Source organism: Hydra viridissima, unplaced genomic scaffold (assembly GCF_058129835.1).
Source record: "Hydra viridissima isolate aposymbiotic clone 2 unplaced genomic scaffold, HvirCarnegie_v1 scaffold_69, whole genome shotgun sequence".
NCBI lineage: Eukaryota > Metazoa > Cnidaria > Hydrozoa > Anthoathecata > Hydridae > Hydra > Hydra viridissima.
Window position 1 is genome coordinate 1 of NW_028324348.1, and position 64,053 is coordinate 64,053.

At 34.7% G+C, this 64,053-nt stretch overlaps 5 protein-coding genes across 7 annotated transcripts; all 5 read left to right on the plus strand.

Annotated features, from left to right (window-relative positions):
- The first annotated feature begins 11,000 nt into the window (after positions 1 to 11,000).
- LOC149875998 (uncharacterized) lies at positions 11,001 to 18,155 on the plus strand. 3 transcript variants are annotated; one of them, XM_090075903.1, is made up of 6 exons: positions 11,572 to 12,106; positions 12,671 to 12,924; positions 13,258 to 17,132; positions 17,362 to 17,427; positions 17,687 to 17,743; positions 17,901 to 18,155. In XM_090075903.1, exon 3 carries the CDS (start codon positions 14,342 to 14,344, stop codon positions 17,129 to 17,131), a length of 2,790 nt encoding a protein of 929 aa, XP_089932029.1. In that variant the 5' UTR covers positions 11,572 to 12,106; positions 12,671 to 12,924; positions 13,258 to 14,341; the 3' UTR covers position 17,132; positions 17,362 to 17,427; positions 17,687 to 17,743; positions 17,901 to 18,155. The 3 variants fall into 3 exon arrangements, with proteins under 3 accessions (XP_089932027.1, XP_089932028.1, XP_089932029.1); XM_090075901.1 differs by lacking the exons at positions 11,572 to 12,106; positions 12,671 to 12,924 and adding an exon at positions 11,001 to 11,054 and having other exon boundaries at positions 14,313 to 17,132; XM_090075902.1 differs by having other exon boundaries at positions 11,007 to 17,132.
- A 10,374-nt stretch (positions 18,156 to 28,529) lies between these two features.
- Positions 28,530 to 34,665, plus strand: LOC149875999 (uncharacterized). The gene is made up of 2 exons (XM_090075904.1): positions 28,530 to 28,583; positions 31,841 to 34,665. Exon 2 carries the CDS (start codon positions 31,870 to 31,872, stop codon positions 34,657 to 34,659), a length of 2,790 nt encoding a protein of 929 aa, XP_089932030.1. The 5' UTR covers positions 28,530 to 28,583; positions 31,841 to 31,869; the 3' UTR covers positions 34,660 to 34,665.
- A 234-nt stretch (positions 34,666 to 34,899) lies between these two features.
- LOC149876000 (uncharacterized) lies at positions 34,900 to 35,800 on the plus strand. Its single transcript, XM_090075905.1, has 3 exons — positions 34,900 to 34,959; positions 35,219 to 35,275; positions 35,433 to 35,800. Exons 1-3 carry the CDS (start codon positions 34,932 to 34,934, stop codon positions 35,750 to 35,752), a joined length of 405 nt encoding a protein of 134 aa, XP_089932031.1. The 5' UTR covers positions 34,900 to 34,931; the 3' UTR covers positions 35,753 to 35,800.
- Positions 35,801 to 46,063: 10,263 nt separating this feature from the next.
- Positions 46,064 to 52,198, plus strand: LOC149876001 (uncharacterized). The gene is made up of 2 exons (XM_090075906.1): positions 46,064 to 46,117; positions 49,374 to 52,198. Exon 2 carries the CDS (start codon positions 49,403 to 49,405, stop codon positions 52,190 to 52,192), a length of 2,790 nt encoding a protein of 929 aa, XP_089932032.1. The 5' UTR covers positions 46,064 to 46,117; positions 49,374 to 49,402; the 3' UTR covers positions 52,193 to 52,198.
- Positions 52,199 to 52,432: 234 nt separating this feature from the next.
- On the plus strand, positions 52,433 to 53,333 carry LOC149876002 (uncharacterized). The gene is made up of 3 exons (XM_090075907.1): positions 52,433 to 52,492; positions 52,752 to 52,808; positions 52,966 to 53,333. The coding sequence occupies exons 1-3, from the start codon at positions 52,465 to 52,467 to the stop codon at positions 53,283 to 53,285; spliced, it is 405 nt and encodes a 134-aa protein (XP_089932033.1). The 5' UTR covers positions 52,433 to 52,464; the 3' UTR covers positions 53,286 to 53,333.
- The last annotated feature ends 10,720 nt before the right edge of the window (positions 53,334 to 64,053 follow it).

A 64,053-nucleotide genomic window follows, 5' to 3' on the forward strand; every position in this document is an offset into this window, starting at 1 on the left:
GCACTTTTAGAAAGTTGTGTCTACCCGATTTCTAATGATGAAGTTAGAAACATCACCGTTAGAAATCATGCACAGCTTGTTATCATCTCTAACACTTAGAAACTGTTGATGGTTTTATGAATTAGAAAAATGAACATGGTTTTATTTTATTTCAGGATCAACTCAGCCAAGAACAAAGGAAAACAAAGCAGAAGTTAGCCAATGCCATTTAGGTAATCTTTCAAAAACCAGTTATTGCTATCAGTGCAAACAATAAGGTCAACAAAAAAAAATAAATAAAAAAACAGAATAAATCTTGTCTTACTTCAGAACCAAATGAATATTTGATTTAATCACTTTGTGTTATGACTTGAGTTTGTAAAATTTTAGATGAAATAGTTGAAGAGCTGAATGCTTGCCCTGGCCACAACGAATGGTTCAACACCAGAAGTTTTCCACGATGTGCAGCTTTGGTGTTGGCATACATCTTGCAAGACGTGTTTACAGATGTAAGCTCAAGTTGCTCGTACAAAGATTACCTTGGCATCTTGGCAAATCATAGCAGTGACAAGCTCATTCATGTCTTGCAAAAGTACTCCTACCAAAGCCATATTAAAGACAAAATTAAAAACATGAAGCTAAAAATTCAAAAAGAGGGTAGTTTAGAAAAGTTTGTTCAATATGGCAATATCGTGAAACCATTTATGTAGTTTAGATAAGTTTGTTCAGTTTGGCAATAAAGATGGGCCTTTTGTGTAGTTTGTTTTATCTATGCTTTTGCAAATATTTTTATCTGTTTCGCTAAAGACATAATAAACAAGAAGTTCTGTTAAACTGTTCTCACATTTCTTATTTAAAGATAGTTCAAACTTTTTTTTATCTTTAAAAAAAAAAAAAAGAAGTCGTTTTGTTATTCTGTGAAAACTTTTAATAGAGTTGCATTTAGAATTACTTCTGATGTTTTTAAGAGTTTGTTAAAAAGCAAAATAATATTTCCTGTGATGTTAAACTGCATAAGTGAAATTTAAAAAAGGAAAACTGCTCCAACCATTTTTCGGAAAAAGAAATCAAAAAGTTCCTTATTTTAAAAGATCTAGACATCCATTTCTTCTTCAGCAAAATAGCGAGGCTTTTTTATGAACTCTTACTCTCTATTTTTTCATATATTTACACAAAGGATTTTATTTAGTTCAATGTAAACATACATAGAAGTATATTATGTTTTTTTTTTTTTTTTTTTGTTTTTATGCAGTCTAACTTTTGTTTCACTTCTATTTTATTTTACGTTTATCTTGTATTTTATCATGCCTTATTGGTTTTTGCGTTTTGTGATGTCAAGCTGCGTAAGCTAAACTTAAAAGGGGAAAACTACGCTAACTTTTCTTTGAAAAAATATTCAAGAAGTACCTTAAACGAAAGAGAAAGCACACGAATCTTGCCATCCAATTCTTCTTCTGCAAAGTAGCGAGGCTTTTTATGTACTTTTGCTCTCTAATTTATCTCTATTTACGCAAAGGGTTTTATTTCAATGTAAACACGTATAAAAGAATACTTTGTTAAAAATAATGTTAAAGGAGTTGCGTAAAAAAAAACGTCTGAATAAAGTTTCTTTACAAAAAAAACAACTAAGAAACAAGCGCGCCTAAGAAAAACCAGATCGCGATTCACTAAGTCAAAAAACGAAAGAAACAAAGTTTAAAAGGTCTTTCTAGACAACAAATTCTATTTTTGGCAATGCAGTTTTTGTATTTATGCAACCTAACTTTTGTTTGACTTCTATTTTATTTTACGTTTACCTTGTATTTTATCTTGCCTTTTTGTGTTTTGTGATGTCAAGCTACATAATCTAAACTTAAAAGAATGAAACTAGGCTAACTTTTCTAGTAGAATATTATGTTGTTGGTTTTGTATGCAGCCTAACTTTAGTTTCATCTATATTTTATTTTGCGTTTATCTTATATTTTATCTTGTCTTTTTGAGTTTTGTATTTTGTGATGTCAAGCTACATAATTTAAACTTAAAAGAAGAAAACTAGGCTAACTTTTCTTTGAAAAATTGTTCAAAAACTACCTTACACCGATAGAGATAGCTCACGAATTTAAAAAGTTGCATCTATTCATCTTCTTCTTCAGCAAAGTAAAGCTTTTTATGCACTTTTACTCTCTAACTTACCTATATTTGCGTAAAGGATTTTATTTAATTCAATTTAAACATAACTAGTAGAATATTATGTTGTTGGTTTTGTATGCAGCCTAACTTTAGTTTCATCTATATTTTATTTTGCGTTTATCTTATATTTTATCTTGTCTTTTTGAGTTTTATATTTTGTGATGTCAAGCTACATAAGCTAAACTTTAAAGAGGAAATTTACGCTAACCTGTCTTTGAAAAACTATTCAAAAACTACCTTTAACAAAGTAGCGAGGCTTTTTATGCGCTTTTACTCTCTAACATACCTATTTTTGCGCAAAGGATTTTATTTAATTCAATTTAAACATGCCTAGTAGATTATTATGTTGTTGGTTTTTTATGCAGCCTAACTTTAGCTACATCTATTTTTCATTTTACGTTTGTCTTATATTTTATTTTATCTTTTTGTGTTCTGTGATGTCAAGCTACATAAGCTAATGTTAAAAGAGGAAAGCTGCGCTAACCTTTCTTTGAAAAACTATTCGAAATCTATTTTTGAGATAATCTAGATTTAAAAGAGGAACACTACGCTAATTTTGCTTTGAAAAAACTCTCGAAAACTAACTTATTCGATAGAGACAGCACACAAATTTAAAAAATTGTATCTACTCATCCACTTCTTCTACAGCAAAGTACTGAGGCTTTTTATGCACTTTTATTCTCTAACATACCTATATTTGCGCAAAGGATTTTATTTAACTCAATGTAAACATACATAGAAGAGTATTGTTACCCGTTTGTTTTATGCAGCCTAACTTTAGTTTCATCTATACATTATATTGCGTTTACCTTATATTTTATCTTGCCTTTGTTAGTTTTGTGTTTTGTTATGTCAAGCTTCATAATCTAATCTTAAAAGGGGAAAACTGCGCTAACTTTTCTTTGAAAAAGTACTCAAAAAGGACCTAAATCGATATAGATAGCTCACAATTTTAAAAAGTTGCATATAGTCATCTTCTTCTTCAGCAAAGTATCGAGGCTTTTTATGGATTTTTACTCTAACTTTCCTATATTTGCGCAAAGGACATTATTTAATTCAACTTAAACATGCCTAGTAGATTATTATGTTGTTGGTTTTTTATGCAGTCTAAACTTTGTTACATCTATATTTTACGATTAACTTATATTTTATCTTGCCTTTTTGAGCTTTGTGTTCTGTGATGTCAAGCTACATAGTCTAAACATAAAAGAGGAAAACTACGCTAAACTTGCTTTGAAAAACTATTCAAAAACTACCTTTAACAAAGTAGCGAGGCTTTTCATGCACTTTTACTCTCTAACATACCTACATTTGCGCAAAGGATTTTATTTAATTCAATTTAAACATGCCTAGTAGATTATTATGTTGTTGGTTTTTTATGCAGCCTAACTTTAGTTTCATCTATATTATGTTTTAGGTTTATCATATATTTTATCTTTTCTTTTTGAGTTTTGAGTTTTGTGATGCCAAGCAACTTAAGCTAAACTTAAAAGTGGAATGCTACGCTAACCTTTCTTTGAAAATCTATTCATAAACTACCCTAGACAAAAGCTAGATTTAAAAGAGGAAAACTACACTATTTTTACTTTGAAAAAACTTTCGAAAACTACCTTAATCGATAGAGATAGCACACGATTTTAAAAAATTGCATATAGTCATCCACTACTTCTGCAGCAAAGTAGCGAGGCTCTTTATGCACTTTTTCTCACTAGTTTGCTTATATTTACGCAAAGGAATTCATTTAATTCAATCCAAACATATATAGAAGATTATTATGTTACGATTTTTTTTTTCTTTTATGCAGCCTAACATTTATTTCACCTACATTTTATTTTACGATTAACTTTTATATTACCTTTCCTTTTAGTGTTTTGTGTTTTGTGATGTCAAGCTACATAAGCCAAACTTTAAAGAGGAAAACTACGCTAAGCTTTCTTTGAAAAACTATTCAAAAACTACCTTAAACAAAGTAGCGAGGCTTTTTATGCACTTTTACTCTCTAACATACCTACATTTGTGCATAGGGTTTTATTAGATTCTAGTAGGTTATTACGTTGTTGTTTTTTTATGCAGTCTAACTTTAGCTTCATCTATATTTTATTTTACGTTTATCTTATATTTTATTTTGTCTTTTTGAATTTTGTGTTTTGTGATGTCAAGCTACATAAGCTAAACTTAAAAGAGGAAAGCTACGCTAACCTTTCTTTGAAAAGCTGTTCAAAAAATACCTTAGACATAATCTAGATTTAAAAGAGAAAGACTACGCTATTTTTGCTTTGAAAAATCTTTCGAAAACTACCTTAATCGATAGAGATAGCACAGGATTTTAAAAAGTTGTATCTAGTCATCCACTTCTTTCACAGCAAAGTAGCGAGGCTTTCTATGCGCTTTTACTCTCTAACATACCTATTTTTGCGCAAAGGATTTTATTTAATTCAATTTAAACATGCCTAGTAGATTATTATGTTGTTGGTTTTTTATGCTGCCTAACTTTAGCTACATCTATTTTTCATTTTACGTTTGTCTTATATTTTATTTTATCTTTTTGTGTTCTGTGATGTCAAGCTACATAAGCTAATGTTAAAAGAGGAAAGCTGCGCTAACCTTTCTTTGAAAAACTATTCGAAATCTATTTTTGAGATAATCTAGATTTAAAAGAGGAACACTACGCTAATTTTGCTTTGAAAAAACTCTCGAAAACTACCTTATTCAATAGAGATAGCACACAAATTTAAAAAATTGTATCTACTCATCCACTTCTTCTTTTTATGGATTTTTACTCTCTTATTTACCCAAATTTGCGCAAAGGACTTTACTTAATTCAACTTAAACATGTCTAGTAGATTATTAAGTTGTTTGTTTTTTATGCAGCCTAACTTTAGTTTCATTTATATTTTATTTTACGTTTATCTGATACTTTATCTTGTCTTTTTGTGTGTTGTTTTGTCAAGCTACATAAGCTAAACTTAAAAGTGGAAAAGTACGCTAACCTTTCTTTGAAAATCTATTCAAAAACTGCCTTAGACATAAGCTAGATTTAAAAGAGGAAGACTACGCTATTTATGCTTTTAAAAAACTTTCGAAAAATACCTTAATCCATTGAGGTAGTGCACGAATTTACAAAGTTGTATCTAGTCATCCACTTCTTCTATAGCAAAGTAGCGAGGCTTTTTATGCACTTTTGCGTTCTAATTTATCTCTGTTTACGCATATGGTTTTTGTTTATTTCTATGTAATGATATACAAAAGAGTATTTTGTTAAAGATTATGCTGCAGGAGCTGCGTAAAAAAACTCTGGCGACCTTTCCTTAAGAAAAAAGCAACTGAAAGACATGTGCGCCTTAGAAAATTCAAATCGCGATTCACCAAATTAAAAGACGAAAAGAACGAACTTTAAAAGCTCTCACTAGACATTTGTGTTTATGATAGGCAATGCAGTTTTTGATTTTATGCAGCCTAACATTTGTTTCATCTATATCTTATTTTACGTTTATCTTATACTTTATCTTGCCTTTTTGAGTTTAGTATTTTGTGATGTCATGCTAAATAAACTATACTTTGCTAATTTTTATTTGAAAAAATATTCAAAAACTACCTGAATTATAAGCTAGATCTAAAGGAGGAAAACTACGCTAACTTTTCTTTAAAAAAAATATTTAAAAACTACCTTAAACATAAGCTATATCCAAAAGAGGAAAACTATGCTAACTTTTCTTTAAAAAAATATTTAAAAACTACCTTAAACATAAGCTAGATCTAAAAGAGGAAAACTACGCTAACTTTTCTTTGAAAAAATACTCAAAAACTACCTTAAACATAAGCTAGATCTAAAAGAGGAAAACTATGCTAACTTTTCTTTAAAAAAATATTTAAAAACTACCTTAAACATAAGCTAGATCTAAAAGAGGAAAACTACGCTAACTTTTCTTTGAAAAAATACTCAAAAACTACCTTAAACATAAGCTAGATCTAAAAGAGGAAAACTACGCTAACATTTCTTTGAAAAAATATTCGAAAACTACCTTTAAACATGATTTAGATTTAATAGATGAAAACTACGCTAACATTTCTTTGAAAAAACATTCAAAAACTACCTTTAAACATGATTTAAATTTAAAAAAGGAAAACTACGCTAACATTTCTTTGAAAAAATATTCAAAAAGTACCTTAATCGAAAGAGATAGCACACGAAATTAAAAAGTTGCATTTAGTCATCCGTTTCTTCTTCATCAAAGTAGCGAGGCGTTTATGCACTTTTTATTCTCTAAGTTATCTCTACTTACGCAAATGGCTTTTGTTTATTTCAATGTAAAACTTTTCAAAAGAGTATTTTGTTAAAGATTATGCTGCAGGGGCTGTGTAAGAAAACTCTGGTGACCTTTCTTTAAGAAAAAGCAACTAAAGTAGATGTGCGCCTAAGAAAATCCAAATTGCGATTCACTAAATTAAAAGACATATACAACAAACTTTAAAAGTGAAACTATTTTTACAAGCGTATTTGGTAAAGATGAAATGTTCTTATGACATTTTAACGTTACGAAAGGGATTTTCTTCTGTTCAAATATTTATTACAATTTAAAGTGTTAAATAATGTTACAGAAACGACCTAAAACGCCTGTTGTATTAATTTAAACGAACAAAATAGATAAAAAAAAAGAAAAACTATCATTAAAAAAAAAAAAGTAAAAAAAGAAAAGAAATAGAAGTTGAGGAAAAATAAAAATAAGAACTTCTAACAAAGAGCTGTTCTTTTTATTTTTCAGATTTTAGATGCTTAATTCCTTGAATGAAAAGTTGAACTGATGACCCACTACTAAGGTTGTTCCTAGCCTTCCGTTCTCAAACTAGGCCATTCTGAGAGGCTGTTTGATTAAGTACCGTTGATAGTAGTATCGCACGTAAGAGACTTCTAAAACTCTGATTATCAATTCCTTGAATGAAGAGATGACTTCATACTCACTAACGAGGTTGTTCTTAGCCATCCGTTCTTAAACTAAGCAAAACAGTGAAGTTGTTTGATTAAGTATCACAGTTTGCTGATTTGCACATGCACCATTGCCGAAACTGTGATGCTTGGTTCCTTGATTGGATTGAAGAAGCTCATCACCATGCATTTTACAAGCTGTCCGTTGTTATGTTTTGCAATTCAGTGGTTCTGTTTTGCAATTCATTTTCTGTTTGTTTAAGTATCATCGATGGTGGTGTCGTGCATGCAAACTTTCCGAAACTCTGATGCTTGTTTTTCTTGAATGGAGAGATGAGCTTATACTTTAGGTGACTTTTAAAACTGCAGTAATTAGTGCCTCGAATGGAGAAACGAACTCATTCTTTACAGACCAAGGTTGTTCCTGGCCATCCGTTAACATATTAGGCAACAGTACAGCGAAGCTGTTTGTTTTACAAGCTTTTGTCGTTTCGAGAAATCACTACATTAAGCATTCGATGGTGATACACGACTGATGGCCAGGTTCTGATTTTCGAATGAAAAGAAGAGTCGCATCCGACCACCGGTCGGCTTTCGACGCAAAACAGCTGTACACACTCGTCCAACGATCCAGTGACTAACTGTTGCAACGAGAAAGTTAGCTTTATTTGTCGTGCAGATTGTCCGCTTGGACGTAAAATGCTAGAAATTTGCTGAACGCTCGGTTTGCGCCGCCCAAGAGTCATTCTGTTTCTGCGTTGCCAGCGTCTGTCGGCTAAATACAACTGTAGACTCCGCGCAAGCTTTTTCACCGCAAAAGTTGTACAGAGCCACACCGAAGGCTAAAATCGACTTTAAGGTCGAAGGTTAAAATCGACCCTAGAGGTTTGAAAACGACGTCACGAAATTTTCAAGACATCATCGAAGAAAATTACGGCGGCCAGATGCAACTCTTAGTACTAACTCTACTAATCTTAGTACGTTAAGCATTCCAGTCGAGAGATCAGACGTTTTTTCGTCACCTAAGAGACCGGCCGATGCGTTTGCGACGCTGCGGAAAGAAAGAAGATGGCAAACCACAGGGTTGTTACCGTAACAAACCTCCGTGAGTACCTCCATCTCGAGTGGCTTTTGAAGAAACGTTCGTTTTAAACTCAAAGGGATGGTTGTTAAAGCTCACAAACGCCTGGTTAACGATTTTCTAACGGCAGACACCGTGTTTACAATGGATACAGACCGATTAACTGAGCCCAAAGCGCAAGATCTATCAGAAAACTCCTCTAGGTCGATGCAACGAGACGACTAGACACGTGCGTCTAAAGGCATTTTACAATTGAAGGACGCCCCTCGTGGGCCCTTTAACCTTAACACTAAACTCCTGCTTGATATCCTCGTCCCCAGGTTTCCAAACCGTAACCCCAACCCCCTCTAATCCTAACCCCCTTACCCTCTAACTCTCCCCCCTCAAAAAAACAAAAAACATAAAAAAGCAAACAAAACGAAAAAAAAACTTGCTTCCCTCCTCACTTTTAGCTCTAGGATGCAACACCTTTTTGCCGCCCTCCGCTAGAAGGGAGTAGGGAGTAACGAAAGCTTGACATCAAAGTAGCGTTTTGTATGAGATTTGTTTGCCAAAATTTGAGCGTTTTTAAAAAAGCCAAGACTTCGTCAGAGGGGTTTCTTCTTTTCTCCTAAAGCTATCGATCGATTAAAAAGCTCAAAGCAAAGAAATTCAAAACAAAATACAAAAACGGGAAGTTTTAGTTTCTGCACCACAAGCCAAGCACTAGTTCAAACTGGAGATAATAAAAGGAAATCGAATGATCTCACTTCTCAGACCACTGAGCTGCCATTGGTCGGCAGTCTCTTGTTTGGAGACCATTGAGCTGCCATTGGTTGGCTGTTTAATCGTTGCGATTGGTCGGCAGTTTTATCGTTGGAGACCATTGAGAGATATAAAAGGAATTTTTTTTTTTGAGCACAACATTAAACGTTAAATCGTTAGATGTTGTTATAAAGGCACCATTAGAATGCGATGTCCTCAAATATTTTCCTCGATATTTTAATAAGTAAACAAAAACAAAACTAAGTCTTGCAACTGGCGAAAACTTTCAATAAGCAAACAAAGCAACAACTTTCCTTTCGAGTTTTTTACATTTTAAACAAAAGACAAACAAAGAAAAAAAAAAAACAAACAAAAACAAAAACAAAAACAAAAAAACAAAACAAAAACAAAACAGAAAAGGGAGAATGAGTGAGTCGACTGATTTCGCTCAACTGTCTTAAACGAGAAGTCATAAACGTTTGCTTGTGCCAGCAAGTTGCAAATTAAGTTGTAAATGAACTGCACCGCAAAAGCTTAACACAGTTTATTAAGCATATTAAGCCTTTGCTGACATGTTAAGACATTTTAAGCCTTTGCTATTATCATGAGGCTTTTGCTCCACGAGCCAAAAAAGTACGCTAGAGTTGACAAACTGCATCGCGGTCAAAAAGTGTAATTACGCCAACACTTTTATCCGTTTTAAGCATTTCGTTTTCGCACGAACAACAATTAAAGCAGCTCGTTGAGCTTAACGACGTTCGTATTTTTTTTCGAAGCCAAAACTTCGGCTATAAGTAGAATGAAGAGGCACTTCGAAAAACAACAAAGCTGTTCGCAGTCGATAGCAACGAGCGACAACATCTCTGCGAGTCTGGCATCAAGGTAAACAGTTTTTTTACATTTTCATTTGTTAGTGCCACTTTTGCGTACATATGTATTCAAAAATTTGTTGCTGACGCTAGATTTTTCGTTTTCAATGAACAACAGTTGCAACCTCTAGCCGTTTGCTAAAACAGCTTGCTAGGACAACCAAATCAATCATATGTTGTGAAAATTTCTTTTTGTTCAACTGACTAAGGAAGATCGAGCGAACGCTTTTTTTTTTATAACTTGTTTGTATCATATTGCTATTAAGAAAACAGCGTTGTGTATACTAAACGTGACATAATTGGCAATTATCCGTAACTAAAAATAAGATAGAAATTACAAACTTGATACCATATTTTAATTACTCTAACAAAACTAGACGTCATCGCGTGAGAAAATAAATGTTCATAACACATAATCTATTTTTTTGTTTTTTTATTTCTTCTCTTTTTTCCTTTTAATCTCTTTTCTTTCGTCCAAAAAGCGTTTTGATTTTTGCCTCGCCACAAGCGATGAAATCGATAAAAAAACCTGCTCGGACATTCTCAATTCTCAACAACAGAAGCAATCAAAGTTCTAGCTCTCGAGCACGTGCGCCGACAGGTTGATGAAACCGTTCAAATATGCTCGATCGCTAGAATTTAAAGAAAGAAACAAGCCAGGAACAAACCAAAATAAAAAAAACAAAAACAAAAATGGACATCTTTAGAACGCTTAAATTTTATAAAATATTTTCCTCTGCGTTTTTAACCAGCTAAACTGTCGTAAAGTTTTTTCGGTGCAGTTCATTTAAAAAACTTAGTTTTCAACTTTTAAACGTTTTAGACTTCTCGTTTAAGGCAGTCGAAAGAAATGAGTCGACTCACTCTCTCTCTCCCTATTCGGTTTTGTTTTTGTTTATTTGTTTTTGTTTTTTCTTCGTTTGCCTTCGTTTGCCTTTGTTTGCTTTTGGAAAAGTTGTCGCCATGCGAGACTTAGTTTTTTTTTTTTTTTGCTCAAATTGAGCACAAGTGAGTTTCTAGTCTTGAAAGTGTGCAAAGTGTGGGCCAATCTGGTGGCTGGAGTGATGACACGTGAATGCTGGAAATTCCAGACTTTGAGCGGATTCAGCGTACATAGAAAGAAAATGTAGCATTCACGTGGGTCTCTCCTAAGCGTGCCATTGGTCGGTCTGCTGTCCTTAAGTACCCCCTCCCTCCCCCCCCCCCCTCAACGTCACGTTTGCTCAACTTTCTCGGTCTTTGGCGCCCAGAGAAAGCTTGAGGAAGGATAAAAAATGGCGAGGTTTCGGTACTGCGTTTTCTGTTATTCTTATTTGTTTTTGTTTGTTTGCTTGTTTGTTTGTTTGTTTGTTTGTTAATTTTTTTAATTTTTTTTTTTTTTTTGTTTGTTTCGTTCGTTTGTTTGTTTGTTTGTTTCGTTTGCTTCGTTTGTTTTGTGATGTTTTGTTTTCCCTTCTTGATGGCACAAAACAGAAGCAAACAAGACTTTCGGTTATATTCGGTTATATTCGGTTCAATAAAAGTTTGTTGGTTTCTGCACAACAACAACAACAACAACAACAACAAAAGTCCCTCTGTCCCTCAAAAGCAGTTTCTCCTCTGTCCTAAAGAAGAGCCTCTTTGTAATCGATCTTGTCTGAATGCAGCTCTCCTTTTGCCTACAGGTTTTTATTCCAACCCTTTTGTTGTTGTTAGTGCCATGTTGTTGTTATTGTTATACTCTGTAAAAGCAGTTGTTGCTGTTGTACTTGTTTGTTGTTTCTAAAGACACTGTTGTTGCTGCTGTTAGCGCTGTTAGTAATCACCCACTTGGCTTGTATTTTTGTTTCTTGTTTTTGTTTTTTGTTTTATTTATAAACACTCTCTGAGTAAGTGATGCTGTTGCTGTTGTTGTTGTTACAGTTGCAATGAGTGTTTGTTAATGTTCCCCCACTTGGCTTGTACTTTTGTTTTCTGTTTTGTTTTGTTTTTTTTTTGTTTTTGTTTTTTTTTTCTCAACACTCTCTGAGTAAGTGATGCTGTTGCTGTAGTCGTTGTTATAGTTGCAATGAGTGTTTGTTAATGTTCACCAACTTGGCTTGTTTATAATCTATTTTATTTTATCAACACTCTCTGAGTCAGTGATGGTGTTGCTGTTGCTGTTGTCGTTATTATGCTTGCAATGGGAGTTGTTACTGTTCACCCACTTTGCTTGTTTTGTTTTTATTTCTTTATTTTATCAACACCCTTTGAGCCAGTGATGCTGTTGCTGTTGTTGTTGTTATAGTTGCAATGAGTGTTGTTAATGTTCACCCACTTTGCTTGTGTTTTTGTTTTTGTTTATCAACACCCTTTGTGTCAGTGATGCTGTTGCTGTTGTTCTTATTACAGTTGCAATGAGTGTTTGTTAATGTTCACCAACTTGGCTTGTTTATAATCTATTTTGTTTTATCAACACTCTCTGAGTCAGTGATGCTGATGCTGTTGTTGTTATTGTGCTTGCAATAAGTGTTGTTAATGTTCACCCACTTTGCTTGTTTTGTTTGTGCTTTTGTTTTTGTTTATCAACACCCTTTGAGTCACTGATGCTGTTGCTGTTGGTGTTATTATAGTTGCAATGAGTGTTAATGTTCACCCACTTTGCTTGCTTTATTTGTTTGTTGCTTTTTTTTTTATCAACACCCTGCGAGTTAGTGATGCTGTTGCTGCTTTTGTCATTTTACTTGTATTTATAGTTGTTACTGTTCAGCCACTTTGCTTGTTTTTTAATCTGTTTTATTTTATCACCACTCTCTGAGTCAGTGATGATGTTGCTGATGCTGTTGTTGTTATTTTACTTGCAATGATAGCTGTTACTGTTCAGCCACTTTGCTTGTTTTGTTTGTTTGTTTGTTTGTTTTTTTTTATCAATATCCTCTGAGTAAGTGATGCTGTTGCTGTTGTTGTTGTTATAGTTGCAATGAGTGTTTGTTAATGTTCCCCCCCCCCCCCCCTTGGCTTGTACTTCTGTTTTCTGTTTTGTTTTGTTTTTGTTTTTTTTGTTGTTTTTTTTCTCAACACTCTCTGAGTAAGTGATGCTGTTGCTGTAGTCGTTGTTATAGTTGCAATGAGTGTTTGTTAATGTTCACAAACTTGGCATGTTTATAATCTATTTTATTTTATCAACACTCTCTGAGTCAGTGATGCTGATGCTGTTGTTGTTATTATGCTTGCAATAAGTGTTGTTAATGTTCACCCACTCTGCTTGTTTTGTTTGTGCCTTTGTTTTTGTTTATCAACACCCTTTGAGTCACTGATGCTGTTGCTGTTGGTGTTATTATAGTTGCAATGAGTGTTAATGTTCACCCACTTTGCTTGCTTTATTTGTTTGTTGCTTTTTTTTTTATCAACACCCTGCGAGTTAGTGATGCTGTTGCTGCTTTTGTCATTTTACTTGTATTTATAGTTGTTACTGTTTAGCCACTTTGCTTGTTTTTTAATCTGTTTTATTTTATCACCACTCTCTGAGTCAGTGATGATGTTGCTGATGCTGTTGTTGTTATTTTACTTGCAATGATAGCTGTTACTGTTCAGCCACTTTGCTTGTTTTTTTTTGTTTTTGTTTTGTTTGTTTGTTTGTTTGTTTTTTTATATATCCTCTGAGTTAGTGATGCTGTTGTTGTTATTATGCTTTCAATGAGAGCTGTTACTGTTCACCCACTTTGTTTGTTTATAATCTGTTTTATTTTATCAACACTCTCTGAGTCAGTGATGCTGATGCTGATGCTGTTGTTGTTATTATGCTTGCAGTGAGAGTTGTTACTGTTCACCCACTTTGCTTGCTTATTGTCTATTTTATTTTGTCAACACTCTCTGAGTCAGTGATGCTGATGCTGATGCTGTTGTTGTTATTATGCTTGCAATGAGAGTTGTTACTGTTCACCCAATTTGCTTGTTTTGTTTTTTTATTTGTTTTTTTGTTTGTTTTTGTTTTGCTTGTTTTTTTTTATCAATACCCTCTGAGTCAGTGATGCTGTTGCTGTTGTTGTTGTTGTTGTTATAGTTGCAATGAGTGTTTGTTAATGTTCCCCCACTTGGCTTGTACTTTTGTTTTCTTTTTTGTTATGTCAACACTCTCTGAGTCAGTGATGCTGATGCTGTTGTTATTATGCTTGCAATGAGAGTTGTTACTGTTGTAGTTATGTCTGTCATTTGTCCTTGTTAGCAAGTTCTATTTGCCCTCTCTTGCCTTTTTTCAACACAGTTTCTTTCTTTGAGTCATATGGTTGCGAGATCCTCTCAAACTCCATCTCTTTATTTATTTGTTTCTTTTTTTTTTTTTTTTTTCTCATTCTCCTTCTCATAATAGCAATCACTGCTGCCACCATGCATGTAATGCTAGTTGCTCTCATTCTTTTTCATTTGCTAGTGGAAACTTTGTTTCTTCTTGTTGCTCTCTTTTCTTTCTTTTTTCTCTTTTGCAGAGGATTCGAAAAAACACAGCTCTTCCCTGCAGTTGTAAACATTCCAGGATTCCAGGATGCAGGCAGAAGAAAAACACTCTCACTAACTGTCTTCTTTTTTTTAGCATAAACCGTTGCAAACAAACACCTGAACATGTCTTCTTCACAAGAAAACAACACTGTTGTTGCCCCTTCTCCGAACTCTAAAGCGAAAAAAAAGAAAAGAAGGCAGTCACAAGAACAGAGAGACTTAAAGCTCAAAAACAAAGTCAGGGCCGCATTAGTTGCAGCGTGTGGCTCCGTAAACAGGGTTGTACCTTTCTATGGTACCAAGAAGAGGTACGCTGTTAGCTGTCCGATGCCTTTGTGCAAACATTCCTCCACAAGCATTAAAAGACACTTGACTAAAAAAGATCATTCTTGGACTTTGGATGAAGCTTCCATCTTTTACTCTGCAATGGTCAGGAAGTTTCAGCATGCTCGTCTCGAACGCAAGTCCGGCTGTCCAAAACCTTACCCCTGTTTGCAATGTTGGAAGTATTACGACCGACTGGACATACACTTGAAAGAGACTCATTTCTACGATTCCAAGACGATCAAACAAAAGATTGCAGAGGCAAAGCGATACGACAACGACAAGCTCTATGTCCCTCAATTTATTCGACCTGCCTTCTTTGGTATTAAGCCAGTAGCTGAACAAGCGTCTGCATCAGGCTCTGCATCCTCTGCTCCTGGGCCTTCCTCCTCTTTTTCTTCTCCGGTTCTTTCCTCTGATCCTCTTTTAAGCTTGCCCTCATCAGTTGCTGGTTCGTCCGAGGCTCCTTCTGCAAACCAATGCACCTCTGTAGAAAACAAAGAGCTGAACACCGAATCCGTCCTAGACTCTGATTTTAATTCCTTAAAGCACTTGGTTTCCAACTCCTCCGTCTTGACAGAAGATAAGAGACTCTTGTTTCAGCTGGACAAAGATGCTTTTCACTTTTATTACCAGTCAGCAGATGAGCTCTTCAGAGATTTTGAAAAGTGGCTTGTGGTAGCCAACAACAACACTTTGTCACAAGCAAAGATCTACAAAAATGCAGTTGTTGAAATATTGACATGTTGTGACAGCACGCTGACGCTGCACCCGAACGCTCTCACCAATTCCAACGTTTTGGAGGATAGATACTTTTCCATGCACTTTAAAAACATTCAGCTCAATTCCAAGCTGAGTGAACTTGACCAAACAAAAGCCATGTCTTGTCACACGTTGTACAACCGCCTTGTCTACCTTTGTCTCCTGTTTCGTTTCAGTGAAGCCAGGAATGTCTATTTCGGACTTTCTCATGAGGCCATCCGACGTTTGCGCTGCAAGGTGGAGGAGTTACAAAAAGTGCTGAGGCCCTTTCGTTCTTTGAGGAGGAGCCTTGTGAAAAGCAAAAAATGCATCAACATCATCAATGTCAGTTTGCTGAACGAATATGGCAAGTCTGCATACGTAAGACAGTTAGTGGAATCGATTAGAAAGCCGTCTCTTACACCGACTAGAGACAATGCTGTGTCTCTACGAAACCATCTTCTGCTCTCTGTCACTGTAATTAACAGTTTAAGAAAATCTAACATTGCTCTTTTAAACATTAGAGACTACATGGCTGCTGAGAAGAGTGAGTGTGGATATTGCATTGTGCAAGAGCGCTACAAAACAGCATACAAGTACGGAGCCAAAAACATTCTAGTGCCGAACGACTTGAAAGTGTTGATCGATATTTATTTGCTGAGATACAGAGACCTTCTTGTCAACGACTCTCACTACATGGCTGCAGACACCAAGACTGTTTTGGAGTTGAGCGACTGCTACAGGCCCCTTTTTCCATCGATGAGACCCAACAAAGACGAATGTGTGACACTCGGTGCAACTAGAGTGCCTGTTTACCAGATGGGTTCCTCTGCTATCTCCTCTTGCCTGACGTCCTGCTTCAGAAAAAGCCAAGTAAACATTCCCATGAAGCGTCTTACTCCCACTTGCATTCGCGGTTCGATAGCCACTTACTTTGCCAACAACAGCAAAGAAGATCGCGAGCGGTTTGCTACACTCTACATGAAGCACAGCAGGAACACAATGGATAGCTTTTATGTGTCCCAGTGGAACGCTGCAGAGGAGTTGCGCTTTGCCCTGGGCATCGGACAGTCCTTCGGAGTCATAGAGTCTTTGACTGTTGAAAAGTCTGAGAGACCACCAAAGAAGGAGAAGGATGTGATGGACTGGCTCCAAACTAATGCAGAGGAGTACGGTTTTCATGAGGTTGAGGACATCTTTGAGGAAGATTTAGACTCCGGTTCTGACTCTGAAGAATGTGCTGCTACTTTCAGCTGTACCACAGTGGTTCCGTTTTCTCCAGCTGTAGAAAACAATGTTCCTTTAGAGGATAGCAACGACCATGCCGTAGATTTCTTGTGTGAACCTACCTCAACTCCTGTTTCGTCTGTTCCATCTGAACAAACAATCGCTGGTCCAGTTCTTGAACTATCCCCTGCTCTTGCACAACTAGTTCCTAACGAACAAGCTGTTTGTATGGATGTAGATCAGACTCTAGCTGTTCCTGTTGGCACAGCTTGTTCTCCTCTTGCATTAACATTATTTCCTGATGAACCGGATTTTATTGAACACCATGCAAAACTTTCTCCAGTTTACTTTAATGAGCAAGTGGTTGCCAAACCTGTTTCTGCTTCTCCTTCTCAGCAAGTCGCTTTCTGTCCTTCAAAAGAGGTCTTTTCTGTTCCTCTGACTCCTAGCCTTGTTGCTTTTCAGCAAACATTGGCCAAACCCAGTTTGTTTCTTTCATCTGATCCAGTTTCAGCTGTTCCTGTCCAACAGGCTGGTACTGTTCTTGCAAAGCAGCTCTCACCTTATGCTGTTCAATCTGTTGGTAGCCTATTTAGCCAAAGTCTTGCCTCTACATCCTGAGGTAAATTCTGATTTTTGATTTTTGATTTTTATGCAAATCTCAACACGCTTTCAAAAAATGAAAATGCCCAAATCAACTCCTTGCCCTATTGTTATTGTTAGAGCTGTAAAAAAAACAAAACAAAACAAAAAAACAACACAGAAGTGTGTATGTATTTGTTGCAGGACTAATTCTGTGATTGCTTAAATGTTTATACAAGTGAATGATACTAAAACTGATTATGTTTTAGAAGTAAAAGATCCAAGAAGAAAAAAAATCAAGTTGGAAATGCCATCTTTCACTCAAGAACTCATCGGTAATGTAAAACCTAATTTATACAAAGATATATAAACACAAACCTCTTCTTGCACAATTTCAGATGGTTAACTGTTAACAAAAACTAGCCATCATTGCTAAGTGCACTTTTAGAAAGTTGTGTCTACCCGATTTCTAATGATGAAGTTAGAAACATCACCGTTAGAAATCATGCACAGCTTGTTATCATCTCTAACACTTAGAAACTGTTGATGGTTTTTATGAATTAGAAAAATGAACATGGTTTTATTTTATTTCAGGATCAACTCAGCCAAGAACAAAGGAAAACAAAGCAGAAGTTAGCCAATGCCATTTAGGTAATCTTTCAAAAACCAGTTATTGCTATCAGTGCAAACAATAAGGTCAACAAAAAAAAATAAATAAAAAAACAGAATAAATCTTGTCTTACTTCAGAACCAAATGAATATTTGATTTAATCACTTTGTGTTATGACTTGAGTTTGTAAAATTTTAGATGAAATAGTTGAAGAGCTGAATGCTTGCCCTGGCCACAACGAATGGTTCAACACCAGAAGTTTTCCACGATGTGCAGCTTTGGTGTTGGCATACATCTTGCAAGACGTGTTTACAGATGTAAGCTCAAGTTGCTCGTACAAAGATTACCTTGGCATCTTGGCAAATCATAGCAGTGACAAGCTCATTCATGTCTTGCAAAAGTACTCCTACCAAAGCCATATTAAAGACAAAATTAAAAACATGAAGCTAAAAATTCAAAAAGAGGGTAGTTTAGAAAAGTTTGTTCAATATGGCAATATCGTGAAACCATTTATGTAGTTTAGATAAGTTTGTTCAGTTTGGCAATAAAGATGGGCCTTTTGTGTAGTTTGTTTTATCTATGCTTTTGCAAATATTTTTATCTGTTTCGCTAAAGACATAATAAACAAGAAGTTCTGTTAAACTGTTCTCACATTTCTTATTTAAAGATAGTTCAAACTTTTTTTTATCTTTAAAAAAAAAAAAAAGAAGTCGTTTTGTTATTCTGTGAAAACTTTTAATAGAGTTGCATTTAGAATTACTTCTGATGTTTTTAAGAGTTTGTTAAAAAGCAAAATAATATTTCCTGTGATGTTAAACTGCATAAGTGAAATTTAAAAAAGGAAAACTGCTCCAACCATTTTTCGGAAAAAGAAATCAAAAAGTTCCTTATTTTAAAAGATCTAGACATCCATTTCTTCTTCAGCAAAATAGCGAGGCTTTTTTATGAACTCTTACTCTCTATTTTTTCATATATTTACACAAAGGATTTTATTTAGTTCAATGTAAACATACATAGAAGTATATTATGTTTTTTTTTTTTTTTTTTTTGTTTTTATGCAGTCTAACTTTTGTTTCACTTCTATTTTATTTTACGTTTATCTTGTATTTTATCATGCCTTATTGGTTTTTGCGTTTTGTGATGTCAAGCTGCGTAAGCTAAACTTAAAAGGGGAAAACTACGCTAACTTTTCTTTGAAAAAATATTCAAGAAGTACCTTAAACGAAAGAGAAAGCACACGAATCTTGCCATCCAATTCTTCTTCTGCAAAGTAGCGAGGCTTTTTATGTACTTTTGCTCTCTAATTTATCTCTATTTACGCAAAGGGTTTTATTTCAATGTAAACACGTATAAAAGAATACTTTGTTAAAAATAATGTTAAAGGAGTTGCGTAAAAAAAAACGTCTGAATAAAGTTTCTTTACAAAAAAAACAACTAAGAAACAAGCGCGCCTAAGAAAAACCAGATCGCGATTCACTAAGTCAAAAAACGAAAGAAACAAAGTTTAAAAGGTCTTTCTAGACAACAAATTCTATTTTTGGCAATGCAGTTTTTGTATTTATGCAACCTAACTTTTGTTTGACTTCTATTTTATTTTACGTTTACCTTGTATTTTATCTTGCCTTTTTGTGTTTTGTGATGTCAAGCTACATAATCTAAACTTAAAAGAATGAAACTAGGCTAACTTTTCTAGTAGAATATTATGTTGTTGGTTTTGTATGCAGCCTAACTTTAGTTTCATCTATATTTTATTTTGCGTTTATCTTATATTTTATCTTGTCTTTTTGAGTTTTGTATTTTGTGATGTCAAGCTACATAATTTAAACTTAAAAGAAGAAAACTAGGCTAACTTTTCTTTGAAAAATTGTTCAAAAACTACCTTACACCGATAGAGATAGCTCACGAATTTAAAAAGTTGCATCTATTCATCTTCTTCTTCAGCAAAGTAAAGCTTTTTATGCACTTTTACTCTCTAACTTACCTATATTTGCGTAAAGGATTTTATTTAATTCAATTTAAACATAACTAGTAGAATATTATGTTGTTGGTTTTGTATGCAGCCTAACTTTAGTTTCATCTATATTTTATTTTGCGTTTATCTTATATTTTATCTTGTCTTTTTGAGTTTTATATTTTGTGATGTCAAGCTACATAAGCTAAACTTTAAAGAGGAAATTTACGCTAACCTGTCTTTGAAAAACTATTCAAAAACTACCTTTAACAAAGTAGCGAGGCTTTTTATGCGCTTTTACTCTCTAACATACCTATTTTTGCGCAAAGGATTTTATTTAATTCAATTTAAACATGCCTAGTAGATTATTATGTTGTTGGTTTTTTATGCAGCCTAACTTTAGCTACATCTATTTTTCATTTTACGTTTGTCTTATATTTTATTTTATCTTTTTGTGTTCTGTGATGTCAAGCTACATAAGCTAATGTTAAAAGAGGAAAGCTGCGCTAACCTTTCTTTGAAAAACTATTCGAAATCTATTTTTGAGATAATCTAGATTTAAAAGAGGAACACTACGCTAATTTTGCTTTGAAAAAACTCTCGAAAACTAACTTATTCGATAGAGACAGCACACAAATTTAAAAAATTGTATCTACTCATCCACTTCTTCTACAGCAAAGTACTGAGGCTTTTTATGCACTTTTATTCTCTAACATACCTATATTTGCGCAAAGGATTTTATTTAACTCAATGTAAACATACATAGAAGAGTATTGTTACCCGTTTGTTTTATGCAGCCTAACTTTAGTTTCATCTATACATTATATTGCGTTTACCTTATATTTTATCTTGCCTTTGTTAGTTTTGTGTTTTGTTATGTCAAGCTTCATAATCTAATCTTAAAAGGGGAAAACTGCGCTAACTTTTCTTTGAAAAAGTACTCAAAAAGGACCTAAATCGATATAGATAGCTCACAATTTTAAAAAGTTGCATATAGTCATCTTCTTCTTCAGCAAAGTATCGAGGCTTTTTATGGATTTTTACTCTAACTTTCCTATATTTGCGCAAAGGACATTATTTAATTCAACTTAAACATGCCTAGTAGATTATTATGTTGTTGGTTTTTTATGCAGTCTAAACTTTGTTACATCTATATTTTACGATTAACTTATATTTTATCTTGCCTTTTTGAGCTTTGTGTTCTGTGATGTCAAGCTACATAGTCTAAACATAAAAGAGGAAAACTACGCTAAACTTGCTTTGAAAAACTATTCAAAAACTACCTTTAACAAAGTAGCGAGGCTTTTCATGCACTTTTACTCTCTAACATACCTACATTTGCGCAAAGGATTTTATTTAATTCAATTTAAACATGCCTAGTAGATTATTATGTTGTTGGTTTTTTATGCAGCCTAACTTTAGTTTCATCTATATTATGTTTTAGGTTTATCATATATTTTATCTTTTCTTTTTGAGTTTTGAGTTTTGTGATGCCAAGCAACTTAAGCTAAACTTAAAAGTGGAATGCTACGCTAACCTTTCTTTGAAAATCTATTCATAAACTACCCTAGACAAAAGCTAGATTTAAAAGAGGAAAACTACACTATTTTTACTTTGAAAAAACTTTCGAAAACTACCTTAATCGATAGAGATAGCACACGATTTTAAAAAATTGCATATAGTCATCCACTACTTCTGCAGCAAAGTAGCGAGGCTCTTTATGCACTTTTTCTCACTAGTTTGCTTATATTTACGCAAAGGAATTCATTTAATTCAATCCAAACATATATAGAAGATTATTATGTTACGATTTTTTTTTTCTTTTATGCAGCCTAACATTTATTTCACCTACATTTTATTTTACGATTAACTTTTATATTACCTTTCCTTTTAGTGTTTTGTGTTTTGTGATGTCAAGCTACATAAGCCAAACTTTAAAGAGGAAAACTACGCTAAGCTTTCTTTGAAAAACTATTCAAAAACTACCTTAAACAAAGTAGCGAGGCTTTTTATGCACTTTTACTCTCTAACATACCTACATTTGTGCATAGGGTTTTATTAGATTCTAGTAGGTTATTACGTTGTTGTTTTTTTATGCAGTCTAACTTTAGCTTCATCTATATTTTATTTTACGTTTATCTTATATTTTATTTTGTCTTTTTGAATTTTGTGTTTTGTGATGTCAAGCTACATAAGCTAAACTTAAAAGAGGAAAGCTACGCTAACCTTTCTTTGAAAAGCTGTTCAAAAAATACCTTAGACATAATCTAGATTTAAAAGAGAAAGACTACGCTATTTTTGCTTTGAAAAATCTTTCGAAAACTACCTTAATCGATAGAGATAGCACAGGATTTTAAAAAGTTGTATCTAGTCATCCACTTCTTTCACAGCAAAGTAGCGAGGCTTTCTATGCGCTTTTACTCTCTAACATACCTATTTTTGCGCAAAGGATTTTATTTAATTCAATTTAAACATGCCTAGTAGATTATTATGTTGTTGGTTTTTTATGCTGCCTAACTTTAGCTACATCTATTTTTCATTTTACGTTTGTCTTATATTTTATTTTATCTTTTTGTGTTCTGTGATGTCAAGCTACATAAGCTAATGTTAAAAGAGGAAAGCTGCGCTAACCTTTCTTTGAAAAACTATTCGAAATCTATTTTTGAGATAATCTAGATTTAAAAGAGGAACACTACGCTAATTTTGCTTTGAAAAAACTCTCGAAAACTACCTTATTCAATAGAGATAGCACACAAATTTAAAAAATTGTATCTACTCATCCACTTCTTCTTTTTATGGATTTTTACTCTCTTATTTACCCAAATTTGCGCAAAGGACTTTACTTAATTCAACTTAAACATGTCTAGTAGATTATTAAGTTGTTTGTTTTTTATGCAGCCTAACTTTAGTTTCATTTATATTTTATTTTACGTTTATCTGATACTTTATCTTGTCTTTTTGTGTGTTGTTTTGTCAAGCTACATAAGCTAAACTTAAAAGTGGAAAAGTACGCTAACCTTTCTTTGAAAATCTATTCAAAAACTGCCTTAGACATAAGCTAGATTTAAAAGAGGAAGACTACGCTATTTATGCTTTTAAAAAACTTTCGAAAAATACCTTAATCCATTGAGGTAGTGCACGAATTTACAAAGTTGTATCTAGTCATCCACTTCTTCTATAGCAAAGTAGCGAGGCTTTTTATGCACTTTTGCGTTCTAATTTATCTCTGTTTACGCATATGGTTTTTGTTTATTTCTATGTAATGATATACAAAAGAGTATTTTGTTAAAGATTATGCTGCAGGAGCTGCGTAAAAAAACTCTGGCGACCTTTCCTTAAGAAAAAAGCAACTGAAAGACATGTGCGCCTTAGAAAATTCAAATCGCGATTCACCAAATTAAAAGACGAAAAGAACGAACTTTAAAAGCTCTCACTAGACATTTGTGTTTATGATAGGCAATGCAGTTTTTGATTTTATGCAGCCTAACATTTGTTTCATCTATATCTTATTTTACGTTTATCTTATACTTTATCTTGCCTTTTTGAGTTTAGTATTTTGTGATGTCATGCTAAATAAACTATACTTTGCTAATTTTTATTTGAAAAAATATTCAAAAACTACCTGAATTATAAGCTAGATCTAAAGGAGGAAAACTACGCTAACTTTTCTTTAAAAAAAATATTTAAAAACTACCTTAAACATAAGCTATATCCAAAAGAGGAAAACTATGCTAACTTTTCTTTAAAAAAATATTTAAAAACTACCTTAAACATAAGCTAGATCTAAAAGAGGAAAACTACGCTAACTTTTCTTTGAAAAAATACTCAAAAACTACCTTAAACATAAGCTAGATCTAAAAGAGGAAAACTATGCTAACTTTTCTTTAAAAAAATATTTAAAAACTACCTTAAACATAAGCTAGATCTAAAAGAGGAAAACTACGCTAACTTTTCTTTGAAAAAATACTCAAAAACTACCTTAAACATAAGCTAGATCTAAAAGAGGAAAACTACGCTAACATTTCTTTGAAAAAATATTCGAAAACTACCTTTAAACATGATTTAGATTTAATAGATGAAAACTACGCTAACATTTCTTTGAAAAAACATTCAAAAACTACCTTTAAACATGATTTAAATTTAAAAAAGGAAAACTACGCTAACATTTCTTTGAAAAAATATTCAAAAAGTACCTTAATCGAAAGAGATAGCACACGAAATTAAAAAGTTGCATTTAGTCATCCGTTTCTTCTTCATCAAAGTAGCGAGGCGTTTATGCACTTTTTATTCTCTAAGTTATCTCTACTTACGCAAATGGCTTTTGTTTATTTCAATGTAAAACTTTTCAAAAGAGTATTTTGTTAAAGATTATGCTGCAGGGGCTGTGTAAGAAAACTCTGGTGACCTTTCTTTAAGAAAAAGCAACTAAAGTAGATGTGCGCCTAAGAAAATCCAAATTGCGATTCACTAAATTAAAAGACATATACAACAAACTTTAAAAGTGAAACTATTTTTACAAGCGTATTTGGTAAAGATGAAATGTTCTTATGACATTTTAACGTTACGAAAGGGATTTTCTTCTGTTCAAATATTTATTACAATTTAAAGTGTTAAATAATGTTACAGAAACGACCTAAAACGCCTGTTGTATTAATTTAAACGAACAAAATAGATAAAAAAAAAGAAAAACTATCATTAAAAAAAAAAAAGTAAAAAAAGAAAAGAAATAGAAGTTGAGGAAAAATAAAAATAAGAACTTCTAACAAAGAGCTGTTCTTTTTATTTTTCAGATTTTAGATGCTTAATTCCTTGAATGAAAAGTTGAACTGATGACCCACTACTAAGGTTGTTCCTAGCCTTCCGTTCTCAAACTAGGCCATTCTGAGAGGCTGTTTGATTAAGTACCGTTGATAGTAGTATCGCACGTAAGAGACTTCTAAAACTCTGATTATCAATTCCTTGAATGAAGAGATGACTTCATACTCACTAACGAGGTTGTTCTTAGCCATCCGTTCTTAAACTAAGCAAAACAGTGAAGTTGTTTGATTAAGTATCACAGTTTGCTGATTTGCACATGCACCATTGCCGAAACTGTGATGCTTGGTTCCTTGATTGGATTGAAGAAGCTCATCACCATGCATTTTACAAGCTGTCCGTTGTTATGTTTTGCAATTCAGTGGTTCTGTTTTGCAATTCATTTTCTGTTTGTTTAAGTATCATCGATGGTGGTGTCGTGCATGCAAACTTTCCGAAACTCTGATGCTTGTTTTTCTTGAATGGAGAGATGAGCTTATACTTTAGGTGACTTTTAAAACTGCAGTAATTAGTGCCTCGAATGGAGAAACGAACTCATTCTTTACAGACCAAGGTTGTTCCTGGCCATCCGTTAACATATTAGGCAACAGTACAGCGAAGCTGTTTGTTTTACAAGCTTTTGTCGTTTCGAGAAATCACTACATTAAGCATTCGATGGTGATACACGACTGATGGCCAGGTTCTGATTTTCGAATGAAAAGAAGAGTCGCATCCGACCACCGGTCGGCTTTCGACGCAAAACAGCTGTACACACTCGTCCAACGATCCAGTGACTAACTGTTGCAACGAGAAAGTTAGCTTTATTTGTCGTGCAGATTGTCCGCTTGGACGTAAAATGCTAGAAATTTGCTGAACGCTCGGTTTGCGCCGCCCAAGAGTCATTCTGTTTCTGCGTTGCCAGCGTCTGTCGGCTAAATACAACTGTAGACTCCGCGCAAGCTTTTTCACCGCAAAAGTTGTACAGAGCCACACCGAAGGCTAAAATCGACTTTAAGGTCGAAGGTTAAAATCGACCCTAGAGGTTTGAAAACGACGTCACGAAATTTTCAAGACATCATCGAAGAAAATTACGGCGGCCAGATGCAACTCTTAGTACTAACTCTACTAATCTTAGTACGTTAAGCATTCCAGTCGAGAGATCAGACGTTTTTTCGTCACCTAAGAGACCGGCCGATGCGTTTGCGACGCTGCGGAAAGAAAGAAGATGGCAAACCACAGGGTTGTTACCGTAACAAACCTCCGTGAGTACCTCCATCTCGAGTGGCTTTTGAAGAAACGTTCGTTTTAAACTCAAAGGGATGGTTGTTAAAGCTCACAAACGCCTGGTTAACGATTTTCTAACGGCAGACACCGTGTTTACAATGGATACAGACCGATTAACTGAGCCCAAAGCGCAAGATCTATCAGAAAACTCCTCTAGGTCGATGCAACGAGACGACTAGACACGTGCGTCTAAAGGCATTTTACAATTGAAGGACGCCCCTCGTGGGCCCTTTAACCTTAACACTAAACTCCTGCTTGATATCCTCGTCCCCAGGTTTCCAAACCGTAACCCCAACCCCCTCTAATCCTAACCCCCTTACCCTCTAACTCTCCCCCCTCAAAAAAACAAAAAACATAAAAAAGCAAACAAAACGAAAAAAAAACTTGCTTCCCTCCTCACTTTTAGCTCTAGGATGCAACACCTTTTTGCCGCCCTCCGCTAGAAGGGAGTAGGGAGTAACGAAAGCTTGACATCAAAGTAGCGTTTTGTATGAGATTTGTTTGCCAAAATTTGAGCGTTTTTAAAAAAGCCAAGACTTCGTCAGAGGGGTTTCTTCTTTTCTCCTAAAGCTATCGATCGATTAAAAAGCTCAAAGCAAAGAAATTCAAAACAAAATACAAAAACGGGAAGTTTTAGTTTCTGCACCACAAGCCAAGCACTAGTTCAAACTGGAGATAATAAAAGGAAATCGAATGATCTCACTTCTCAGACCACTGAGCTGCCATTGGTCGGCAGTCTCTTGTTTGGAGACCATTGAGCTGCCATTGGTTGGCTGTTTAATCGTTGCGATTGGTCGGCAGTTTTATCGTTGGAGACCATTGAGAGATATAAAAGGAATTTTTTTTTTTGAGCACAACATTAAACGTTAAATCGTTAGATGTTGTTATAAAGGCACCATTAGAATGCGATGTCCTCAAATATTTTCCTCGATATTTTAATAAGTAAACAAAAACAAAACTAAGTCTTGCAACTGGCGAAAACTTTCAATAAGCAAACAAAGCAACAACTTTCCTTTCGAGTTTTTTACATTTTAAACAAAAGACAAACAAAGAAAAAAAAAAAACAAACAAAAACAAAAACAAAAACAAAAAAACAAAACAAAAACAAAACAGAAAAGGGAGAATGAGTGAGTCGACTGATTTCGCTCAACTGTCTTAAACGAGAAGTCATAAACGTTTGCTTGTGCCAGCAAGTTGCAAATTAAGTTGTAAATGAACTGCACCGCAAAAGCTTAACACAGTTTATTAAGCATATTAAGCCTTTGCTGACATGTTAAGACATTTTAAGCCTTTGCTATTATCATGAGGCTTTTGCTCCACGAGCCAAAAAAGTACGCTAGAGTTGACAAACTGCATCGCGGTCAAAAAGTGTAATTACGCCAACACTTTTATCCGTTTTAAGCATTTCGTTTTCGCACGAACAACAATTAAAGCAGCTCGTTGAGCTTAACGACGTTCGTATTTTTTTTCGAAGCCAAAACTTCGGCTATAAGTAGAATGAAGAGGCACTTCGAAAAACAACAAAGCTGTTCGCAGTCGATAGCAACGAGCGACAACATCTCTGCGAGTCTGGCATCAAGGTAAACAGTTTTTTTACATTTTCATTTGTTAGTGCCACTTTTGCGTACATTATGTATTCAAAAATTTGTTGCTGACGCTAGATTTTTCGTTTTCAATGAACAACAGTTGCAACCTCTAGCCGTTTGCTAAAACAGCTTGCTAGGACAACCAAATCAATCATATGTTGTGAAAATTTCTTTTTGTTCAACTGACTAAGGAAGATCGAGCGAACGCTTTTTTTTTTATAACTTGTTTGTATCATATTGCTATTAAGAAAACAGCGTTGTGTATACTAAACGTGACATAATTGGCAATTATCCGTAACTAAAAATAAGATAGAAATTACAAACTTGATACCATATTTTAATTACTCTAACAAAACTAGACGTCATCGCGTGAGAAAATAAATGTTCATAACACATAATCTATTTTTTTGTTTTTTTATTTCTTCTCTTTTTTCCTTTTAATCTCTTTTCTTTCGTCCAAAAAGCGTTTTGATTTTTGCCTCGCCACAAGCGATGAAATCGATAAAAAAACCTGCTCGGACATTCTCAATTCTCAACAACAGAAGCAATCAAAGTTCTAGCTCTCGAGCACGTGCGCCGACAGGTTGATGAAACCGTTCAAATATGCTCGATCGCTAGAATTTAAAGAAAGAAACAAGCCAGGAACAAACCAAAATAAAAAAAACAAAAACAAAAATGGACATCTTTAGAACGCTTAAATTTTATAAAATATTTTCCTCTGCGTTTTTAACCAGCTAAACTGTCGTAAAGTTTTTTCGGTGCAGTTCATTTAAAAAACTTAGTTTTCAACTTTTAAACGTTTTAGACTTCTCGTTTAAGGCAGTCGAAAGAAATGAGTCGACTCACTCTCTCTCCCTATTCGGTTTTGTTTTTGTTTATTTGTTTTTGTTTTTTCTTCGTTTGCCTTCGTTTGCCTTTGTTTGCTTTTGGAAAAGTTGTCGCCATGCGAGACTTAGTTTTTTTTTTTTTTTGCTCAAATTGAGCACAAGTGAGTTTCTAGTCTTGAAAGTGTGCAAAGTGTGGGCCAATCTGGTGGCTGGAGTGATGACACGTGAATGCTGGAAATTCCAGACTTTGAGCGGATTCAGCGTACATAGAAAGAAAATGTAGCATTCACGTGGGTCTCTCCTAAGCGTGCCATTGGTCGGTCTGCTGTCCTTAAGTACCCCCCTCCCCCCCCCCCCCTCAACGTCACGTTTGCTCAACTTTCTCGGTCTTTGGCGCCCAGAGAAAGCTTGAGGAAGGATAAAAAATGGCGAGGTTTCGGTACTGCGTTTTCTGTTATTCTTATTTGTTTTTGTTTGTTTGCTTGTTTGTTTGTTTGTTTGTTTGTTAATTTTTTTAATTTTTTTTTTTTTTTGTTTGTTTCGTTCGTTTGTTTGTTTGTTTGTTTCGTTTGCTTCGTTTGTTTTGTGATGTTTTGTTTTCCCTTCTTGATGGCACAAAACAGAAGCAAACAAGACTTTCGGTTATATTCGGTTATATTCGGTTCAATAAAAGTTTGTTGGTTTCTGCACAACAACAACAACAACAACAACAACAAAAGTCCCTCTGTCCCTCAAAAGCAGTTTCTCCTCTGTCCTAAAGAAGAGCCTCTTTGTAATCGATCTTGTCTGAATGCAGCTCTCCTTTTGCCTACAGGTTTTTATTCCAACCCTTTTGTTGTTGTTAGTGCCATGTTGTTGTTATTGTTATACTCTGTAAAAGCAGTTGTTGCTGTTGTACTTGTTTGTTGTTTCTAAAGACACTGTTGTTGCTGCTGTTAGCGCTGTTAGTAATCACCCACTTGGCTTGTATTTTTGTTTCTTGTTTTTGTTTTTTGTTTTATTTATAAACACTCTCTGAGTAAGTGATGCTGTTGCTGTTGTTGTTGTTACAGTTGCAATGAGTGTTTGTTAATGTTCCCCCACTTGGCTTGTACTTTTGTTTTCTGTTTTGTTTTGTTTTTTTTTTGTTTTTGTTTTTTTTTTCTCAACACTCTCTGAGTAAGTGATGCTGTTGCTGTAGTCGTTGTTATAGTTGCAATGAGTGTTTGTTAATGTTCACCAACTTGGCTTGTTTATAATCTATTTTATTTTATCAACACTCTCTGAGTCAGTGATGGTGTTGCTGTTGCTGTTGTCGTTATTATGCTTGCAATGGGAGTTGTTACTGTTCACCCACTTTGCTTGTTTTGTTTTTATTTCTTTATTTTATCAACACCCTTTGAGCCAGTGATGCTGTTGCTGTTGTTGTTGTTATAGTTGCAATGAGTGTTGTTAATGTTCACCCACTTTGCTTGTGTTTTTGTTTTTGTTTATCAACACCCTTTGTGTCAGTGATGCTGTTGCTGTTGTTCTTATTACAGTTGCAATGAGTGTTTGTTAATGTTCACCAACTTGGCTTGTTTATAATCTATTTTGTTTTATCAACACTCTCTGAGTCAGTGATGCTGATGCTGTTGTTGTTATTGTGCTTGCAATAAGTGTTGTTAATGTTCACCCACTTTGCTTGTTTTGTTTGTGCTTTTGTTTTTGTTTATCAACACCCTTTGAGTCACTGATGCTGTTGCTGTTGGTGTTATTATAGTTGCAATGAGTGTTAATGTTCACCCACTTTGCTTGCTTTATTTGTTTGTTGCTTTTTTTTTTATCAACACCCTGCGAGTTAGTGATGCTGTTGCTGCTTTTGTCATTTTACTTGTATTTATAGTTGTTACTGTTCAGCCACTTTGCTTGTTTTTTAATCTGTTTTATTTTATCACCACTCTCTGAGTCAGTGATGATGTTGCTGATGCTGTTGTTGTTATTTTACTTGCAATGATAGCTGTTACTGTTCAGCCACTTTGCTTGTTTTGTTTGTTTGTTTGTTTGTTTTTTTTTATCAATATCCTCTGAGTAAGTGATGCTGTTGCTGTTGTTGTTGTTATAGTTGCAATGAGTGTTTGTTAATGTTCCCCCCCCCCCCCCCTTGGCTTGTACTTCTGTTTTCTGTTTTGTTTTGTTTTTGTTTTTTTTGTTGTTTTTTTTCTCAACACTCTCTGAGTAAGTGATGCTGTTGCTGTAGTCGTTGTTATAGTTGCAATGAGTGTTTGTTAATGTTCACAAACTTGGCATGTTTATAATCTATTTTATTTTATCAACACTCTCTGAGTCAGTGATGCTGATGCTGTTGTTGTTATTATGCTTGCAATAAGTGTTGTTAATGTTCACCCACTCTGCTTGTTTTGTTTGTGCCTTTGTTTTTGTTTATCAACACCCTTTGAGTCACTGATGCTGTTGCTGTTGGTGTTATTATAGTTGCAATGAGTGTTAATGTTCACCCACTTTGCTTGCTTTATTTGTTTGTTGCTTTTTTTTTTATCAACACCCTGCGAGTTAGTGATGCTGTTGCTGCTTTTGTCATTTTACTTGTATTTATAGTTGTTACTGTTTAGCCACTTTGCTTGTTTTTTAATCTGTTTTATTTTATCACCACTCTCTGAGTCAGTGATGATGTTGCTGATGCTGTTGTTGTTATTTTACTTGCAATGATAGCTGTTACTGTTCAGCCACTTTGCTTGTTTTTTTTTGTTTTTGTTTTGTTTGTTTGTTTGTTTGTTTTTTTATATATCCTCTGAGTTAGTGATGCTGTTGTTGTTATTATGCTTTCAATGAGAGCTGTTACTGTTCACCCACTTTGTTTGTTTATAATCTGTTTTATTTTATCAACACTCTCTGAGTCAGTGATGCTGATGCTGATGCTGTTGTTGTTATTATGCTTGCAGTGAGAGTTGTTACTGTTCACCCACTTTGCTTGCTTATTGTCTATTTTATTTTGTCAACACTCTCTGAGTCAGTGATGCTGATGCTGATGCTGTTGTTGTTATTATGCTTGCAATGAGAGTTGTTACTGTTCACCCAATTTGCTTGTTTTGTTTTTTTATTTGTTTTTTTGTTTGTTTTTGTTTTGCTTGTTTTTTTTTATCAATACCCTCTGAGTCAGTGATGCTGTTGCTGTTGTTGTTGTTGTTGTTATAGTTGCAATGAGTGTTTGTTAATGTTCCCCCACTTGGCTTGTACTTTTGTTTTCTTTTTTGTTATGTCAACACTCTCTGAGTCAGTGATGCTGATGCTGTTGTTATTATGCTTGCAATGAGAGTTGTTACTGTTGTAGTTATGTCTGTCATTTGTCCTTGTTAGCAAGTTCTATTTGCCCTCTCTTGCCTTTTTTCAACACAGTTTCTTTCTTTGAGTCATATGGTTGCGAGATCCTCTCAAACTCCATCTCTTTATTTATTTGTTTCTTTTTTTTTTTTTTTTTTCTCATTCTCCTTCTCATAATAGCAATCACTGCTGCCACCATGCATGTAATGCTAGTTGCTCTCATTCTTTTTCATTTGCTAGTGGAAACTTTGTTTCTTCTTGTTGCTCTCTTTTCTTTCTTTTTTCTCTTTTGCAGAGGATTCGAAAAAACACAGCTCTTCCCTGCAGTTGTAAACATTCCAGGATTCCAGGATGCAGGCAGAAGAAAAACACTCTCACTAACTGTCTTCTTTTTTTTAGCATAAACCGTTGCAAACAAACACCTGAACATGTCTTCTTCACAAGAAAACAACACTGTTGTTGCCCCTTCTCCGAACTCTAAAGCGAAAAAAAAGAAAAGAAGGCAGTCACAAGAACAGAGAGACTTAAAGCTCAAAAACAAAGTCAGGGCCGCATTAGTTGCAGCGTGTGGCTCCGTAAACAGGGTTGTACCTTTCTATGGTACCAAGAAGAGGTACGCTGTTAGCTGTCCGATGCCTTTGTGCAAACATTCCTCCACAAGCATTAAAAGACACTTGACTAAAAAAGATCATTCTTGGACTTTGGATGAAGCTTCCATCTTTTACTCTGCAATGGTCAGGAAGTTTCAGCATGCTCGTCTCGAACGCAAGTCCGGCTGTCCAAAACCTTACCCCTGTTTGCAATGTTGGAAGTATTACGACCGACTGGACATACACTTGAAAGAGACTCATTTCTACGATTCCAAGACGATCAAACAAAAGATTGCAGAGGCAAAGCGATACGACAACGACAAGCTCTATGTCCCTCAATTTATTCGACCTGCCTTCTTTGGTATTAAGCCAGTAGCTGAACAAGCGTCTGCATCAGGCTCTGCATCCTCTGCTCCTGGGCCTTCCTCCTCTTTTTCTTCTCCGGTTCTTTCCTCTGATCCTCTTTTAAGCTTGCCCTCATCAGTTGCTGGTTCGTCCGAGGCTCCTTCTGCAAACCAATGCACCTCTGTAGAAAACAAAGAGCTGAACACCGAATCCGTCCTAGACTCTGATTTTAATTCCTTAAAGCACTTGGTTTCCAACTCCTCCGTCTTGACAGAAGATAAGAGACTCTTGTTTCAGCTGGACAAAGATGCTTTTCACTTTTATTACCAGTCAGCAGATGAGCTCTTCAGAGATTTTGAAAAGTGGCTTGTGGTAGCCAACAACAACACTTTGTCACAAGCAAAGATCTACAAAAATGCAGTTGTTGAAATATTGACATGTTGTGACAGCACGCTGACGCTGCACCCGAACGCTCTCACCAATTCCAACGTTTTGGAGGATAGATACTTTTCCATGCACTTTAAAAACATTCAGCTCAATTCCAAGCTGAGTGAACTTGACCAAACAAAAGCCATGTCTTGTCACACGTTGTACAACCGCCTTGTCTACCTTTGTCTCCTGTTTCGTTTCAGTGAAGCCAGGAATGTCTATTTCGGACTTTCTCATGAGGCCATCCGACGTTTGCGCTGCAAGGTGGAGGAGTTACAAAAAGTGCTGAGGCCCTTTCGTTCTTTGAGGAGGAGCCTTGTGAAAAGCAAAAAATGCATCAACATCATCAATGTCAGTTTGCTGAACGAATATGGCAAGTCTGCATACGTAAGACAGTTAGTGGAATCGATTAGAAAGCCGTCTCTTACACCGACTAGAGACAATGCTGTGTCTCTACGAAACCATCTTCTGCTCTCTGTCACTGTAATTAACAGTTTAAGAAAATCTAACATTGCTCTTTTAAACATTAGAGACTACATGGCTGCTGAGAAGAGTGAGTGTGGATATTGCATTGTGCAAGAGCGCTACAAAACAGCATACAAGTACGGAGCCAAAAACATTCTAGTGCCGAACGACTTGAAAGTGTTGATCGATATTTATTTGCTGAGATACAGAGACCTTCTTGTCAACGACTCTCACTACATGGCTGCAGACACCAAGACTGTTTTGGAGTTGAGCGACTGCTACAGGCCCCTTTTTCCATCGATGAGACCCAACAAAGACGAATGTGTGACACTCGGTGCAACTAGAGTGCCTGTTTACCAGATGGGTTCCTCTGCTATCTCCTCTTGCCTGACGTCCTGCTTCAGAAAAAGCCAAGTAAACATTCCCATGAAGCGTCTTACTCCCACTTGCATTCGCGGTTCGATAGCCACTTACTTTGCCAACAACAGCAAAGAAGATCGCGAGCGGTTTGCTACACTCTACATGAAGCACAGCAGGAACACAATGGATAGCTTTTATGTGTCCCAGTGGAACGCTGCAGAGGAGTTGCGCTTTGCCCTGGGCATCGGACAGTCCTTCGGAGTCATAGAGTCTTTGACTGTTGAAAAGTCTGAGAGACCACCAAAGAAGGAGAAGGATGTGATGGACTGGCTCCAAACTAATGCAGAGGAGTACGGTTTTCATGAGGTTGAGGACATCTTTGAGGAAGATTTAGACTCCGGTTCTGACTCTGAAGAATGTGCTGCTACTTTCAGCTGTACCACAGTGGTTCCGTTTTCTCCAGCTGTAGAAAACAATGTTCCTTTAGAGGATAGCAACGACCATGCCGTAGATTTCTTGTGTGAACCTACCTCAACTCCTGTTTCGTCTGTTCCATCTGAACAAACAATCGCTGGTCCAGTTCTTGAACTATCCCCTGCTCTTGCACAACTAGTTCCTAACGAACAAGCTGTTTGTATGGATGTAGATCAGACTCTAGCTGTTCCTGTTGGCACAGCTTGTTCTCCTCTTGCATTAACATTATTTCCTGATGAACCGGATTTTATTGAACACCATGCAAAACTTTCTCCAGTTTACTTTAATGAGCAAGTGGTTGCCAAACCTGTTTCTGCTTCTCCTTCTCAGCAAGTCGCTTTCTGTCCTTCAAAAGAGGTCTTTTCTGTTCCTCTGACTCCTAGCCTTGTTGCTTTTCAGCAAACATTGGCCAAACCCAGTTTGTTTCTTTCATCTGATCCAGTTTCAGCTGTTCCTGTCCAACAGGCTGGTACTGTTCTTGCAAAGCAGCTCTCACCTTATGCTGTTCAATCTGTTGGTAGCCTATTTAGCCAAAGTCTTGCCTCTACATCCTGAGGTAAATTCTTTTTGATTTTTGATTTTTGATTTTTATGCAAATCTCAACACGCTTTCAAAAAATGAAAATGCCCAAATCAACTCCTTGCCCTATTGTTATTGTTAGAGCTGTAAAAAAAACAAAACAAAACAAAAAAACAACACAGAAGTGTGTATGTATTTGTTGCAGGACTAATTCTGTGATTGCTTAAATGTTTATACAAGTGAATGATACTAAAACTGATTATGTTTTAGAAGTAAAAGATCCAAGAAGAAAAAAAATCAAGTTGGAAATGCCATCTTTCACTCAAGAACTCATCGGTAATGTAAAACCTAATTTATACAAAGATATATAAACACAAACCTCTTCTTGCACAATTTCAGATGGTTAACTGTTAACAAAAACTAGCCATCATTGCTAAGTGCACTTTTAGAAAGTTGTGTCTACCCGATTTCTAATGATGAAGTTAGAAACATCACCGTTAGAAATCATGCACAGCTTGTTATCATCTCTAACACTTAGAAACTGTTGATGGTTTTTATGAATTAGAAAAATGAACATGGTTTTATTTTATTTCAGGATCAACTCAGCCAAGAACAAAGGAAAACAAAGCAGAAGTTAGCCAATGCCATTTAGGTAATCTTTCAAAAACCAGTTATTGCTATCAGTGCAAACAATAAGGTCAACAAAAAAAAATAAATAAAAAAACAGAATAAATCTTGTCTTACTTCAGAACCAAATGAATATTTGATTTAATCACTTTGTGTTATGACTTGAGTTTGTAAAATTTTAGATGAAATAGTTGAAGAGCTGAATGCTTGCCCTGGCCACAACGAATGGTTCAACACCAGAAGTTTTCCACGATGTGCAGCTTTGGTGTTGGCATACATCTTGCAAGACGTGTTTACAGATGTAAGCTCAAGTTGCTCGTACAAAGATTACCTTGGCATCTTGGCAAATCATAGCAGTGACAAGCTCATTCATGTCTTGCAAAAGTACTCCTACCAAAGCCATATTAAAGACAAAATTAAAAACATGAAGCTAAAAATTCAAAAAGAGGGTAGTTTAGAAAAGTTTGTTCAATATGGCAATATCGTGAAACCATTTATGTAGTTTAGATAAGTTTGTTCAGTTTGGCAATAAAGATGGGCCTTTTGTGTAGTTTGTTTTATCTATGCTTTTGCAAATATTTTTATCTGTTTCGCTAAAGACATAATAAACAAGAAGTTCTGTTAAACTGTTCTCACATTTCTTATTTAAAGATAGTTCAAACTTTTTTTTATCTTTAAAAAAAAAAAAAAGAAGTCGTTTTGTTATTCTGTGAAAACTTTTAATAGAGTTGCATTTAGAATTACTTCTGATGTTTTTAAGAGTTTGTTAAAAAGCAAAATAATATTTCCTGTGATGTTAAACTGCATAAGTGAAATTTAAAAAAGGAAAACTGCTCCAACCATTTTTCGGAAAAAGAAATCAAAAAGTTCCTTATTTTAAAAGATCTAGACATCCATTTCTTCTTCAGCAAAATAGCGAGGCTTTTTTATGAACTCTTACTCTCTATTTTTTCATATATTTACACAAAGGATTTTATTTAGTTCAATGTAAACATACATAGAAGTATATTATGTTTTTTTTTTTTTTTTTTTTGTTTTTATGCAGTCTAACTTTTGTTTCACTTCTATTTTATTTTACGTTTATCTTGTATTTTATCATGCCTTATTGGTTTTTGCGTTTTGTGATGTCAAGCTGCGTAAGCTAAACTTAAAAGGGGAAAACTACGCTAACTTTTCTTTGAAAAAATATTCAAGAAGTACCTTAAACGAAAGAGAAAGCACACGAATCTTGCCATCCAATTCTTCTTCTGCAAAGTAGCGAGGCTTTTTATGTACTTTTGCTCTCTAATTTATCTCTATTTACGCAAAGGGTTTTATTTCAATGTAAACACGTATAAAAGAATACTTTGTTAAAAATAATGTTAAAGGAGTTGCGTAAAAAAAAACGTCTGAATAAAGTTTCTTTACAAAAAAAACAACTAAGAAACAAGCGCGCCTAAGAAAAACCAGATCGCGATTCACTAAGTCAAAAAACGAAAGAAACAAAGTTTAAAAGGTCTTTCTAGACAACAAATTCTATTTTTGGCAATGCAGTTTTTGTATTTATGCAACCTAACTTTTGTTTGACTTCTATTTTATTTTACGTTTACCTTGTATTTTATCTTGCCTTTTTGTGTTTTGTGATGTCAAGCTACATAATCTAAACTTAAAAGAATGAAACTAGGCTAACTTTTCTAGTAGAATATTATGTTGTTGGTTTTGTATGCAGCCTAACTTTAGTTTCATCTATATTTTATTTTGCGTTTATCTTATATTTTATCTTGTCTTTTTGAGTTTTGTATTTTGTGATGTCAAGCTACATAATTTAAACTTAAAAGAAGAAAACTAGGCTAACTTTTCTTTGAAAAATTGTTCAAAAACTACCTTACACCGATAGAGATAGCTCACGAATTTAAAAAGTTGCATCTATTCATCTTCTTCTTCAGCAAAGTAAAGCTTTTTATGCACTTTTACTCTCTAACTTACCTATATTTGCGTAAAGGATTTTATTTAATTCAATTTAAACATAACTAGTAGAATATTATGTTGTTGGTTTTGTATGCAGCCTAACTTTAGTTTCATCTATATTTTATTTTGCGTTTATCTTATATTTTATCTTGTCTTTTTGAGTTTTATATTTTGTGATGTCAAGCTACATAAGCTAAACTTTAAAGAGGAAATTTACGCTAACCTGTCTTTGAAAAACTATTCAAAAACTACCTTTAACAAAGTAGCGAGGCTTTTTATGCGCTTTTACTCTCTAACATACCTATTTTTGCGCAAAGGATTTTATTTAATTCAATTTAAACATGCCTAGTAGATTATTATGTTGTTGGTTTTTTATGCAGCCTAACTTTAGCTACATCTATTTTTCATTTTACGTTTGTCTTATATTTTATTTTATCTTTTTGTGTTCTGTGATGTCAAGCTACATAAGCTAATGTTAAAAGAGGAAAGCTGCGCTAACCTTTCTTTGAAAAACTATTCGAAATCTATTTTTGAGATAATCTAGATTTAAAAGAGGAACACTACGCTAATTTTGCTTTGAAAAAACTCTCGAAAACTAACTTATTCGATAGAGACAGCACACAAATTTAAAAAATTGTATCTACTCATCCACTTCTTCTACAGCAAAGTACTGAGGCTTTTTATGCACTTTTATTCTCTAACATACCTATATTTGCGCAAAGGATTTTATTTAACTCAATGTAAACATACATAGAAGAGTATTGTTACCCGTTTGTTTTATGCAGCCTAACTTTAGTTTCATCTATACATTATATTGCGTTTACCTTATATTTTATCTTGCCTTTGTTAGTTTTGTGTTTTGTTATGTCAAGCTTCATAATCTAATCTTAAAAGGGGAAAACTGCGCTAACTTTTCTTTGAAAAAGTACTCAAAAAGGACCTAAATCGATATAGATAGCTCACAATTTTAAAAAGTTGCATATAGTCATCTTCTTCTTCAGCAAAGTATCGAGGCTTTTTATGGATTTTTACTCTAACTTTCCTATATTTGCGCAAAGGACATTATTTAATTCAACTTAAACATGCCTAGTAGATTATTATGTTGTTGGTTTTTTATGCAGTCTAAACTTTGTTACATCTATATTTTACGATTAACTTATATTTTATCTTGCCTTTTTGAGCTTTGTGTTCTGTGATGTCAAGCTACATAGTCTAAACATAAAAGAGGAAAACTACGCTAAACTTGCTTTGAAAAACTATTCAAAAACTACCTTTAACAAAGTAGCGAGGCTTTTCATGCACTTTTACTCTCTAACATACCTACATTTGCGCAAAGGATTTTATTTAATTCAATTTAAACATGCCTAGTAGATTATTATGTTGTTGGTTTTTTATGCAGCCTAACTTTAGTTTCATCTATATTATGTTTTAGGTTTATCATATATTTTATCTTTTCTTTTTGAGTTTTGAGTTTTGTGATGCCAAGCAACTTAAGCTAAACTTAAAAGTGGAATGCTACGCTAACCTTTCTTTGAAAATCTATTCATAAACTACCCTAGACAAAAGCTAGATTTAAAAGAGGAAAACTACACTATTTTTACTTTGAAAAAACTTTCGAAAACTACCTTAATCGATAGAGATAGCACACGATTTTAAAAAATTGCATATAGTCATCCACTACTTCTGCAGCAAAGTAGCGAGGCTCTTTATGCACTTTTTCTCACTAGTTTGCTTATATTTACGCAAAGGAATTCATTTAATTCAATCCAAACATATATAGAAGATTATTATGTTACGATTTTTTTTTTCTTTTATGCAGCCTAACATTTATTTCACCTACATTTTATTTTACGATTAACTTTTATATTACCTTTCCTTTTAGTGTTTTGTGTTTTGTGATGTCAAGCTACATAAGCCAAACTTTAAAGAGGAAAACTACGCTAAGCTTTCTTTGAAAAACTATTCAAAAACTACCTTAAACAAAGTAGCGAGGCTTTTTATGCACTTTTACTCTCTAACATACCTACATTTGTGCATAGGGTTTTATTAGATTCTAGTAGGTTATTACGTTGTTGTTTTTTTATGCAGTCTAACTTTAGCTTCATCTATATTTTATTTTACGTTTATCTTATATTTTATTTTGTCTTTTTGAATTTTGTGTTTTGTGATGTCAAGCTACATAAGCTAAACTTAAAAGAGGAAAGCTACGCTAACCTTTCTTTGAAAAGCTGTTCAAAAAATACCTTAGACATAATCTAGATTTAAAAGAGAAAGACTACGCTATTTTTGCTTTGAAAAATCTTTCGAAAACTACCTTAATCGATAGAGATAGCACAGGATTTTAAAAAGTTGTATCTAGTCATCCACTTCTTTCACAGCAAAGTAGCGAGGCTTTCTATGCGCTTTTACTCTCTAACATACCTATTTTTGCGCAAAGGATTTTATTTAATTCAATTTAAACATGCCTAGTAGATTATTATGTTGTTGGTTTTTTATGCTGCCTAACTTTAGCTACATCTATTTTTCATTTTACGTTTGTCTTATATTTTATTTTATCTTTTTGTGTTCTGTGATGTCAAGCTACATAAGCTAATGTTAAAAGAGGAAAGCTGCGCTAACCTTTCTTTGAAAAACTATTCGAAATCTATTTTTGAGATAATCTAGATTTAAAAGAGGAACACTACGCTAATTTTGCTTTGAAAAAACTCTCGAAAACTACCTTATTCAATAGAGATAGCACACAAATTTAAAAAATTGTATCTACTCATCCACTTCTTCTTTTTATGGATTTTTACTCTCTTATTTACCCAAATTTGCGCAAAGGACTTTACTTAATTCAACTTAAACATGTCTAGTAGATTATTAAGTTGTTTGTTTTTTATGCAGCCTAACTTTAGTTTCATTTATATTTTATTTTACGTTTATCTGATACTTTATCTTGTCTTTTTGTGTGTTGTTTTGTCAAGCTACATAAGCTAAACTTAAAAGTGGAAAAGTACGCTAACCTTTCTTTGAAAATCTATTCAAAAACTGCCTTAGACATAAGCTAGATTTAAAAGAGGAAGACTACGCTATTTATGCTTTTAAAAAACTTTCGAAAAATACCTTAATCCATTGAGGTAGTGCACGAATTTACAAAGTTGTATCTAGTCATCCACTTCTTCTATAGCAAAGTAGCGAGGCTTTTTATGCACTTTTGCGTTCTAATTTATCTCTGTTTACGCATATGGTTTTTGTTTATTTCTATGTAATGATATACAAAAGAGTATTTTGTTAAAGATTATGCTGCAGGAGCTGCGTAAAAAAACTCTGGCGACCTTTCCTTAAGAAAAAAGCAACTGAAAGACATGTGCGCCTTAGAAAATTCAAATCGCGATTCACCAAATTAAAAGACGAAAAGAACGAACTTTAAAAGCTCTCACTAGACATTTGTGTTTATGATAGGCAATGCAGTTTTTGATTTTATGCAGCCTAACATTTGTTTCATCTATATCTTATTTTACGTTTATCTTATACTTTATCTTGCCTTTTTGAGTTTAGTATTTTGTGATGTCATGCTAAATAAACTATACTTTGCTAATTTTTATTTGAAAAAATATTCAAAAACTACCTGAATTATAAGCTAGATCTAAAGGAGGAAAACTACGCTAACTTTTCTTTAAAAAAAATATTTAAAAACTACCTTAAACATAAGCTATATCCAAAAGAGGAAAACTATGCTAACTTTTCTTTAAAAAAATATTTAAAAACTACCTTAAACATAAGCTAGATCTAAAAGAGGAAAACTACGCTAACTTTTCTTTGAAAAAATACTCAAAAACTACCTTAAACATAAGCTAGATCTAAAAGAGGAAAACTATGCTAACTTTTCTTTAAAAAAATATTTAAAAACTACCTTAAACATAAGCTAGATCTAAAAGAGGAAAACTACGCTAACTTTTCTTTGAAAAAATACTCAAAAACTACCTTAAACATAAGCTAGATCTAAAAGAGGAAAACTACGCTAACATTTCTTTGAAAAAATATTCGAAAACTACCTTTAAACATGATTTAGATTTAATAGATGAAAACTACGCTAACATTTCTTTGAAAAAACATTCAAAAACTACCTTTAAACATGATTTAAATTTAAAAAAGGAAAACTACGCTAACATTTCTTTGAAAAAATATTCAAAAAGTACCTTAATCGAAAGAGATAGCACACGAAATTAAAAAGTTGCATTTAGTCATCCGTTTCTTCTTCATCAAAGTAGCGAGGCGTTTATGCACTTTTTATTCTCTAAGTTATCTCTACTTACGCAAATGGCTTTTGTTTATTTCAATGTAAAACTTTTCAAAAGAGTATTTTGTTAAAGATTATGCTGCAGGGGCTGTGTAAGAAAACTCTGGTGACCTTTCTTTAAGAAAAAGCAACTAAAGTAGATGTGCGCCTAAGAAAATCCAAATTGCGATTCACTAAATTAAAAGACATATACAACAAACTTTAAAAGTGAAACTATTTTTACAAGCGTATTTGGTAAAGATGAAATGTTCTTATGACATTTTAACGTTACGAAAGGGATTTTCTTCTGTTCAAATATTTATTACAATTTAAAGTGTTAAATAATGTTACAGAAACGACCTAAAACGCCTGTTGTATTAATTTAAACGAACAAAATAGATAAAAAAAAAGAAAAACTATCATTAAAAAAAAAAAAGTAAAAAAAGAAAAGAAATAGAAGTTGAGGAAAAATAAAAATAAGAACTTCTAACAAAGAGCTGTTCTTTTTATTTTTCAGATTTTAGATGCTTAATTCCTTGAATGAAAAGTTGAACTGATGACCCACTACTAAGGTTGTTCCTAGCCTTCCGTTCTCAAACTAGGCCATTCTGAGAGGCTGTTTGATTAAGTACCGTTGATAGTAGTATCGCACGTAAGAGACTTCTAAAACTCTGATTATCAATTCCTTGAATGAAGAGATGACTTCATACTCACTAACGAGGTTGTTCTTAGCCATCCGTTCTTAAACTAAGCAAAACAGTGAAGTTGTTTGATTAAGTATCACAGTTTGCTGATTTGCACATGCACCATTGCCGAAACTGTGATGCTTGGTTCCTTGATTGGATTGAAGAAGCTCATCACCATGCATTTTACAAGCTGTCCGTTGTTATGTTTTGCAATTCAGTGGTTCTGTTTTGCAATTCATTTTCTGTTTGTTTAAGTATCATCGATGGTGGTGTCGTGCATGCAAACTTTCCGAAACTCTGATGCTTGTTTTTCTTGAATGGAGAGATGAGCTTATACTTTAGGTGACTTTTAAAACTGCAGTAATTAGTGCCTCGAATGGAGAAACGAACTCATTCTTTACAGACCAAGGTTGTTCCTGGCCATCCGTTAACATATTAGGCAACAGTACAGCGAAGCTGTTTGTTTTACAAGCTTTTGTCGTTTCGAGAAATCACTACATTAAGCATTCGATGGTGATACACGACTGATGGCCAGGTTCTGATTTTCGAATGAAAAGAAGAGTCGCATCCGACCACCGGTCGGCTTTCGACGCAAAACAGCTGTACACACTCGTCCAACGATCCAGTGACTAACTGTTGCAACGAGAAAGTTAGCTTTATTTGTCGTGCAGATTGTCCGCTTGGACGTAAAATGCTAGAAATTTGCTGAACGCTCGGTTTGCGCCGCCCAAGAGTCATTCTGTTTCTGCGTTGCCAGCGTCTGTCGGCTAAATACAACTGTAGACTCCGCGCAAGCTTTTTCACCGCAAAAGTTGTACAGAGCCACACCGAAGGCTAAAATCGACTTTAAGGTCGAAGGTTAAAATCGACCCTAGAGGTTTGAAAACGACGTCACGAAATTTTCAAGACATCATCGAAGAAAATTACGGCGGCCAGATGCAACTCTTAGTACTAACTCTACTAATCTTAGTACGTTAAGCATTCCAGTCGAGAGATCAGACGTTTTTTCGTCACCTAAGAGACCGGCCGATGCGTTTGCGACGCTGCGGAAAGAAAGAAGATGGCAAACCACAGGGTTGTTACCGTAACAAACCTCCGTGAGTACCTCCATCTCGAGTGGCTTTTGAAGAAACGTTCGTTTTAAACTCAAAGGGATGGTTGTTAAAGCTCACAAACGCCTGGTTAACGATTTTCTAACGGCAGACACCGTGTTTACAATGGATACAGACCGATTAACTGAGCCCAAAGCGCAAGATCTATCAGAAAACTCCTCTAGGTCGATGCAACGAGACGACTAGACACGTGCGTCTAAAGGCATTTTACAATTGAAGGACGCCCCTCGTGGGCCCTTTAACCTTAACACTAAACTCCTGCTTGATATCCTCGTCCCCAGGTTTCCAAACCGTAACCCCAACCCCCTCTAATCCTAACCCCCTTACCCTCTAACTCTCCCCCCTCAAAAAAACAAAAAACATAAAAAAGCAAACAAAACGAAAAAAAAACTTGCTTCCCTCCTCACTTTTAGCTCTAGGATGCAACACCTTTTTGCCGCCCTCCGCTAGAAGGGAGTAGGGAGTAACGAAAGCTTGACATCAAAGTAGCGTTTTGTATGAGATTTGTTTGCCAAAATTTGAGCGTTTTTAAAAAAGCCAAGACTTCGTCAGAGGGGTTTCTTCTTTTCTCCTAAAGCTATCGATCGATTAAAAAGCTCAAAGCAAAGAAATTCAAAACAAAATACAAAAACGGGAAGTTTTAGTTTCTGCACCACAAGCCAAGCACTAGTTCAAACTGGAGATAATAAAAGGAAATCGAATGATCTCACTTCTCAGACCACTGAGCTGCCATTGGTCGGCAGTCTCTTGTTTGGAGACCATTGAGCTGCCATTGGTTGGCTGTTTAATCGTTGCGATTGGTCGGCAGTTTTATCGTTGGAGACCATTGAGAGATATAAAAGGAATTTTTTTTTTTGAGCACAACATTAAACGTTAAATCGTTAGATGTTGTTATAAAGGCACCATTAGAATGCGATGTCCTCAAATATTTTCCTCGATATTTTAATAAGTAAACAAAAACAAAACTAAGTCTTGCAACTGGCGAAAACTTTCAATAAGCAAACAAAGCAACAACTTTCCTTTCGAGTTTTTTACATTTTAAACAAAAGACAAACAAAGAAAAAAAAAAAACAAACAAAAACAAAAACAAAAACAAAAAAACAAAACAAAAACAAAACAGAAAAGGGAGAATGAGTGAGTCGACTGATTTCGCTCAACTGTCTTAAACGAGAAGTCATAAACGTTTGCTTGTGCCAGCAAGTTGCAAATTAAGTTGTAAATGAACTGCACCGCAAAAGCTTAACACAGTTTATTAAGCATATTAAGCCTTTGCTGACATGTTAAGACATTTTAAGCCTTTGCTATTATCATGAGGCTTTTGCTCCACGAGCCAAAAAAGTACGCTAGAGTTGACAAACTGCATCGCGGTCAAAAAGTGTAATTACGCCAACACTTTTATCCGTTTTAAGCATTTCGTTTTCGCACGAACAACAATTAAAGCAGCTCGTTGAGCTTAACGACGTTCGTATTTTTTTTCGAAGCCAAAACTTCGGCTATAAGTAGAATGAAGAGGCACTTCGAAAAACAACAAAGCTGTTCGCAGTCGATAGCAACGAGCGACAACATCTCTGCGAGTCTGGCATCAAGGTAAACAGTTTTTTTACATTTTCATTTGTTAGTGCCACTTTTGCGTACATTATGTATTCAAAAATTTGTTGCTGACGCTAGATTTTTCGTTTTCAATGAACAACAGTTGCAACCTCTAGCCGTTTGCTAAAACAGCTTGCTAGGACAACCAAATCAATCATATGTTGTGAAAATTTCTTTTTGTTCAACTGACTAAGGAAGATCGAGCGAACGCTTTTTTTTTTATAACTTGTTTGTATCATATTGCTATTAAGAAAACAGCGTTGTGTATACTAAACGTGACATAATTGGCAATTATCCGTAACTAAAAATAAGATAGAAATTACAAACTTGATACCATATTTTAATTACTCTAACAAAACTAGACGTCATCGCGTGAGAAAATAAATGTTCATAACACATAATCTATTTTTTTGTTTTTTTATTTCTTCTCTTTTTTCCTTTTAATCTCTTTTCTTTCGTCCAAAAAGCGTTTTGATTTTTGCCTCGCCACAAGCGATGAAATCGATAAAAAAACCTGCTCGGACATTCTCAATTCTCAACAACAGAAGCAATCAAAGTTCTAGCTCTCGAGCACGTGCGCCGACAGGTTGATGAAACCGTTCAAATATGCTCGATCGCTAGAATTTAAAGAAAGAAACAAGCCAGGAACAAACCAAAATAAAAAAAACAAAAACAAAAATGGACATCTTTAGAACGCTTAAATTTTATAAAATATTTTCCTCTGCGTTTTTAACCAGCTAAACTGTCGTAAAGTTTTTTCGGTGCAGTTCATTTAAAAAACTTAGTTTTCAACTTTTAAACGTTTTAGACTTCTCGTTTAAGGCAGTCGAAAGAAATGAGTCGACTCACTCTCTCTCTCCCTATTCGGTTTTGTTTTTGTTTATTTGTTTTTGTTTTTTCTTCGTTTGCCTTCGTTTGCCTTTGTTTGCTTTTGGAAAAGTTGTCGCCATGCGAGACTTAGTTTTTTTTTTTTTTTGCTCAAATTGAGCACAAGTGAGTTTCTAGTCTTGAAAGTGTGCAAAGTGTGGGCCAATCTGGTGGCTGGAGTGATGACACGTGAATGCTGGAAATTCCAGACTTTGAGCGGATTCAGCGTACATAGAAAGAAAATGTAGCATTCACGTGGGTCTCTCCTAAGCGTGCCATTGGTCGGTCTGCTGTCCTTAAGTACCCCCCTCCCCCCCCCCCCCTCAACGTCACGTTTGCTCAACTTTCTCGGTCTTTGGCGCCCAGAGAAAGCTTGAGGAAGGATAAAAAATGGCGAGGTTTCGGTACTGCGTTTTCTGTTATTCTTATTTGTTTTTGTTTGTTTGCTTGTTTGTTTGTTTGTTTGTTTGTTAATTTTTTTAATTTTTTTTTTTTGTTTGTTTGTTTCGTTCGTTTGTTTGTTTGTTTGTTTCGTTTGCTTCGTTTGTTTTGTGATGTTTTGTTTTCCCTTCTTGATGGCACAAAACAGAAGCAAACAAGACTTTCGGTTATATTCGGTTATATTCGGTTCAATAAAAGTTTGTTGGTTTCTGCACAACAACAACAACAACAACAACAACAAAAGTCCCTCTGTCCCTCAAAAGCAGTTTCTCCTCTGTCCTAAAGAAGAGCCTCTTTGTAATCGATCTTGTCTGAATGCAGCTCTCCTTTTGCCTACAGGTTTTTATTCCAACCCTTTTGTTGTTGTTAGTGCCATGTTGTTGTTATTGTTATACTCTGTAAAAGCAGTTGTTGCTGTTGTACTTGTTTGTTGTTTCTAAAGACACTGTTGTTGCTGCTGTTAGCGCTGTTAGTAATCACCCACTTGGCTTGTATTTTTGTTTCTTGTTTTTGTTTTTTGTTTTATTTATAAACACTCTCTGAGTAAGTGATGCTGTTGCTGTTGTTGTTGTTACAGTTGCAATGAGTGTTTGTTAATGTTCCCCCACTTGGCTTGTACTTTTGTTTTCTGTTTTGTTTTGTTTTTTTTTTGTTTTTGTTTTTTTTTTCTCAACACTCTCTGAGTAAGTGATGCTGTTGCTGTAGTCGTTGTTATAGTTGCAATGAGTGTTTGTTAATGTTCACCAACTTGGCTTGTTTATAATCTATTTTATTTTATCAACACTCTCTGAGTCAGTGATGGTGTTGCTGTTGCTGTTGTCGTTATTATGCTTGCAATGGGAGTTGTTACTGTTCACCCACTTTGCTTGTTTTGTTTTTATTTCTTTATTTTATCAACACCCTTTGAGCCAGTGATGCTGTTGCTGTTGTTGTTGTTATAGTTGCAATGAGTGTTGTTAATGTTCACCCACTTTGCTTGTGTTTTTGTTTTTGTTTATCAACACCCTTTGTGTCAGTGATGCTGTTGCTGTTGTTCTTATTACAGTTGCAATGAGTGTTTGTTAATGTTCACCAACTTGGCTTGTTTATAATCTATTTTGTTTTATCAACACTCTCTGAGTCAGTGATGCTGATGCTGTTGTTGTTATTGTGCTTGCAATAAGTGTTGTTAATGTTCACCCACTTTGCTTGTTTTGTTTGTGCTTTTGTTTTTGTTTATCAACACCCTTTGAGTCACTGATGCTGTTGCTGTTGGTGTTATTATAGTTGCAATGAGTGTTAATGTTCACCCACTTTGCTTGCTTTATTTGTTTGTTGCTTTTTTTTTTATCAACACCCTGCGAGTTAGTGATGCTGTTGCTGCTTTTGTCATTTTACTTGTATTTATAGTTGTTACTGTTCAGCCACTTTGCTTGTTTTTTAATCTGTTTTATTTTATCACCACTCTCTGAGTCAGTGATGATGTTGCTGATGCTGTTGTTGTTATTTTACTTGCAATGATAGCTGTTACTGTTCAGCCACTTTGCTTGTTTTGTTTGTTTGTTTGTTTGTTTTTTTTATCAATATCCTCTGAGTAAGTGATGCTGTTGCTGTTGTTGTTGTTATAGTTGCAATGAGTGTTTGTTAATGTTCCCCCCCCCCCCCCTTGGCTTGTACTTCTGTTTTCTGTTTTGTTTTGTTTTTGTTTTTTTTGTTGTTTTTTTTCTCAACACTCTCTGAGTAAGTGATGCTGTTGCTGTAGTCGTTGTTATAGTTGCAATGAGTGTTTGTTAATGTTCACAAACTTGGCATGTTTATAATCTATTTTATTTTATCAACACTCTCTGAGTCAGTGATGCTGATGCTGTTGTTGTTATTATGCTTGCAATAAGTGTTGTTAATGTTCACCCACTCTGCTTGTTTTGTTTGTGCCTTTGTTTTTGTTTATCAACACCCTTTGAGTCACTGATGCTGTTGCTGTTGGTGTTATTATAGTTGCAATGAGTGTTAATGTTCACCCACTTTGCTTGCTTTATTTGTTTGTTGCTTTTTTTTTTATCAACACCCTGCGAGTTAGTGATGCTGTTGCTGCTTTTGTCATTTTACTTGTATTTATAGTTGTTACTGTTTAGCCACTTTGCTTGTTTTTTAATCTGTTTTATTTTATCACCACTCTCTGAGTCAGTGATGATGTTGCTGATGCTGTTGTTGTTATTTTACTTGCAAAGATAGCTGTTACTGTTCAGCCACTTTGCTTGTTTTTTTTTGTTTTTGTTTTGTTTGTTTGTTTGTTTGTTTTTTTATATATCCTCTGAGTTAGTGATGCTGTTGTTGTTATTATGCTTTCAATGAGAGCTGTTACTGTTCACCCACTTTGTTTGTTTATAATCTGTTTTATTTTATCAACACTCTCTGAGTCAGTGATGCTGATGCTGATGCTGTTGTTGTTATTATGCTTGCAGTGAGAGTTGTTACTGTTCACCCACTTTGCTTGCTTATTGTCTATTTTATTTTGTCAACACTCTCTGAGTCAGTGATGCTGATGCTGATGCTGTTGTTGTTATTATGCTTGCAATGAGAGTTGTTACTGTTCACCCAATTTGCTTGTTTTGTTTTTTTATTTGTTTTTTTGTTTGTTTTTGTTTTGCTTGTTTTTTTTTATCAATACCCTCTGAGTCAGTGATGCTGTTGCTGTTGTTGTTGTTGTTGTTATAGTTGCAATGAGTGTTTGTTAATGTTCCCCCACTTGGCTTGTACTTTTGTTTTCTTTTTTGTTATGTCAACACTCTCTGAGTCAGTGATGCTGATGCTGTTGTTATTATGCTTGCAATGAGAGTTGTTACTGTTGTAGTTATGTCTGTCATTTGTCCTTGTTAGCAAGTTCTATTTGCCCTCTCTTGCCTTTTTTCAACACAGTTTCTTTCTTTGAGTCATATGGTTGCGAGATCCTCTCAAACTCCATCTCTTTATTTATTTGTTTCTTTTTTTTTTTTTTTTTTCTCATTCTCCTTCTCATAATAGCAATCACTGCTGCCACCATGCATGTAATGCTAGTTGCTCTCATTCTTTTTCATTTGCTAGTGGAAACTTTGTTTCTTCTTGTTGCTCTCTTTTCTTTCTTTTTTCTCTTTTGCAGAGGATTCGAAAAAACACAGCTCTTCCCTGCAGTTGTAAACATTCCAGGATTCCAGGATGCAGGCAGAAGAAAAACACTCTCACTAACTGTCTTCTTTTTTTTAGCATAAACCGTTGCAAACAAACACCTGAACATGTCTTCTTCACAAGAAAACAACACTGTTGTTGCCCCTTCTCCGAACTCTAAAGCGAAAAAAAAGAAAAGAAGGCAGTCACAAGAACAGAGAGACTTAAAGCTCAAAAACAAAGTCAGGGCCGCATTAGTTGCAGCGTGTGGCTCCGTAAACAGGGTTGTACCTTTCTATGGTACCAAGAAGAGGTACGCTGTTAGCTGTCCGATGCCTTTGTGCAAACATTCCTCCACAAGCATTAAAAGACACTTGACTAAAAAAGATCATTCTTGGACTTTGGATGAAGCTTCCATCTTTTACTCTGCAATGGTCAGGAAGTTTCAGCATGCTCGTCTCGAACGCAAGTCCGGCTGTCCAAAACCTTACCCCTGTTTGCAATGTTGGAAGTATTACGACCGACTGGACATACACTTGAAAGAGACTCATTTCTACGATTCCAAGACGATCAAACAAAAGATTGCAGAGGCAAAGCGATACGACAACGACAAGCTCTATGTCCCTCAATTTATTCGACCTGCCTTCTTTGGTATTAAGCCAGTAGCTGAACAAGCGTCTGCATCAGGCTCTGCATCCTCTGCTCCTGGGCCTTCCTCCTCTTTTTCTTCTCCGGTTCTTTCCTCTGATCCTCTTTTAAGCTTGCCCTCATCAGTTGCTGGTTCGTCCGAGGCTCCTTCTGCAAACCAATGCACCTCTGTAGAAAACAAAGAGCTGAACACCGAATCCGTCCTAGACTCTGATTTTAATTCCTTAAAGCACTTGGTTTCCAACTCCTCCGTCTTGACAGAAGATAAGAGACTCTTGTTTCAGCTGGACAAAGATGCTTTTCACTTTTATTACCAGTCAGCAGATGAGCTCTTCAGAGATTTTGAAAAGTGGCTTGTGGTAGCCAACAACAACACTTTGTCACAAGCAAAGATCTACAAAAATGCAGTTGTTGAAATATTGACATGTTGTGACAGCACGCTGACGCTGCACCCGAACGCTCTCACCAATTCCAACGTTTTGGAGGATAGATACTTTTCCATGCACTTTAAAAACATTCAGCTCAATTCCAAGCTGAGTGAACTTGACCAAACAAAAGCCATGTCTTGTCACACGTTGTACAACCGCCTTGTCTACCTTTGTCTCCTGTTTCGTTTCAGTGAAGCCAGGAATGTCTATTTCGGACTTTCTCATGAGGCCATCCGACGTTTGCGCTGCAAGGTGGAGGAGTTACAAAAAGTGCTGAGGCCCTTTCGTTCTTTGAGGAGGAGCCTTGTGAAAAGCAAAAAATGCATCAACATCATCAATGTCAGTTTGCTGAACGAATATGGCAAGTCTGCATACGTAAGACAGTTAGTGGAATCGATTAGAAAGCCGTCTCTTACACCGACTAGAGACAATGCTGTGTCTCTACGAAACCATCTTCTGCTCTCTGTCACTGTAATTAACAGTTTAAGAAAATCTAACATTGCTCTTTTAAACATTAGAGACTACATGGCTGCTGAGAAGAGTGAGTGTGGATATTGCATTGTGCAAGAGCGCTACAAAACAGCATACAAGTACGGAGCCAAAAACATTCTAGTGCCGAACGACTTGAAAGTGTTGATCGATATTTATTTGCTGAGATACAGAGACCTTCTTGTCAACGACTCTCACTACATGGCTGCAGACACCAAGACTGTTTTGGAGTTGAGCGACTGCTACAGGCCCCTTTTTCCATCGATGAGACCCAACAAAGACGAATGTGTGACACTCGGTGCAACTAGAGTGCCTGTTTACCAGATGGGTTCCTCTGCTATCTCCTCTTGCCTGACGTCCTGCTTCAGAAAAAGCCAAGTAAACATTCCCATGAAGCGTCTTACTCCCACTTGCATTCGCGGTTCGATAGCCACTTACTTTGCCAACAACAGCAAAGAAGATCGCGAGCGGTTTGCTACACTCTACATGAAGCACAGCAGGAACACAATGGATAGCTTTTATGTGTCCCAGTGGAACGCTGCAGAGGAGTTGCGCTTTGCCCTGGGCATCGGACAGTCCTTCGGAGTCATAGAGTCTTTGACTGTTGAAAAGTCTGAGAGACCACCAAAGAAGGAGAAGGATGTGATGGACTGGCTCCAAACTAATGCAGAGGAGTACGGTTTTCATGAGGTTGAGGACATCTTTGAGGAAGATTTAGACTCCGGTTCTGACTCTGAAGAATGTGCTGCTACTTTCAGCTGTACCACAGTGGTTCCGTTTTCTCCAGCTGTAGAAAACAATGTTCCTTTAGAGGATAGCAACGACCATGCCGTAGATTTCTTGTGTGAACCTACCTCAACTCCTGTTTCGTCTGTTCCATCTGAACAAACAATCGCTGGTCCAGTTCTTGAACTATCCCCTGCTCTTGCACAACTAGTTCCTAACGAACAAGCTGTTTGTATGGATGTAGATCAGACTCTAGCTGTTCCTGTTGGCACAGCTTGTTCTCCTCTTGCATTAACATTATTTCCTGATGAACCGGATTTTATTGAACACCATGCAAAACTTTCTCCAGTTTACTTTAATGAGCAAGTGGTTGCCAAACCTGTTTCTGCTTCTCCTTCTCAGCAAGTCGCTTTCTGTCCTTCAAAAGAGGTCTTTTCTGTTCCTCTGACTCCTAGCCTTGTTGCTTTTCAGCAAACATTGGCCAAACCCAGTTTGTTTCTTTCATCTGATCCAGTTTCAGCTGTTCCTGTCCAACAGGCTGGTACTGTTCTTGCAAAGCAGCTCTCACCTTATGCTGTTCAATCTGTTGGTAGCCTATTTAGCCAAAGTCTTGCCTCTACATCCTGAGGTAAATTCTTTTTGATTTTTGATTTTTGATTTTTATGCAAATCTCAACACGCTTTCAAAAAATGAAAATGCCCAAATCAACTCCTTGCCCTATTGTTATTGTTAGAGCTGTAAAAAAAACAAAACAAAACAAAAAAACAACACAGAAGTGTGTATGTATTTGTTGCAGGACTAATTCTGTGATTGCTTAAATGTTTATACAAGTGAATGATACTAAAACTGATTATGTTTTAGAAGTAAAAGATCCAAGAAGAAAAAAAATCAAGTTGGAAATGCCATCTTTCACTCAAGAACTCATCGGTAATGTAAAACCTAATTTATACAAAGATATATAAACACAAACCTCTTCTTGCACAATTTCAGATGGTTAACTGTTAACAAAAACTAGCCATCATTGCTAAGTGCACTTTTAGAAAGTTGTGTCTACCCGATTTCTAATGATGAAGTTAGAAACATCACCGTTAGAAATCATGCACAGCTTGTTATCATCTCTAACACTTAGAAACTGTTGATGGTTTTTATGAATTAGAAAAATGAACATGGTTTTATTTTATTTCAGGATCAACTCAGCCAAGAACAAAGGAAAACAAAGCAGAAGTTAGCCAATGCCATTTAGGTAATCTTTCAAAAACCAGTTATTGCTATCAGTGCAAACAATAAGGTCAACAAAAAAAAATAAATAAAAAAACAGAATAAATCTTGTCTTACTTCAGAACCAAATGAATATTTGATTTAATCACTTTGTGTTATGACTTGAGTTTGTAAAATTTTAGATGAAATAGTTGAAGAGCTGAATGCTTGCCCTGGCCACAACGAATGGTTCAACACCAGAAGTTTTCCACGATGTGCAGCTTTGGTGTTGGCATACATCTTGCAAGACGTGTTTACAGATGTAAGCTCAAGTTGCTCGTACAAAGATTACCTTGGCATCTTGGCAAATCATAGCAGTGACAAGCTCATTCATGTCTTGCAAAAGTACTCCTACCAAAGCCATATTAAAGACAAAATTAAAAACATGAAGCTAAAAATTCAAAAAGAGGGTAGTTTAGAAAAGTTTGTTCAATATGGCAATATCGTGAAACCATTTATGTAGTTTAGATAAGTTTGTTCAGTTTGGCAATAAAGATGGGCCTTTTGTGTAGTTTGTTTTATCTATGCTTTTGCAAATATTTTTATCTGTTTCGCTAAAGACATAATAAACAAGAAGTTCTGTTAAACTGTTCTCACATTTCTTATTTAAAGATAGTTCAAACTTTTTTTTATCTTTAAAAAAAAAAAAAAGAAGTCGTTTTGTTATTCTGTGAAAACTTTTAATAGAGTTGCATTTAGAATTACTTCTGATGTTTTTAAGAGTTTGTTAAAAAGCAAAATAATATTTCCTGTGATGTTAAACTGCATAAGTGAAATTTAAAAAAGGAAAACTGCTCCAACCATTTTTCGGAAAAAGAAATCAAAAAGTTCCTTATTTTAAAAGATCTAGACATCCATTTCTTCTTCAGCAAAATAGCGAGGCTTTTTTATGAACTCTTACTCTCTATTTTTTCATATATTTACACAAAGGATTTTATTTAGTTCAATGTAAACATACATAGAAGTATATTATGTTTTTTTTTTTTTTTTTTTTGTTTTTATGCAGTCTAACTTTTGTTTCACTTCTATTTTATTTTACGTTTATCTTGTATTTTATCATGCCTTATTGGTTTTTGCGTTTTGTGATGTCAAGCTGCGTAAGCTAAACTTAAAAGGGGAAAACTACGCTAACTTTTCTTTGAAAAAATATTCAAGAAGTACCTTAAACGAAAGAGAAAGCACACGAATCTTGCCATCCAATTCTTCTTCTGCAAAGTAGCGAGGCTTTTTATGTACTTTTGCTCTCTAATTTATCTCTATTTACGCAAAGGGTTTTATTTCAATGTAAACACGTATAAAAGAATACTTTGTTAAAAATAATGTTAAAGGAGTTGCGTAAAAAAAAACGTCTGAATAAAGTTTCTTTACAAAAAAAACAACTAAGAAACAAGCGCGCCTAAGAAAAACCAGATCGCGATTCACTAAGTCAAAAAACGAAAGAAACAAAGTTTAAAAGGTCTTTCTAGACAACAAATTCTATTTTTGGCAATGCAGTTTTTGTATTTATGCAACCTAACTTTTGTTTGACTTCTATTTTATTTTACGTTTACCTTGTATTTTATCTTGCCTTTTTGTGTTTTGTGATGTCAAGCTACATAATCTAAACTTAAAAGAATGAAACTAGGCTAACTTTTCTAGTAGAATATTATGTTGTTGGTTTTGTATGCAGCCTAACTTTAGTTTCATCTATATTTTATTTTGCGTTTATCTTATATTTTATCTTGTCTTTTTGAGTTTTGTATTTTGTGATGTCAAGCTACATAATTTAAACTTAAAAGAAGAAAACTAGGCTAACTTTTCTTTGAAAAATTGTTCAAAAACTACCTTACACCGATAGAGATAGCTCACGAATTTAAAAAGTTGCATCTATTCATCTTCTTCTTCAGCAAAGTAAAGCTTTTTATGCACTTTTACTCTCTAACTTACCTATATTTGCGTAAAGGATTTTATTTAATTCAATTTAAACATAACTAGTAGAATATTATGTTGTTGGTTTTGTATGCAGCCTAACTTTAGTTTCATCTATATTTTATTTTGCGTTTATCTTATATTTTATCTTGTCTTTTTGAGTTTTATATTTTGTGATGTCAAGCTACATAAGCTAAACTTTAAAGAGGAAATTTACGCTAACCTGTCTTTGAAAAACTATTCAAAAACTACCTTTAACAAAGTAGCGAGGCTTTTTATGCGCTTTTACTCTCTAACATACCTATTTTTGCGCAAAGGATTTTATTTAATTCAATTTAAACATGCCTAGTAGATTATTATGTTGTTGGTTTTTTATGCAGCCTAACTTTAGCTACATCTATTTTTCATTTTACGTTTGTCTTATATTTTATTTTATCTTTTTGTGTTCTGTGATGTCAAGCTACATAAGCTAATGTTAAAAGAGGAAAGCTGCGCTAACCTTTCTTTGAAAAACTATTCGAAATCTATTTTTGAGATAATCTAGATTTAAAAGAGGAACACTACGCTAATTTTGCTTTGAAAAAACTCTCGAAAACTAACTTATTCGATAGAGACAGCACACAAATTTAAAAAATTGTATCTACTCATCCACTTCTTCTACAGCAAAGTACTGAGGCTTTTTATGCACTTTTATTCTCTAACATACCTATATTTGCGCAAAGGATTTTATTTAACTCAATGTAAACATACATAGAAGAGTATTGTTACCCGTTTGTTTTATGCAGCCTAACTTTAGTTTCATCTATACATTATATTGCGTTTACCTTATATTTTATCTTGCCTTTGTTAGTTTTGTGTTTTGTTATGTCAAGCTTCATAATCTAATCTTAAAAGGGGAAAACTGCGCTAACTTTTCTTTGAAAAAGTACTCAAAAAGGACCTAAATCGATATAGATAGCTCACAATTTTAAAAAGTTGCATATAGTCATCTTCTTCTTCAGCAAAGTATCGAGGCTTTTTATGGATTTTTACTCTAACTTTCCTATATTTGCGCAAAGGACATTATTTAATTCAACTTAAACATGCCTAGTAGATTATTATGTTGTTGGTTTTTTATGCAGTCTAAACTTTGTTACATCTATATTTTACGATTAACTTATATTTTATCTTGCCTTTTTGAGCTTTGTGTTCTGTGATGTCAAGCTACATAGTCTAAACATAAAAGAGGAAAACTACGCTAAACTTGCTTTGAAAAACTATTCAAAAACTACCTTTAACAAAGTAGCGAGGCTTTTCATGCACTTTTACTCTCTAACATACCTACATTTGCGCAAAGGATTTTATTTAATTCAATTTAAACATGCCTAGTAGATTATTATGTTGTTGGTTTTTTATGCAGCCTAACTTTAGTTTCATCTATATTATGTTTTAGGTTTATCATATATTTTATCTTTTCTTTTTGAGTTTTGAGTTTTGTGATGCCAAGCAACTTAAGCTAAACTTAAAAGTGGAATGCTACGCTAACCTTTCTTTGAAAATCTATTCATAAACTACCCTAGACAAAAGCTAGATTTAAAAGAGGAAAACTACACTATTTTTACTTTGAAAAAACTTTCGAAAACTACCTTAATCGATAGAGATAGCACACGATTTTAAAAAATTGCATATAGTCATCCACTACTTCTGCAGCAAAGTAGCGAGGCTCTTTATGCACTTTTTCTCACTAGTTTGCTTATATTTACGCAAAGGAATTCATTTAATTCAATCCAAACATATATAGAAGATTATTATGTTACGATTTTTTTTTTCTTTTATGCAGCCTAACATTTATTTCACCTACATTTTATTTTACGATTAACTTTTATATTACCTTTCCTTTTAGTGTTTTTGTGTTTTGTGATGTCAAGCTACATAAGCCAAACTTTAAAGAGGAAAACTACGCTAAGCTTTCTTTGAAAAACTATTCAAAAACTACCTTAAACAAAGTAGCGAGGCTTTTTATGCACTTTTACTCTCTAACATACCTACATTTGTGCATAGGGTTTTATTAGATTCTAGTAGGTTATTACGTTGTTGTTTTTTTATGCAGTCTAACTTTAGCTTCATCTATATTTTATTTTACGTTTATCTTATATTTTATTTTGTCTTTTTGAATTTTGTGTTTTGTGATGTCAAGCTACATAAGCTAAACTTAAAAGAGGAAAGCTACGCTAACCTTTCTTTGAAAAGCTGTTCAAAAAATACCTTAGACATAATCTAGATTTAAAAGAGAAAGACTACGCTATTTTTGCTTTGAAAAATCTTTCGAAAACTACCTTAATCGATAGAGATAGCACAGGATTTTAAAAAGTTGTATCTAGTCATCCACTTCTTTCACAGCAAAGTAGCGAGGCTTTCTATGCGCTTTTACTCTCTAACATACCTATTTTTGCGCAAAGGATTTTATTTAATTCAATTTAAACATGCCTAGTAGATTATTATGTTGTTGGTTTTTTATGCTGCCTAACTTTAGCTACATCTATTTTTCATTTTACGTTTGTCTTATATTTTATTTTATCTTTTTGTGTTCTGTGATGTCAAGCTACATAAGCTAATGTTAAAAGAGGAAAGCTGCGCTAACCTTTCTTTGAAAAACTATTCGAAATCTATTTTTGAGATAATCTAGATTTAAAAGAGGAACACTACGCTAATTTTGCTTTGAAAAAACTCTCGAAAACTACCTTATTCAATAGAGATAGCACACAAATTTAAAAAATTGTATCTACTCATCCACTTCTTCTTTTTATGGATTTTTACTCTCTTATTTACCCAAATTTGCGCAAAGGACTTTACTTAATTCAACTTAAACATGTCTAGTAGATTATTAAGTTGTTTGTTTTTTATGCAGCCTAACTTTAGTTTCATTTATATTTTATTTTACGTTTATCTGATACTTTATCTTGTCTTTTTGTGTGTTGTTTTGTCAAGCTACATAAGCTAAACTTAAAAGTGGAAAAGTACGCTAACCTTTCTTTGAAAATCTATTCAAAAACTGCCTTAGACATAAGCTAGATTTAAAAGAGGAAGACTACGCTATTTATGCTTTTAAAAAACTTTCGAAAAATACCTTAATCCATTGAGGTAGTGCACGAATTTACAAAGTTGTATCTAGTCATCCACTTCTTCTATAGCAAAGTAGCGAGGCTTTTTATGCACTTTTGCGTTCTAATTTATCTCTGTTTACGCATATGGTTTTTGTTTATTTCTATGTAATGATATACAAAAGAGTATTTTGTTAAAGATTATGCTGCAGGAGCTGCGTAAAAAAACTCTGGCGACCTTTCCTTAAGAAAAAAGCAACTGAAAGACATGTGCGCCTTAGAAAATTCAAATCGCGATTCACCAAATTAAAAGACGAAAAGAACGAACTTTAAAAGCTCTCACTAGACATTTGTGTTTATGATAGGCAATGCAGTTTTTGATTTTATGCAGCCTAACATTTGTTTCATCTATATCTTATTTTACGTTTATCTTATACTTTATCTTGCCTTTTTGAGTTTAGTATTTTGTGATGTCATGCTAAATAAACTATACTTTGCTAATTTTTATTTGAAAAAATATTCAAAAACTACCTGAATTATAAGCTAGATCTAAAGGAGGAAAACTACGCTAACTTTTCTTTAAAAAAAAATATTTAAAAACTACCTTAAACATAAGCTATATCCAAAAGAGGAAAACTATGCTAACTTTTCTTTAAAAAAATATTTAAAAACTACCTTAAACATAAGCTAGATCTAAAAGAGGAAAACTACGCTAACTTTTCTTTGAAAAAATACTCAAAAACTACCTTAAACATAAGCTAGATCTAAAAGAGGAAAACTATGCTAACTTTTCTTTAAAAAAATATTTAAAAACTACCTTAAACATAAGCTAGATCTAAAAGAGGAAAACTACGCTAACTTTTCTTTGAAAAAATACTCAAAAACTACCTTAAACATAAGCTAGATCTAAAAGAGGAAAACTACGCTAACATTTCTTTGAAAAAATATTCGAAAACTACCTTTAAACATGATTTAGATTTAATAGATGAAAACTACGCTAACATTTCTTTGAAAAAACATTCAAAAACTACCTTTAAACATGATTTAAATTTAAAAAAGGAAAACTACGCTAACATTTCTTTGAAAAATATTCAAAAAGTACCTTAATCGAAAGAGATAGCACACGAAATTAAAAAGTTGCATTTAGTCATCCGTTTCTTCTTCATCAAAGTAGCGAGGCGTTTATGCACTTTTTATTCTCTAAGTTATCTCTACTTACGCAAATGGCTTTTGTTTATTTCAATGTAAAACTTTTCAAAAGAGTATTTTGTTAAAGATTATGCTGCAGGGGCTGTGTAAGAAAACTCTGGTGACCTTTCTTTAAGAAAAAGCAACTAAAGTAGATGTGCGCCTAAGAAAATCCAAATTGCGATTCACTAAATTAAAAGACATATACAACAAACTTTAAAAGTGAAACTATTTTTACAAGCGTATTTGGTAAAGATGAAATGTTCTTATGACATTTTAACGTTACGAAAGGGATTTTCTTCTGTTCAAATATTTATTACAATTTAAAGTGTTAAATAATGTTACAGAAACGACCTAAAACGCCTGTTGTATTAATTTAAACGAACAAAATAGATAAAAAAAAAGAAAAACTATCATTAAAAAAAAAAAAAGTAAAAAAAGAAAAGAAATAGAAGTTGAGGAAAAATAAAAATAAGAACTTCTAACAAAGAGCTGTTCTTTTTATTTTTCAGATTTTAGATGCTTAATTCCTTGAATGAAAAGTTGAACTGATGACCCACTACTAAGGTTGTTCCTAGCCTTCCGTTCTCAAACTAGGCCATTCTGAGAGGCTGTTTGATTAAGTACCGTTGATAGTAGTATCGCACGTAAGAGACTTCTAAAACTCTGATTATCAATTCCTTGAATGAAGAGATGACTTCATACTCACTAACGAGGTTGTTCTTAGCCATCCGTTCTTAAACTAAGCAAAACAGTGAAGTTGTTTGATTAAGTATCACAGTTTGCTGATTTGCACATGCACCATTGCCGAAACTGTGATGCTTGGTTCCTTGATTGGATTGAAGAAGCTCATCACCATGCATTTTACAAGCTGTCCGTTGTTATGTTTTGCAATTCAGTGGTTCTGTTTTGCAATTCATTTTCTGTTTGTTTAAGTATCATCGATGGTGGTGTCGTGCATGCAAACTTTCCGAAACTCTGATGCTTGTTTTTCTTGAATGGAGAGATGAGCTTATACTTTAGGTGACTTTTAAAACTGCAGTAATTAGTGCCTCGAATGGAGAAACGAACTCATTCTTTACAGACCAAGGTTGTTCCTGGCCATCCGTTAACATATTAGGCAACAGTACAGCGAAGCTGTTTGTTTTACAAGCTTTTGTCGTTTCGAGAAATCACTACATTAAGCATTCGATGGTGATACACGACTGATGGCCAGGTTCTGATTTTCGAATGAAAAGAAGAGTCGCATCCGACCACCGGTCGGCTTTCGACGCAAAACAGCTGTACACACTCGTCCAACGATCCAGTGACTAACTGTTGCAACGAGAAAGTTAGCTTTATTTGTCGTGCAGATTGTCCGCTTGGACGTAAAATGCTAGAAATTTGCTGAACGCTCGGTTTGCGCCGCCCAAGAGTCATTCTGTTTCTGCGTTGCCAGCGTCTGTCGGCTAAATACAACTGTAGACTCCGCGCAAGCTTTTTCACCGCAAAAGTTGTACAGAGCCACACCGAAGGCTAAAATCGACTTTAAGGTCGAAGGTTAAAATCGACCCTAGAGGTTTGAAAACGACGTCACGAAATTTTCAAGACATCATCGAAGAAAATTACGGCGGCCAGATGCAACTCTTAGTACTAACTCTACTAATCTTAGTACGTTAAGCATTCCAGTCGAGAGATCAGACGTTTTTTCGTCACCTAAGAGACCGGCCGATGCGTTTGCGACGCTGCGGAAAGAAAGAAGATGGCAAACCACAGGGTTGTTACCGTAACAAACCTCCGTGAGTACCTCCATCTCGAGTGGCTTTTGAAGAAACGTTCGTTTTAAACTCAAAGGGATGGTTGTTAAAGCTCACAAACGCCTGGTTAACGATTTTCTAACGGCAGACACCGTGTTTACAATGGATACAGACCGATTAACTGAGCCCAAAGCGCAAGATCTATCAGAAAACTCCTCTAGGTCGATGCAACGAGACGACTAGACACGTGCGTCTAAAGGCATTTTACAATTGAAGGACGCCCCTCGTGGGCCCTTTAACCTTAACACTAAACTCCTGCTTGATATCCTCGTCCCCAGGTTTCCAAACCGTAACCCCAACCCCCTCTAATCCTAACCCCCTTACCCTCTAACTCTCCCCCCTCAAAAAAACAAAAAACATAAAAAAGCAAACAAAACGAAAAAAAAAACTTGCTTCCCTCCTCACTTTTAGCTCTAGGATGCAACACCTTTTTGCCGCCCTCCGCTAGAAGGGAGTAGGGAGTAACGAAAGCTTGACATCAAAGTAGCGTTTTGTATGAGATTTGTTTGCCAAAATTTGAGCGTTTTTAAAAAAGCCAAGACTTCGTCAGAGGGGTTTCTTCTTTTCTCCTAAAGCTATCGATCGATTAAAAAGCTCAAAGCAAAGAAATTCAAAACAAAATACAAAAACGGGAAGTTTTAGTTTCTGCACCACAAGCCAAGCACTAGTTCAAACTGGAGATAATAAAAGGAAATCGAATGATCTCACTTCTCAGACCACTGAGCTGCCATTGGTCGGCAGTCTCTTGTTTGGAGACCATTGAGCTGCCATTGGTTGGCTGTTTAATCGTTGCGATTGGTCGGCAGTTTTATCGTTGGAGACCATTGAGAGATATAAAAGGAATTTTTTTTTTTGAGCACAACATTAAACGTTAAATCGTTAGATGTTGTTATAAAGGCACCATTAGAATGCGATGTCCTCAAATATTTTCCTCGATATTTTAATAAGTAAACAAAAACAAAACTAAGTCTTGCAACTGGCGAAAACTTTCAATAAGCAAACAAAGCAACAACTTTCCTTTCGAGTTTTTTACATTTTAAACAAAAGACAAACAAAGAAAAAAAAAAAACAAACAAAAACAAAAACAAAAACAAAAAAACAAAACAAAAACAAAACAGAAAAGGGAGAATGAGTGAGTCGACTGATTTCGCTCAACTGTCTTAAACGAGAAGTCATAAACGTTTGCTTGTGCCAGCAAGTTGCAAATTAAGTTGTAAATGAACTGCACCGCAAAAACTTAACCACAGTTTATTAAGCATATTAAGCCTTTGCTGACATGTTAAGACATTTTAAGCCTTTGCTATTATCATGAGGCTTTTGCTCCACGAGCCAAAAAAGTACGCTAGAGTTGACAAACTGCATCGCGGTCAAAAAGTGTAATTACGCCAACACTTTTATCCGTTTTAAGCATTTCGTTTTCGCACGAACAACAATTAAAGCAGCTCGTTGAGCTTAACGACGTTCGTATTTTTTTTCGAAGCCAAAACTTCGGCTATAAGTAGAATGAAGAGGCACTTCGAAAAACAACAAAGCTGTTCGCAGTCGATAGCAACGAGCGACAACATCTCTGCGAGTCTGGCATCAAGGTAAACAGTTTTTTTACATTTTCATTTGTTAGTGCCACTTTTGCGTACATTATGTATTCAAAAATTTGTTGCTGACGCTAGATTTTTCGTTTTCAATGAACAACAGTTGCAACCTCTAGCCGTTTGCTAAAACAGCTTGCTAGGACAACCAAATCAATCATATGTTGTGAAAATTTCTTTTTGTTCAACTGACTAAGGAAGATCGAGCGAACGCTTTTTTTTTTATAACTTGTTTGTATCATATTGCTATTAAGAAAACAGCGTTGTGTATACTAAACGTGACATAATTGGCAATTATCCGTAACTAAAAATAAGATAGAAATTACAAACTTGATACCATATTTTAATTACTCTAACAAAACTAGACGTCATCGCGTGAGAAAATAAATGTTCATAACACATAATCTATTTTTTTGTTTTTTTATTTCTTCTCTTTTTTCCTTTTAATCTCTTTTCTTTCGTCCAAAAAGCGTTTTGATTTTTGCCTCGCCACAAGCGATGAAATCGATAAAAAAACCTGCTCGGACATTCTCAATTCTCAACAACAGAAGCAATCAAAGTTCTAGCTCTCGAGCACGTGCGCCGACAGGTTGATGAAACCGTTCAAATATGCTCGATCGCTAGAATTTAAAGAAAGAAACAAGCCAGGAACAAACCAAAATAAAAAAAACAAAAACAAAAATGGACATCTTTAGAACGCTTAAATTTTATAAAATATTTTCCTCTGCGTTTTTAACCAGCTAAACTGTCGTAAAGTTTTTTCGGTGCAGTTCATTTAAAAAACTTAGTTTTCAACTTTTAAACGTTTTAGACTTCTCGTTTAAGGCAGTCGAAAGAAATGAGTCGACTCACTCTCTCTCTCCCTATTCGGTTTTGTTTTTGTTTATTTGTTTTTGTTTTTTCTTCGTTTGCCTTCGTTTGCCTTTGTTTGCTTTTGGAAAAGTTGTCGCCATGCGAGACTTAGTTTTTTTTTTTTTTTTGCTCAAATTGAGCACAAGTGAGTTTCTAGTCTTGAAAGTGTGCAAAGTGTGGGCCAATCTGGTGGCTGGAGTGATGACACGTGAATGCTGGAAATTCCAGACTTTGAGCGGATTCAGCGTACATAGAAAGAAAATGTAGCATTCACGTGGGTCTCTCCTAAGCGTGCCATTGGTCGGTCTGCTGTCCTTAAGTACCCCCCTCCCCCCCCCCCCTCAACGTCACGTTTGCTCAACTTTCTCGGTCTTTGGCGCCCAGAGAAAGCTTGAGGAAGGATAAAAAATGGCGAGGTTTCGGTACTGCGTTTTCTGTTATTCTTATTTGTTTTTGTTTGTTTGCTTGTTTGTTTGTTTGTTTGTTTGTTAATTTTTTTAATTTTTTTTTTTTTTTTGTTTGTTTCGTTCGTTTGTTTGTTTGTTTGTTTCGTTTGCTTCGTTTGTTTTGTGATGTTTTGTTTTCCCTTCTTGATGGCACAAAACAGAAGCAAACAAGACTTTCGGTTATATTCGGTTATATTCGGTTCAATAAAAGTTTGTTGGTTTCTGCACAACAACAACAACAACAACAACAACAAAAGTCCCTCTGTCCCTCAAAGCAGTTTCTCCTCTGTCCTAAAGAAGAGCCTCTTTGTAATCGATCTTGTCTGAATGCAGCTCTCCTTTTGCCTACAGGTTTTTATTCCAACCCTTTTGTTG

Coding starts and splice junctions, on each gene's coding strand:
- LOC149875998 (XM_090075901.1), top strand. CDS start 14,342: ATGTCTTCTTCACAAGAAAACAACACTGTTGTTGCCCCTTCTCCGAAC.
- LOC149875999 (XM_090075904.1), top strand. CDS start 31,870: ATGTCTTCTTCACAAGAAAACAACACTGTTGTTGCCCCTTCTCCGAAC.
- LOC149876000 (XM_090075905.1), top strand. CDS start 34,932: ATGCCATCTTTCACTCAAGAACTCATCG. Junction 34,960..35,218: donor TTTCACTCAAGAACTCATCG/GTAATGTAAAAC, acceptor ATTTTATTTCAG/GATCAACTCAGCCAAGAACA. Junction 35,276..35,432: donor AGTTAGCCAATGCCATTTAG/GTAATCTTTCAA, acceptor GTAAAATTTTAG/ATGAAATAGTTGAAGAGCTG.
- LOC149876001 (XM_090075906.1), top strand. CDS start 49,403: ATGTCTTCTTCACAAGAAAACAACACTGTTGTTGCCCCTTCTCCGAAC.
- LOC149876002 (XM_090075907.1), top strand. CDS start 52,465: ATGCCATCTTTCACTCAAGAACTCATCG. Junction 52,493..52,751: donor TTTCACTCAAGAACTCATCG/GTAATGTAAAAC, acceptor ATTTTATTTCAG/GATCAACTCAGCCAAGAACA. Junction 52,809..52,965: donor AGTTAGCCAATGCCATTTAG/GTAATCTTTCAA, acceptor GTAAAATTTTAG/ATGAAATAGTTGAAGAGCTG.